The sequence below is a fragment of the Mirounga leonina genome, unplaced genomic scaffold (assembly GCF_011800145.1).
Source record: "Mirounga leonina isolate KUSES-001 unplaced genomic scaffold, KU_Mleo_1.0 Mir_101664, whole genome shotgun sequence".
Taxonomy (NCBI): domain Eukaryota; kingdom Metazoa; phylum Chordata; class Mammalia; order Carnivora; family Phocidae; genus Mirounga; species Mirounga leonina.
Window position 1 is genome coordinate 11,317,077 of NW_023270175.1, and position 70,645 is coordinate 11,387,721.

Sequence of the window (70,645 nt, forward strand, 5' to 3'; positions counted from 1 at the left end):
CAAATGTGCCGTGGCCAAGTGTGGTCCACAGCCAGCCTGTGGCCTGGATGACAGTTTCAAGCCTCTCCTCTGTCCTCAGACCTGCAGTCCTTCCTCTGTTCTCGCAGCTGATGGCCTTGCTTCCTAGTCTGAGAGGCACCGTAAGCCGTCACGGGAGAACTTGCCTAACTCATCCACCACGTCCCAGCCACGGGCACCTGCGCCCACCTCCCCTGCCTTCGTCCCCCTTCCTACAGCTGAAGTGTCCTTGCCCCAGCCAGCCTCTATTTTAACCCGTCACCTATTCGAGAACCTTGCTCTGGCAGTTCCTCGCTTTCTGTCCCCACTTCTCATGGCATCATTCCCATCCACATCTGAATACACAGGGTCACTTCTCCCATCTTAAAAACCTGCCCTTTGCCCCAGCTCCCTTTCCAACTACAGCTCTTTCCCCTCCTCCCTTTACAATAACACCGGGAAAGATTTGTCTATAGCTGCCGTCCCAATCGCTCTCTTCCCATTTTTTTTTTTTTACACAGCCTTAGGCAACCACTAAGATACTTTCTCTCTATGGCTTTGTAGATTCGGGACATTTCATATACATGGAGCCGTACGTTATGTGGCCGTTTGTGTCTGGCTTCTTTCACTTAGCATCATGTTTTCAGGGGGCCTTCACGTTGTAGCATGTTAGTACTTCATTCCTTTTTTACAGCTAAATAATATTCTACCGTATGGACATATTTTGTCTATCAGTCGATGGACACGAGGGTGGCTTCCATTTTTTGGCTATAGTGAATAAAATAACACTGGCATGCAGTTATCTGTTTGAGTACCTGTCTTCAGTGATTGGAGGTATATGCTTAGCGGTGGAATTGTTGGGTCCCATGAAAACTTATCAATTTAATGTTTAACCTTTTGAATAACTCCCAGACTGTTTTTTTTCCCACAGTGGCTGCATCATTTTTACATTCCCTCCAGTAATGTAGGAGAGTTCCGATTTCCCACATCCTTGTGAATGCTTGTTATTTTCCATTAAAAAAAAAAATTGATAGCCATCCTAGTGGGTGCCCATCCTCTCAGGAACCCACTCCAATCCGGTTTTCACCTAGCACTCAAACCGAAACTGTTCTGAAGATCACCAGTGACCTCTCTGTTGCTAAATCCCAAGTTAATTTCTCTGATAGGATCTAATTTGACCCGTCAGCAACATTTGTCTTAGTTGACTTCTCCTTGAAATCAACTTTCTTCACTTGGCTTCCAGGACAGTACACTTGCTTGGTTTACTTCCTCTCTTGCTGACTGCTCCTTCAGAATCTCTTTCTCTGGGGGATGCCTGGGTGGCTCAGGCGGTTGGGCGTCTGCCTTTGGCTCAGGTCACGATCCCGGTGTCCTGGGATCGAGTCCCACATCGGGCTCCCTGCTCAGCAGGGAGCCTGCTTCTCCCTCTCCCTCTGCTTGTGCTCTGTCAAATAAATAAAATCTTAAAAAAAAGGGGGGGGGGGCACCTGGGTGGCTCAGTTGTTAAGCGTCTGCCTTTGGCTCAGGTCACGATCCCAGGGTCTTGGGATCGAGCCCCGCATCGGGCTCCCCGCTCAGCAGAAAGCCTGCTTCTCCCTCTCCTACTCCCCCTGCTTGTGTTCCCTCTCTTGCGTTGTCTCTCTCTGTCAAATAAATAAATAAAATCTTAAAAAAAAAATCTTTCTCTGGTTCTTTATCTTATGTCTAAATGCTTGAGCGCTCCAGACCTCAGCCCCAAATCTCTTCCCTTCAATCTATACTTACTCCCATGATGATCTCCATCTCATGGCTTCACATGTCCACAACTAAGCCCCCGATAACCCCTGCACCACCAAACACACACACACACACACACCATTTTTCTTGCAGTTTTCCCCATCTGAATCCTTTCTCCATCCTTCCGGTTGCTTAAAAAATCTTTGACTCTCTCACCCCCCACATCTGGTCAGTCAGCAAATTCCGTGGGCTCTCCCTACAAAGTATGTTCAGAATGTGATCACTTCTGACTACTTCCACTGCCGCCAGCCGGTCCAGGTGACCATCATTTCTCCACTAGACTACTGCAATAGCTTATCCTCTCTTTGTCCTTCTTTCCCCTGCGTTGGTCTGTTTTCAACACAGCAGCCAGAGGGACCCTTTTATTTTAAAGTATTAAGTCAGATTATATCACACCTCTGCTCAAAATTTTGTGGTGGTTCCTATATCATAGGGAAGAAAAGCCCAAGTCCTAACTCTGACCTATAGGATCTTGCCCCTGTTAGCTCTCTGACTTTACTCCATCCCTTTTGGCTGCCCTCCTCCTTGCTCACTCTACTGCTCACTCTACTCCAGCCGTTATGGCCTCTTTGCCATTCCTGAGCAGACCAGGCACGCTCCAACCCCAGGGCCTTTTCACATACTTTTTCCTTTGGAGGCTTGTACCCCCAGATACCCATGGAGCTAGCTCCCTCATTTCCTTCTCAAGTCTTTACTCCGAAATCACCTTCTCATGTAGGCCTTTCAACCCCCCAACCATGAACATCATATTCCCTTTCCCTCATTTATTATTTCTCTCAAGCACCTGTCACTTTCTTTTTAAGTAATCTCTACACCCAACATGGGGCTCAAACTCACAACCCTGAGATCAATAGTCACATGTTCTGACTGAGCCAGCCAGGCGCCCCGCACCTGTCACTTTCTAACAACGCTTATTTTGCTTGCTTTATTGACTTTCTCCACTTGAACATAAGCTCCATGAAGGCAGGAATTTTGTGTTTTAGTCACTGATATAACTCCAGAGTCTAGAACATAAATGGCCATGGTGTATGCTCAAAAAATAGTGAATGAGTGAATAAATAATGGTAACCTGAACAAGGGCAGTGAAGGGATGGAGAGGAGGGAGAGGAATTGGACAAACGATACAGTGATTGGCTGTAGGGAGTGAGGATGGAGTCAAGTATGACTCTCAATGCTGAGTGGATAGGTGGTTGGCATCCTCGACAGGAGGGGGAGGAACCTGAGTTCAGTTTGGGACCAGAAATACTTGTGGGTCATTTGGGTACAGATGTCTAGCAGGCAGCTGCATCTGAGATTAGGGGGGTGGCAGGGCCAGAGATATGGAAGAGAACCTTAAAGTCTGGAAATATAGATAATCTACCCTATATTACAGTAGTAATGAACAATTACGTATTTACCCATGTCTCCATAGTAGGAGCTTGATAATTACTGATAATTATTTGGTGAATGAATAAATGTGAGTTTTCTAAGGATGGCTAATCCTATGTACGTAGCGGTCAATGTATACTTTCCAAGAACTCACCACATGTGAACCTATCTTTGCTACCTTGCCTTCCTTAATAATGACATAAGTGGTCATAATAGATTTTTGTGGCATAGAATACGGCCCCAGAGATTGTAAAGAAAATTCTGGGCAGGCCCCATAAAAACATAAAACATACACGGAGTTTCTGTATACCGACAAAAGGCTCCCAAACTCTTATTAACCTTTCTCCTATGGAATTAAAGATGGCATCTGTGAATACCCCGGAGAGTCAGATCTTCATTTACTACCCGAGTTCAGTTACTGCCTCAGGACCACCCTCTGTAGGCCTGCTGGGGAAAGGGGGTGCGGTTCCTGTTTTTGAAGGCCTGAGGTTCCTGTTTTTGAAGGCCTGAATGCCCAAAGCCATCTGTTTGTCACTGCCCTGAAGGGACCGAATCCCACTGCCCTCGCCCCTTGAATTTTCCCTGCCTGCTTCCCTTAGTATCACTGCCCACCAGAGCAGCAAGCTCCGCACGGCTCTAAGTATCGTGAGGGTGGGGACCTTGTTCACTCACAGTGTTAGTGCCAGCACATGCGAGATGCTCAGCGAATGTTCCCATACCCCAAGTCTCCGCTGTCTCCATCCTGTCGTTGTTCCCAAACAAACCAAACCTTTGTCTGAAGTAGGCAAAAATGGAATGAATGCTTACTTTTGCGTTGTTTACAGCAGTTGGTTTTCACTAAGACCACGAAAGGATGAGTTAGGAGGAAGGGGAGCCAACTAGGGAGAGCAAGGCGGCCCTGTGGAAAAGGAAGTCAGGATGGATGTTTTAAATTGCTCAGCAGGACGGAGGGCCCTCCTGTAGTCTCACCAGCTGATCTGGTTTCGGGGTTTTCTCCAGCAACACTTGGCAGCTTAGGGGCAGGCCAGGCCATCATAGCCCTCCTCACAATGGTGCACCGTGCTCTGGTTATTTCTAGTTGTTTCTTGCCACCACTGGACCATGGTTTCTCAAAGACAAGGACTTGAGGGGCGCCTGGGTGGCTCAGTTGGTTGGGCGACTGACTGCCTTCGGCTCGGGTCATGGTCCCGGGGTCCTGGGATCAAGCCCCGCATCGGGCTCCCTGCTCAGCCGGAGGCCTGCTTCTTCCTCTCCCACTCTCCCTGCTTGTGTTCCCTCTCATGCTGTCTCTCTCCTCTCTCTCCCTGTCAATTAAATAAATAAAATCTTTAAAAAAAAAAAAAAAGACAAGGACTTGAGTCCTTGACACCCGCCCCCACCCCGGGGCCTGGCACACCATCAGTGATTAGTAAATGTTGGCTAAAATGAACGTAAATGGAAAAAAATGTAAGGGGCGCAGGGAGGTGTGGTTACCGAGTCGGACTGGCAAGGCAAGTAGAACGAATGAGGGAGGTGCCGATGGGAAAACAGCCCAGAGAGGCCTGGCTGTGGGTCCCAGGCTGGGGAGGGAGGCAGGCGGTACCAGCTCAGGGCTGTGGAGCATCGCCTCTCCACTTCTCCGCAGGCCTACTGTCCCCTGTGCTGCCCCGCTTTCACCTGCCTTCCCAGGAGACCTACGCTACTGATGATCACTTCCCCTGGGCCCTTCTCAGAGCTTTCCTTTCGGCTTCCAAGCATGCTTTAGTAGTTCTCCTACTTAAAATAATCCTTCATATCACCACCATTTACCTGTCTTCGTTTTCTCACTGCCAACTTCTCTCTCTGCTGTTTCCATTCTCAACCTCGTCTGGCTTCCATTCCCTATAATTCCATTCCCTGATTTGTAAGTCACTGCAACCCGTGGCCTTTTTTTGAGCATTACACCTGACCTTCCAGCAGCATCCAACCCTAATGGCCACTTCCTTCGCCTTCTTCAGTCTTTTCTCCTGGGTTAGGGAATGTCGGAGTCTTCTGGTTTGCCACCTACTCTCTGGCTCCTCCTTTTCTGTCTTTGTAGATACTTCTCCTCACCTGTAACCTTGGGGTTCTTCAAGGCTGGGCCCTAGGTCTGCTTGTTCTTTCTTCACTCTCTTTTCCTAAGTGACTAAATCTAGACCCATGGCTTCAATGATCACCTAGAACTAGATGAATTCCAAATCTGTATCTCCAGCCCGGATCTCTTCTCTGAGCTCCAAGGCCCATTTATCCAGCTGCCCCATCCGCATTTCCTACCCGCCACTCACCCCTCACCGTAACATGGTTTCTGCCTCAGCAATTCACTACTGACCTCAATGCTGCCAAGCCCGGTGAACACATCTCAGCTTCCCTGACCGCTCCGTGGCACGGACCACTGCCAGCCATTCTCTTTGAAATTTTCCCTTCCTGTATTTTAGTCCTCTCTCCCAGTTGAGAACTATTCTCTTTTAGTCATCTTCAGTCCTCTTTACCTGCCTCTTGGGATACTGGTTTCTAAAAGCTGAGTAAAACTAAAGCAGTGACTTATTAAGTAAAGGCAGACTGACGCCACATTAGGAGAAGCTGTCGGGATGAATATTAAGCAGCAGCTCAAGGATGTTGTCCAAACATTTTGGTTCTTGTGGAACAAGAGTAGTGAACCATGATTTGATCTTCTTGGTGGGCAAAATAAAATAATGCTAGTGAACGCAGAAGTAAGTATCCTTCATCCCCTTTCAAAATACCCAAGGGGTTAATTCAGTATCGAAAGTTTAATGTCTCAAAATGAATAGCTAATTTAGTAAAGTTAATAAATACACTTGGCTTCATACTTGAGTGATGTTGATATTTATTGACATCAATGCAAAACAAGCCAGGACTAAAAGTTGCTATTTGACAGGAACAAATATTAATACGGTTTCCTTCCTGGAGAGGGTATGCACTCAGATCATGAGACCTAAGATTAAAACAAAGACTGGATTGTCAAGAAACAAACAAGGGTTAAATTTTACTTATTAATATAAAAACTGCTAAAGGCAAAAGGAGATGTTTAAAAATACTCTTTATGCTAAGCTCACGTAAGCCAACAAAAAACTAAATCCTAAAATTTTAGGACACAGGATATAGACATGACATGACTATTTAAATTTTTGTACAGACGAAAATTTGTTATATCCTCCACTGTCCTTGTACTACAATTACATGCTTGTTGCATCTACACTACACAAAGTCAACAGTTATCATCAACAATGAATGTAACTAGATCTGAACAAGACTTCACAGTGACTCTGTTCCACTCAAATTAAGAAAATTCAATCCAGGATTTAACAAAACCTTGCTTTTAGAACCAGCTGTCTTTTTTTTTCCCCTCCTCGTGTCATACCTAATTAAGTCCTCACCTGACCTTTCCTGCCTGCAAACTGCAATGCATGTCCTCTCCCTCATCTTTGTCTGACACTTTAAAATTAATTTGTAGGAACTGCATAAAAAATGAAATTGAACTTCCAACCTGAACCTGCGATCAGGTTCCTGCTTTGACGCAAAGAAAAAAAACATACTCCTCTGCAGTGTACCCCACCAGCACAGCGATCCCCTTTCTCTCTCTCTCTACTCCTTTGCCCTGAAGGCACTTCTGGATTGCTTAATACATGCTCTTTGGCTGCCTAGACAGTCAGGACACCTAAGGCCTTTTGGACTTATCACTCCTCTCCTCCTTCTTTTCTATGGCTAATACCACTTTCCTGCTTTTTTTCTATTGCTGAATCTCCAGACTTGGTGCTGTCATCAGGCGGACAGAGTCGATTTCGGCTTCGAGCTCCTGGTTGGTAAAGCTGCATTGCTGGGCGATCCTAAAATAAAATTAAATGTTAATGTTACAACACTGCCACTAAACATTTACAGGGGATCTTCAGAGTCATAAGTTGTGTATTGATATATACCAAAAACAACTCCTACGAGATCAAAAATGTGAGGGCACAGTCCCTGACAGTGCTGATGGTTAATTTGCCTCTTAACTGCCCACTTCCTTTCCCCTATCTCCAAATAAAAGCAACCATTTTGTAAGTATTATTTTCTAAGCCTACGGTACGTTTTCAATAATTTTCTTAACCATTCCAAGATGAACTGAATTAGCTTTTATTTCCTTTACTTCAAAACCTCAGCCATTGCCTCTCTTCCCCATCACTAAATTGACTTTAACATTCACTGCCACATAAGAAAATTTTAGGAGTAAAAGAGTAAATAAAGAGGGGCGCCTGGGTGGCTCAGTCAGTTAAGCGGCTGCCTTCGGCTCAGGTCATGATCCTGGGGTCCTGGGATTGAGCCCCGCGTCCGGCTCCCCGCTCAGCGGAGAGCCTGCTTCTCCCTCTCCCTCTGCCTGCCACTCTGCCTACTTGTGCTCTCTCTCTGTCAAATGAATAAATAAAATCTTAAAAAAAAAAAAAAGTAAATAAAGAATGCAGTCTTAAGTGGCGACCTCCCTGAAATTATGAGCTCAGACCCCATGCAACTTGCCACAAACATGATTATTTCTTAATTCATGTATGGCAACTTAACACCCCAGCCTGAGACTCTCTAGGTGGCATTTTAGATCTCAGATTCCTAAATAAGGTTCAAATTAAAGTCATCACGTACCTCTCAGTTCAAGTAACGTATGTGGTTTATGATAGTATGATCCTGGAAAACTTAGATATATAGGCCCTTTTTAGAATTCAACAAAAAATTACATGAGCCTTCCTTACTCTTTCTCCCTGGTGTATGAAAGTTAGCCTTAAAGCATTATTCTCAACTGAATAATTCCAACAAAATGTTTCACTATTTTTATAAGATAAAATGTTGAAACAGGGAAGATTCCTGCATAGTATTATAGTATTTAAAGAAATGGATGATGGGGCTTCCACTGTGCAAAGATGGGACAATGTAAACCTCAACAAGGACAATAACTGATAATAACAAGTTGGAATACACCAAATATTTCTAAATCCACAAATTATTACAGACAAAACAAAACACTGATTACCTAGAAGTGGCTGGGATACCAACTCATTACTCTGAATGCTGGTACATAAAGGGAAAGGATCAAGTGTTTATCCTGCCTTTCCTATATAAACTGAATTTCAGGCTAAAAATTTTTTATAGTAGATGGATCAGGCTTACAATACCTGAACCTACTGATCAATGGTTTTTTCAACTTTATCACCTTGAGAAATTTTAAATCTATAGAAATGTAAGTTGCAGACATCATGACCCTTCATCCCTAAATATTTCAGCTTGTATATCCGAAAAACAAGGACATCCTGTTCCATAACCACAATACAATTGCTATTGATTGATCAGAACATTACACTAGAAAGACACCCATATGTCCCATGCTTCCTCATATAATGCAACAGGAAGTACACAACACAATCTTTGAAGTATTCTCTTCTTAAGATTTTATTTTTAAGTAATCTCTACACCCAACGTGGGGCTTGAACTCACAACCCTGAGATTAAGAGTCACATGCTCTACTGACTAAGCCAGTCAGGCACCCCTCTATCTATGAAGTATTCTTTTTTTGTTTTTTAAGATTTATTTATTTATTTGAGAGAGAGACAGTGCATGGGGAGGGGCAGAGGGAGAGGGTCAGGGAGAGAAGCAGACTCCACTAAGCGCAGAGCCTGATGTGGGGCCTAAACCCACGACCCTGAGATCATGACCCAAGCTGAAATCAAGAGTCAGACGCTCAACTGACTGAGCCACCCAGGTGCCCCAATCTGTGAAGTATTTTTGCCAGAAATTGAGCCTGAATATATTCAGGCCTGTAGGTGAGGAGCCACCTGTTTTTATGAATAACGTCTGATTAGCCCACAGCCATACTCATTCTTTTACATATTTATGCCTGCTTTCCTACAGAGCTTAGTGGTTCTAATAGAGACCATATGGCCCACAAGGCCTAAAATATTTACTATCTGGCCCTTTACAGAAAAAATCTGACCCCTGCCCTAGGTATAACTACTAGTTTTCAAGGAAACAGAGAAGATAGAGAAACATGTTAAATGGTACCACAGGGATATAATTAGCCCAACCAATTTAGAGCCGATAGCTCCTCAGGACAAACTACAGGTTTCTGTAGCAAATAAATGGCAGGATAACAAAAGGAGGGGGGATTGTTTAGATTAAAAGAGACTTAAGGATACAATACAATTTGTGGACCATGTTTAGAGCCTATAAAGAAGTTATTAGTGAGACAATTGGGAAAAACAACACAGTAGGTAGGACATTAAGGAATTATTATTAGGGTTTTTTGGGGGGGTATGAAAATGCTATTGGGGTTGTATTAAGAAAAAGAATCTGGGGGCACCTGGGTGGCTCAGATGGTTAAGCATCTGCCTTTGGCTCAGGTCATGGTCTCAGGGTCCTGGGATTGAGTCCCACATCAGGGTCCCTGCTCTGCGGGGAGCCTGCTTCTCCCTCTCCATCTGCCTCTCCCCCTGCTTGTGCTCTCTCTCAAATGAATAAATAAAATCTTTTTTTTTTTTTAAAGATTTATTTATTTGAGAGAGAGAGAATGAGAGAGAGCACCAGAGGGAAGAGGGTCAGAAGGAGAAGCAGACCCCCCGCCGAGCAGGGAGCCTGATGTGGGACTCGATCCCAGGACTCCAGGATCATGACCTGAGCCGAAGGCAATCACTTAACCAACTGAGCCACCCAAGCGCCCTCAAATGAATAAATAAAATCTTAAAAAAAAAAAAAAAAAAAAATGTCTCTAATATTGATGTATTTAAAGAAGATGGTATGTCTAGGATTTGCTTAAAAATAATCCAGGGGCACCTGGGTGGCGCAGTCGGTTAAGCATCTGACTCTTGATTTCGGTCCAGGTCCTGATCTACGGGTTGTGAGATCGAGCCCTGCATCAGGCTCTGCACTCAGTGTGGAGTCTACTTGAGATTCTCTCTCCCTCTCCCTTTGCCCCTCCTGCTCGTGCTCACTCTCTCTCTTAAATAAATAAATCTTTAAAAACTCTGTTCTACTTTTGTGTCCGTTTGAAATTTCTACAATGTTAATAAAAGGACCCAACTGAGACTGAAAAAAAGTTGCAGACAGTTCAACTTCCCTTTACAACGTCTGTCATAAACAGTGAGCTAGCCCTTTCCTTTACACTTGCAGGAAAAAAAAAATCCTCATGAAAATAGATATAACGAAAAGCACCACCTTGTTTCTTATGCGATCTCTCTTAACCACTTCCTCTTTCTTTTCAGTTTTTTCTGAGCTGCCTACTGATTCTGTACTTTCAGTCTTCTTTCCTTTATCCCGAACCGCTTCTTTCTCTTTTTTCAATTCTTCTTCCTTTCTTTTAAAAGCCTTCTCCTTCTCGTAGCGCTCCTTCTGCCTGCGGCGCTCCTCTTCCTGCCGCTTCAGCCTCTCCCTCTCCCTTTCCCGCAGGATGCGCTCTTGGTCTCGCTCATAGTCCCGCTCCCGCTCCCTGTAGTCTCTGCCACTCTCCTCTTCAGGCCTGCATGGGAAACAGATCTGAGCTGGCACCCTCAAAGCCCATCTAGTCACACATGCACGAGTGCTCTGATTAGGACTTGGCCACTACAGTGAGGTGGCACTTTTGGAGCCGAGTAAAAAAATACTAGTGTTTCGAAAACCAGTTAAAAAAAAAAAAAAAGTGCACACCAGAAGTCATTCACCCAGATTAAGATGCTAGAATATTTGAAACCTTTCCTCCTCATCCCCCTACCCCTCATAATTCAGGCACAAGTCCAGGACATGGCAGTAAAACTAGCATGTAGAAACATGTTGAAAACAAGTGTACCAAAGAGCCCTGGACTACTGACCTCTTAGGCTTTTCATCTTTAGGTTCGCCATCAGAGCGCTTGGGCAGTGTACAACTCTGCCCACTGGCTCTTTCATCATTCAGATTCTCTTTGTCCAGTTTCTTGGCTTTTTCTCTTTTATCTAATTCTTTTTCATCTCCTTTTTCTGGCTTCTTGAGTAGCTTTAAAGAGAACAAATTTATTATTTTGAAGGGTGGGACATTCTCTTCTGATTCTATAAAGAAAACAATATACTGCTATAGAAGGCCTCTCTGCAGGTACTCTTCAACTTACAGGTGAATGAATAGTGCACAAGAGCAGTGATTGACTAAAAGGATGCTATTAATGTGAAAGTGTTATCCACTCAATGTGGTTTAATCACTTGTGGCAATAGGATCAAGACTCCTTTGGCTTTAGATGGGTCAACCTTTCAGTGAACCAGTGCCCACTTCCAAGTACGCCTTCTGTAGCAAACTAGCTTATCGATACAACTTGATGAGAAAATTGGCCACAAATTTAAAATTCTAGGCAGATTACTGTTGGACCGTTTTCTTGTAGTACTTGGAATGACAAATACCTTTGTCACCAAAAGAGAGATCCATTGCAAGAATAATTTTGCCTTGAGCCTGAGAATAACACACTTATGATGGTACAATGACAGTTTTCATTATTTGATTTAAAAATCCAAATACCTCACAGAACAGTGAAGTTCCATCTCTACTGAGTAGGAACTCTGCTCAATGTCACTATATATATATATACATACATACATATATATGTATATATATACACACACATACATAAATATATATACATATATATATGAAATACATATGTATGACAGAATGGAATTCTAAAATAAACGTGCTTTATAAAGTCCAAATTGCTAACAAAATAGTTTGTCACACCACTGCCACAAACCTCTCTAGAATACCCCCAAGCGTTGGATATTCAGAGAGATTCTTAGGCAAAATAGAAGAATTTCAAGTCTCAGAGTGAAGGCATCATACAAAGTTTCATCTCAGGGTGAAGGCATCACACAAGTCACCAAGCAAAAGGCAAAGCACCACCAGACTTAAGCATGAAGTATTTCAGCACATAGCCACTGCAAATGGCGAGTCCGAACTGGACACTGAGGAGACACCAATGTAAAGTGAGGCAGGTTTCACTGGAAGTGTTCTTATTTTTCTAATGAACATCTTTGTAGAACCCAGGATGTTCATTACTCTATTAAGAACATTAATGAATGTTTCTAGTACGGCCGGCTCTACCTTCTGCCTTGCTGACAGGAATAGCCAGTAAGGTCACTTGTGGCATGGCAGAGAGAGAGATCACTAGAAGAAATTAAGATGGGAACCTCTCCACCCCACTACCAAGCTCCTTATTGCCAATAATGAGCCTGGGAGAGCCTTGGGGGAACAGACCCTGGCCACGTAAAGTGCTTAATTTTGAGGAGGTAAAAGGAGACCCTGCCACCATTTCTGTAAGACTTTTTCTGACCTTCTCTGAAGTACTACATGCTAGTACTTGCCCAGGAGGTTTGTGGGAGCAGAAGCTGCCTAAGCCATGCCCTCAGAAGGGAAGCAGTAAGGCTGGGATTTTTCTACAAGTTTTCCTCTTCCTACCTGCAGTGTGTTAATCAGAATCTGCCACTCACAGATTCCCAGGTAGATGAGAGAAGGTAACGGGGAGAATGGTGTGAGAGGGGAAGCGTGGGATACAGGATATCTATCCCTAATACTCCCACAAGGCAGCCCATTAGGAGAGGCACAGGAAGAGAAAGAGCTATTTAGGCACGGTTATCCTCTAGCTGTATATTGTTGAAGCTTCTGGGTACCCAGCAGAGCATCAGGAAGTCATCTGGGCTTCCTTCTAAAGTAGGAATTTAAAATGGCTCAGATTTTAAGGAGACTCAAGTCAGTCTGAAGGAGTTTTCTACAGGTATCACTACCACCACCACCAAAAGGACTTATTATTAACTAAGACCTGTGTGTGTGACATGATACTAGATGCTCTGTATCATGTACTTGGTCCTTACATTTTTCTGATTCACAGCTTGTAACAGAAACCTGTGTACCTGAAGACAGTGGAAAACAAACAGATGAGGCAACTTCATGTATCAAATATGAAGGAAAAGCTGCATAAAACCCATAATTCATGCCAGCCAGCCCTAAGCCCTTACTTATGAAGAACTGAGAGAATAATAATCCAAACATTGAACATTCTCAATGATAAAAATAACGCAGATATTCACTGAAGAAATATCATGTAAGTTATGTAACCTGTTTAAATTATCTCGAATTTTAAAAAATAATACTATTAGCATTATAGTAAAGATTCCTATTGGTTCCCCCCCCCCCAAAAAGACAACAACAAAACCAAAAAACTATATTTACACCAACACAAGATGCATGCATATTTAAAGAAGTAGATACATGCAATTTTTAGCAACATGCAGCCTATTTAAGGGATTTTCATACCTTAATCTTTGGTTCATCCTTTAATTTGTCCCTTTCTGGAACTCTGTCTATCTTCTTTAGCTTTTCTATATCTTTCCTTTTTCGTTTTTCTTCTTCTTTCCATTTTCTCCTCTCTTCTTCTCTTTGTCTTTTCCTTTCTATTTCTCGCCTCCTTCTTTCTTCTCTTTTTTCTTCTCTCATTCTCTGGAAAGAAACATCAACATAAGCCTTCAAACAAGATAATCATCACCAAAAACTTAATCCCAAAGGTATGGTGGGAACCCACTAAATTGGATCGGCTTTCCTTCCTACTTTCTACAAAAGTGGCATCCTATCTCTTTAACCCCCTCCCCATCCCATTATGAATATGAGAATAAAGACCAGGGCCTGCTAGTATCAGAGTCTCCCACTGTTGCCTTGCTATATTTCCAGAGGCTTTCAGAAAATCAAGGGAGTGTCTCTGGAACAAGCTAAAGACTCTCTGGGTTTGCAGAGTGAATCCTTGGTCCAACAACCAGACTGAAGGAGAGGGCCAGAGAGTAAGGTAAATCTTTAAAGAATAATGGTGGAAAAAGCAGCTATTTCTCCTCTAGGATCCCAATGCTCGTATGTTTAGAGACTATGAACCAATGAAATAAAAGTACTGAGAGAACTATAAAAACAAAAGGTTTACCTGCTTGTTTTTCAGGAAGCTCAAAAGTGGGGTTGTCTTTTTAGCTACATAAATGTAAACAGATTATTAATAATACTTATCAACCCCTAGAAAGGATTCCATTTTCTGACATTCCCTGCCAACCACCCAAGGTGGGAAAAGTATACCCCTTAAAACAGTTCACAAGTACGTTATCAGAAAGAAGTTTCACAATATTCTACTTCAATTCTGAAGGTTTAAAATACTTTTTAAAAAGTGAATTCAAATTAAAACAATTTCTTAAAAGAGTAATTCCCAGTGTTGGTGAGAATTAAGTGCAAAGGACATTCTCTTGTTTTACAGATGGGAATATAAATTTGTTCAACTGGGAAGAAATTGGAGGAAGGAGCTAAAAATATCTAATCTTTCTGACCCTACAATTCCACTTCTGGGAATTTATTCTAAGGAAATCATCAGAGACGGGCTTATACTCTGCATCTATTAATAAAAACCATTTTAGGGGTACCTGGGTGGCTCAGTTGGTTAAGCGTCTGCCTTTGGCTCAGGTCATGATCTCAGGGTCCTCAGATTGGACCCCATGGGCCCCCTGCTCATTGAGGAGTCTGCTTCTCCCTCCCTCCCTCCGCCCCCCCCCGCTCGTGCTCTCTTTTGCACTCTCAAATAAATGAATAAAATATTTAAAAAGTTTTAGAATATGTAATTTTTAATATCCTGAATAATGCTATCTAGTCTTGTAATTAGTTTTTTTTTTTAATGTTTTGGGGTTTTTTTTTTGTTTTTAGAGAGAGTGAGAGTGGGGAGGGGGAGGGGGAGGGGAGAGAATCTTAAGCAGGCTCCATGTTCAGTGTGGAGCCCGGCACAGGGCTTGATCTCATGACCCTGAGGATCATGACCTGAGCCTAAAACAAGAGTCGGGATGCTTAATTGACTGAGCCACCCAGGCACCCCGCCTTATAGTTAGCTTTTTGAAAGCATACTTCCTTTGGATAAATTCCTAGGAGTGGAAATCTTGGGTCAGGGGCTTTGCTTATGTTTAGAGCTGATAGAGGAGTGACCATTTATTACTAGAAGAGTGACAATTTACTACTAGAACATCCAAACTAGACTTTCTCAAGAAGTTTTCAATTTTGCAGTAACTAATTGCACCTTTTGATATTTTCAAATTTTTTTCAGGAATGTGAGCTGCTTGTTACTAGAAAATACCAGTTGATCTTCAAAGGCTTACCAACATCTAAAGGTCCCATGAGTCTTTAGACTTTTTCTACTTATATTTATGTGGCATTAAAACAGGTCACAGAGAATTTTTCCCATCTTATCAATGCATTTACATAAGCCTGTGAGGGCGGTACTATATGCATTTTACAGCAAAAGAAACAGAGTCTCAGAGAAGTAAATGCCTTCCCCATGGTCACACAGCTAGCAAGTGCCAGAAGTGGGAGTCAGACAAGTCTTCTGAGGAAAAAGCCATTGTCCTTAATTCCTGTTGCCCACTTACCTATTAATTCTCTATTTTTCGCTTCTATTTCCTCTAGCAGTGTCTCTGGAGTAGATGTCATTTTCTCATTATCTGCAGCATAACTTTCCAAAAATTTTCTATATTCTGGATCTAAATCATTGTTTAAGTAAACAGAAAATATAGACTTTAAAAAAACTTTCTACATCATGGAAGATTAAAAATAAACCTAAACACACCCACTAGACTATTTAGGGCTTTATCAGTCCCTTACTCTCAGAACTCCTATTCCCTATACGCACTAAGGGAGTCTGGTATAACACGGACTCAGGGATAATCAGACACCACAGGAATGTTTAGTAGTTTGCCTTAAAAGTCACTACTCTAACTAACCCAAAGTCACACTTATGTGAGAACTGAAAGTTATAGTTATGGGACCTTCACAGTATTATAGATAGCATGTAAGCAATTCCTGTATGGATATACCTCACTTTAAGTAAACCCAACGTCTGAAAATCAGGAGTTCCAGAAAGATAAACTGAGGTCCTAGATGTTGCACTGGAGCTTATGGTAATTCCTGGAGTTGTTTTTTAGATGCATCTGACATCAGAAAGGGTAACACATCTGAGTCATTCCATTGCTTGTACTTGTGGAGTTTCTACGCACTGTGGAGCATGTCACTGATCTAGTCTCCCAGATCTGAATTTTGATATAATCAGTAAGTACCTGTGTGGTGAATCTTTTCCATGTTTTCTTTACAAAATACCCACTATAATAAATAATGGAAATCAAACTAGATGATTCCAAAATGTCAACCAGATATAAAATATTAGGTAAGTCTTATCCAACATAACATTACAGAGCTCAAAATCTGGATCCAGTTTACCCTACATGGCAATTAGTCTAGTTTTTCAGTTCCTCTATTCCAGTTCAATGTAATTACTATGTGTGCAGTTAGCCGCATATTCAAAGCCTAAAAAAAAAAATAGGCCACTTCAGCTACTTTATATTGTTACTTGAGTTACTTGAGTACAGAAATTTTTCCATCCCATCTCTCAATGATAAACCTCCCCTCTTCATAAAAATGTAAACTAAAAAAATCATCATAAAATAGTATGAGACCTTAAGGAGTTGTGGTACTACTTTGATACATCTCATTTTTCCCCACTGTCTTCTAATCAACAAACCAAAGGTAATTTACTGCTCAACAGTCAACAATACATTGCTTGATGCTGGAGGAATGAAATGGCAGTAGCCAGAAGAGTGGGAATTCTACAGGAAACCCACTTCCATTCTAACAATTAAACAAAGCTTTCATCAGTGAATTACATCTCTCGTGAACCTTATTCTGTATGTTTTCCTATTAGAAGACTGGAATCCAATTAAATCCCACAAAGATAATATTTTTTAAAAACCCATGGCAATAGCATTACATAACTAGAGCTATACTGTACCATCATCGATAGTCCCAACTTTGGTATCTCTTTTCTTAGTCTTCTTTTTTGCAGCTTTTTGAAAAGGTGCAAATTCTACTATAGCAGGATATTCCTGACCTGTTTAGAAAAAATACCACACTTGCTATAACATAAAAAAGTCAAAAAGTGGATACTAGAGTCAACCCACCACTCTCTAGCCCTCCTTTGATGGGAGTCATGTGAACAGGGCCTCAATGGGCATAAATCACATGGGCACAAATCACATGGGCACAACTAAAATCAATGTGTTACCAAAGGAGCCCCAAATTCACATAATGAAAAGATATGGCAGGGAAGTAAAATATTCATTTAAATTCAACTTGAGTGTGATATTTTGATTTGTGGGGGAAAAAAACCTACAAATCCATTTTCATTTAAAAAATACATCATAAATCTCTAGACTAGGCAAATCTATAGAAATACAAAGAAGATCAGTGATTGCCTAGAGCTGGGGCACAGTTGGGGGAGAGTGGGGAATGACAGCTAATGAATATGGGGTTTCTTTGGAGTGCTAAATGTATTCTAAAATTAGATTGTGGTGATAGCTGCACAACTCTATGAATATACTAAAAACCACTTTAAAAGGGTGAATTCTATGGCATGTGAATTATATCTCAATAAAGCTGTTTTTACACCAGGAGACACCAAAAGCACAGGCAGTAAAAGTGAAAAATAGATAAACTGAACTACATCAAAATTAAGAACTTCTGTGCATCTAAGGACAAAACTTGAGTAAAAAGGCAACCTACAGAATGGAAGAAAATATTTGCAAATCATTTATCTGATTAAGGATCAATATACAGAATATATAAAGAACTCCTACAACTCAGTAACAAAAAAACCCAATTAAAAAATGTTCAAAGGACTTGAATAGACATTTCTACAAAGATGATATACAAATGGCCAACACGCATATGAAAAGATTAAAATATTACCTCACTAATCATTAGGGAAATGCAAATCAAAACCACAATGAGGTATCACCTCACACCCATTAGAATGGTAGCTATTAAAGGAAAAAAAACAGAGAATAACAAGTGTTGGCAAGGACATGGAGAAATCAGAACCCTTGTGCATTACTGGTAGGAATGTAAAATGGTGCAGCTGCTTGGAAAACAATATGGTGGTTCCTCAAGAAATTAAAAATAGAATTACCATATGACCCAGCAATTCCATCTTTGGGTATATATTCAAAAGAAGTGAAAGCAGAGACTTGAAGAACAGATATTTGTACACCCACATTCATAGGAGCATTATTTACAATAGCCAAAAGGTGGAAGCAATTCAGATGTCCCTCAACAGATAAATGGATAAACAAAATGTAGTGTGTGTATATACATACAATGGAGTATTACTCTGGCTTAAAAAGGAATTTCTGACACACCTACAACATGGATCAACCTTGAGGACATTATGCTAAATAAATAAGCCAATCTCAGAAAGTCAAATACATATGAGGTACCTAGAATGGTCAACTTTATACAGAATGATGGTTCATAGAGACAGAATGGTAGTTGCCAGGGGCTGGGTGGAGGGAGAAATGGGGATATGGGGATTTACTGGGTAAATTTAATTTAATGGGTAGAGAGTTTCAGTCTTGCAAGATAAACAAGTTCTAGAGATTGGTTGCACAACAGTGTGAATGTACTCAACACTACTGAACTATACACTTAAAATGGTTAAGATGGTAAATTTTATTTATGTGTATTTTACCACATTTAAAAATGTAAACAGAAAAAAGGAATCAGGTAATAATATATGCAATAACACAGATGAATCTTGAAAACATGCTAAGTAAAAGCATATTATATGACTCGTCCAGAAGAGGGAGAAGGGGAGATGATTGCTAACGGTTATAGGATTCTTTTTGGAATAATGAAAACATTCTGGAATCACATAGTGGTGATGGTTGTACAACTTTGTGAATATACTAAAATCCACTGAATTTTATGGTATGTGAGTTATATCTCAATACAAAAAACCAAGTGACTGCTGGAAAAAGAAAATACACCAGATCCCTGCTATAGAATAATGTCATAAAGGGTATAAAATACTATCATTGGCATGTAGACGTAAGCCAGAATAGAATAAGCAGAAATGACCAGAAGGCATCGCAAAGCGGTCAGGGAGGAAACATGATTTTGGAAATCCTAGTGAATACAGAATCAGATTAACTTATTAACTGATCTATTTGAGAAGGAATAGATAAACCAGACTGAAGCAGAAGGAACTGTGGAAGAGAGGCTGAAAAAAACAAAAACAAAAAACCAGAAGTGAGGCGAGGCTCTGAAGGACTCTGACTACCAGGCTAAGGAATTTGGACTTTTTCCCCCTGCCACTGCTATCTTAAATCACTATTTTCAAAAACATTAATTTCATGGCAATATGCGAGTTATACAAAAATGAAAAAAGAAAAGGAAAATTCTGTAAATTTAGAGACAATGGTTGTCTAAGCATTAGGAGGGAAGGACACAGTGTGAAAGTATAAATAGATGAGCGAGATATTTAAAAACAATAAATTGACAAGATTCATCACGTGTTTAAATATAAGGGATAAGAAAGATCAGAAAACGTTAAAACACAACTCAGATTTCCAGGAACACATTGCTATCTACTGGAATAAAGTTGGAGTGGAGAAGTAACTGCTTTTGGTGGGGGGAGGGGGGCGGAGACTAATAAAAGCTGGTCAAACCCGGTGGCAATTCTTCAACTTTTACTGGCATATTCCCTGACAAAGATTTCATTTTTACCAAATTTGAAGTAATACTGAGAAACAGCCCAACAAAAAGACACGTCATTTACCTATGATCACAAAGCCAAAAGAAAAGTGGTAAATGGCAGCTTGGACATTCTCTGGCTAAATGTTGCAAGGGGCAGATAATAAATAAAAAGAGAGTTAATGCTGAAGTTTTTCTTCTCTATAGACTCCTGGATACAAAATGGGAGATCATCAAGTTCGATGTTTTAAGTACAAATACAAATTAGAAAGCTGAACAGTATTCCAACTGGGAATTACCGGCTTAAAGGATTTACATTAAAATAAATAAATCAATGTTGGTCCTTGAAGCAAGATGACAAGTAAATATTTAAAATGTGTCATACATGTTCAAAGAGTCATTTATCAGTATTACTGCTACAACTAGTAAATAGTCAAAACAACAGATCATCTAATCCAGGGCAAAAAAATTTGCCACAGGAAGAGAAAACAGTGGCAATTTCATTCAGCTGATCAAACTACAGAAGTAACAGGTTAATAAAAATACCCAAGGGCTGTGAAAAGTCACACATCTGTTTATAAGACTACAGTAAGCTCAGCAAATGTGTAAAACTCTTTATCACCCAGAATTTTAGAAAAGCTACGAAGGCATTGAGAAAACACTGTGATACACACATTGTCTTAAACATACAAATGACAAAGAAACTCCCCTTCAGTTATAAGGACTCACCTTTATTGTCAAGGAATACATAACCATCAAAGCGATCCCTGAACAAAATAATGTCCTCTTGGTTTTTAAAGTTGATGTATGCTCTGGCATACATATGAGGATACAGACTGCAGAGAGGAAAGCAATTATGTAAATGTGCTTGCAGGTGTCTGGCTGAATTACAAGTATGCATATATTAAAGAGACAGGTTCAAAAATCAAATGGAAAACAGTAGGATAAAAAGAATGGAAGAAAATTTTTCATTTACCCCCGCCCTCTTTTATTTATTCATTTTACCTAGTATCATTAGAAAAAAACTCAAAATAATCATGCTCCGGCATAGGCTGAAGATGTTCCTGAAGCTGCTCCTTGGTCAAAGTGGGAGGTAATCTCCGAATTACCACCTTAAGAAATGAATAAGGAAAATAAAATTAGAACAAATCAATTTTCTGTCATACCGGAAAGAATCACTGTCTCTGAAAATAGATGGTGTTTAAAAGATGAGCTCACTTATATAAACCCAGGAGAATATTATTCTAATGCTCAGAATTAGTCAAACGAAATAATTTTTTTAATAAACTCTTAGAAATGAGAACTGCATGGAGCAAGGAAAATCTTAGGTTCTGTTAAACGGAAGCCCCGCAGTTCACTTGGTTTTCGCATCATTTTCTAGTACCCATTTTTCAATAGATATATTAGCAAGAAATTAGTAGGCTAACGCTGGTCTTTCTAGGTGCCACGAACATTTGACTTATTATCGCCCTACCACATACGACACATCCTAACACAAAATCCTCATTCAGCGTGAAGAATTCAAAACTCCACGGAATACTAAAAGTTCCCTCGTTGCTCCCCAAATAGGATGAAACTGACCCGGCCCCCCGACCATTAATCCCCCCACTCTCGCTCAACTCGCCTCCATTAATACTCTTTATCAGAAACTACTCCCACCCCTGCTGGCCCCTTCACTATTTAGTAATTCCCCCCAATTAACCTTTTAATTCCTCATTCTCTTTACTATCGCTCCCCCTCCCACTATCATCTCTCAGCTCTGACCTAAACCTTCTCGTCTGGGAATCCCCTCCTTTTCCCTCACTCGCACCCCGGGGCTTGGCCGAAAGGGGCTCTCCCCACCCCCCCCATCTCGGACGAATGGACGAAGAGAAGGTGACGCGATTTTCACTCAGGTGAAGAAACAGAAGCGCAGACTGGGAGAGGAAGAGGGCAGCCCCATTCCCAACCATCCTCGCGGGTGGCGGACCCGTCCCGCCCTCTCCCGGGCCAACAGCCGGCCAGGCACCTTGCTCAGCGCCTCTTTCTTCTCCTTATTTCGATCCTGCTTATCTTCCCCTTTGGTGCTGTCCCCCGAAGCCCCACCGCCGCTGCCTGTGGCCCCCGGGGGAGTCAACAGGGTTACTCGCTTCTCTTTAGGCCTATGCTCCTTCTCCTCCTTCATGGCCACCGCTTCGCTCCTCACAGCGGCTGCCGGGCCTAAACGCCGCTACGCCGGGCACCTACGACGCCCGGCCCACTCCCGTCGAGCTCCGCCCCCAACAAACGCCCCTAGTGATAAGCCAGGCCCCACGTTCCATTGGGCCCCTCCAGGATCTCGCGAGACTTCAGGGCGCCAGGCTTCCTTTGATGGAAAGGTTTTAGCACCTGGTCTTAACTTCCCGCCTATCGAATCCCCGCACCGCCCAATCCCCTCGCGGCCCATACTCCCTCGGGGCCGCTCTTCTCGCGTCATTAACAACTCCGCCATCTTGGCTAGAACGACTCTTTCGCGGACTACAAATCCCGGCATACAAAGTAGTTAGCCGCTTTTGGCCGGGCTTTTTGGAGCCTTAGCTCAGTGTCTCTATTTGTAAGTAAATGGAATCTTTACCATTGGAAGTTTAGTGTTGGGGACGCTTGGGTGGCTCAGTTAAGCGTCTGCCTTCAGCTCTGGTCATGATCCTAGTCCCCCATCGGGCTCCTTGCTCGACGGGAAGCCTGCTGCTCCCCCTGCTTGTGCTCACTTGCTTTCTCTCTCTCTGAAAAATAAATAAGTAAAATGATAAATAAAATAAAATAAAGTTTGGTGATTTTCAGATCAAAAGATAGGTTTTGCAAAAAAAAAAAAAAGAAAGCTAGGTTCTGCAGGCTTCGTTTTCCTCAGGTAACCCGATGTTATCCAAAGTTTACCTCGCTGGAGGAAAGACCTGTGGTTTTTTTTTTCATTCTTTTTAGATTTGTATTTTCTATTATCGACTCTAAATGTACTTTCAGAAAATTTGGAATTTCTTTTCCTTCCATTGATTAGGATTCACAGATACTTAATTAACACTCACCATTCACTGATATTTAAAGGAGTAATATGACCAAAATATATGAGATTTGTTTTCCTTATCCTTTTTTAAGTAAAAGGATTCTATCATGGTACTCACGCCTCACGGGGAGGAGAAAATAAAATATAACCCAACTTGCTTTAGATGGGTTTACCCTTTCTCCCGCTTTGAAAAAGGCTAATCATTCTTTTTTTTTTTTTAAAGGTTTTATTTATTTGAGAGAGAGAATGAGATAGAGAGATAACATGAGAAGGGGGAGGGTCAGAGGGAGAAGCAGACTCCACGCCGAGCAGGGAGCCCAATGCGGGGCTCCATCCCGGGACTCCAGGATCATGACCTGAGCCGAAGGCAGTCGCTTAACCAGCTGAGCCACCCAGGGGCCCCTGATTATTCATTTTTTAGAATAGCCCCAAACTGGAAACAATTCAAATGTCTCAGCTGGTGAATGGATAAACAAAATGTGATACATCCATAGAATGAAATAATACTCAGCAATAAAAATGAACTGATACATCTATCAACATGAATGAATTTCAGAATGATTATGCTGAGTGAAAAAATCCAGACACAGAGAGTACATGCTGTACAATCTCATTTATATGAAATTCTAGAAAAGGTAAAACTAGTGATAGAAGGCAGATCAATGATTGCCAGGGTACAGGGGTAGGGAGAAGGGATTGACTGCAGAGAGATTCCAGGAAACATTTTGGAATGATGAAAATGCTCTTTATCATGGTTGTGGTGGTGGTTGCACGACAGCACACATTTGTGTAAACTCGTTGAATTGTACACTTAAAGTGGGTGACTTATTTTAAGTAAATTAAAGCTTCAAGTTCACCCCTCAAGTTTAAAAAAATGCAAAATTTGAAAAGTGTTTCCCTCAGTGATAGAGCATTTGTATTTCATGGAGTCAAAGGTACCATTTGAATCTAAGACTACCAGGGACTCCTCAGTCAGTTAAACATCTGCCTTCAGCTCAGGTCATGATCCCAGGGTCCTGGGATCGAGTCCCTCATCAGGCTCCCTGCTCAGCGGGGAGCCTGCTTCTCCCTCTGCCTGCCACTCCCCCTGCTTGTGTGTGCTCTCTCTCTCCCTCTCCCTGACAAGTAAATAAAACCTTAAAAAAAATCTTAAAAAAAAATACCACCATTATTTTACATACCAAGAAAGAAAAGAATGCTGCCCATTGAACTATGACACACCATCAATTTTAAGATTCATCCTGATTTCAGAGGTGTTAAAATGTGGGGGGCAAAGGTCAGAATCAATTGAATATATTATTTCTGTATTATGTGCAGTTAAGGAAAAAGGAAGAGAAATGGGAAAGAAGGGCAAATGGTAAGTTGGAAAGATACACAGACACCACAAGGGGCAGGAATCAAGTTAAGGATGCAATAGAAGCCCAAGGCAGAAAGCTGGCTCAGAGCCAAGGTCCCATCTTTGCTGACATCTAGAATATATTACCCAGACTCTATCCTTAAATTTTTCTCAACCTCTATTGCCAAGCATATGCCTGATTCCTCTTGCCAAAACTGTTTTTTGTATTTGAGATCTGTTACTCACTCCTGTCTCCAGTACCTGGCTGTTCTTACAAGCCTAGCTTAAGTATCTGCCTCTGCATTTACATCTTGGTGTCTGCCTCTGTTTTGGAGTGCTCACTAGCTTTTTTTTTTTTAAGATTTATTTATATATTTGAGGGGGGAGAGGGGCAGAGAGCGAGGGAGAGAGAGTCTTAAGCAGACTCTGCCCTGAGCAAGGAGCTTGACGCAGGGCTCCATCTCACAACCCCGAGATCACGACCTGAGCCGAAACCAAGAGTCGGATGCCTAACTAGCTGAGCCCCCAGGTGCCCCAGAGTGCTTGCTAGCTTTAAGCCACCAGCTATATGTCAGCTGTCCGAGTGGGGTGTTCCAGGGCTCAGTCCTTAGACCTCTTTTCTTTTTTTTTTTTTTTTTTAAAGATTTTATTTATTTATTTGAGAGAGAGAGAATGAGAGACAGAGAGCATGAGAGGGAGGAAGGTCAGAGGGAGAAGCAGACTCCCCACTGAGCAGGGAGCCCGATGCGGGACTCAATCCTGGGACTCCAGGATCATGACCTGAGCCGAAGGTAGTCGCTTAACCAACTGAGCCACCCAGGCGCCCATTAGACCTCTTTTCTATCTACACTCACTCCTTTGTTAATCTCATACTTTTCTCTCTTCACTGACAACTCCAAGATTTGTACCGCCAGCCCATACCTCTCCCCTAAATTCCAGACTCTGAAGCAGCTGCCTATTTGATAGCTCCGCATAGATGTGTAACACGTTCAGATTCTCTGAACACATCCGAAACTGAACACTTGATCTTTCTCCACACCATCTATAATAGTTTCCTCTTGCTGCTGTAATAAATTACCACAAATTTAGTGGGTTAAAATAACACACCTTTATTATCTTACAGTTGTGTAGGTTAAAAGTCCAACACGGATCTCACCGGACTAAAACTGAGGTGCAGGCAGGTGCACCTGCAGACTGAGTTCCTTGCTGGAGGCTCCAGGAGAGAATGTAGTTTTTTGTCCTTTTCAGAGTTTTGAGGCTACTCATATTCCTCCACTCATGGCCCCTTCCTCCATCTTCAAAGCCAGCAACATAGCATCTCTCTCTGACCCTGCTTCATCTACCTCTTTTTCACTCTCTCTTCTACCTCCTCCTTCCACTTTTTTTTAGAGAGGGAGCAGGGAAGGACAGAGGGAGAGAAAAAATCTTAAGCAGGATCCATGCCCAGTGCAGAGTCCCAGACGCAGGGCTTGATCTCACGACCCTGAGATCATGACCTGAGCAGAAACCAAGAGTCAAGAATCAGAGGCTTAACTGACTGAGCCACCCAGGTGCCTCTCCCCTTCCACTTTTAAGACCCCTGTGACTATATTGTTCTGGATAATACAAAATACCCTTCCTATGTTAATGTCAGGTGATTAGCCACCTTAATTCCCTTTGCCATATAATTTATGTTAAACAACAAAATTCAGCCGAATAAATTTGAAGATCTAATTGGCTTTATTAAGGGATTCTTGAATTGGGCAGTATCCCTTCTAGCAAATAGAGAAATGCTCAGAAGAGCTGTACAAAATGGAAGGTTTTTATAGATAGGAGGGTGGGGCAAGGAAGTTATTAGCAAAAGGAAAGAAATGATCGTTTGAGGCCAGGACATCTTTCTGAGAGGAAAAGAAAGGTAGGGTGTTTATCATGCAGATTACCTCACTAGTGCTGATCAGGAAATTTCACCTTGACTGTTAAAAGGTCACATTCCTGGGATATGTTGAAACTGGAATTAAATCTTGGTTTGCTCTTGTTGGGGAGGGGGGCAAGTGACTCCATATCAGGGTTTTTTTTTTTAAACACTTAACATAGTCATATCTTCTAGGGATTAGGGTGTAGACAACTTTGGGGGGGGCATTATATTGTCTACCACACACTGTAAAGTTTATTTTTTTTTAAAAAAGATTTTATTTATTTATTTGACAGAGAGAGCACAAGCAAGGGGAGTGGCAGGCAGAGGGAGAGGGAGAAGCAGGCTCCCCACTGAGCAAGGAGCCTGATGCGGGGCTCAATCCCAGGGCCCCGGGATCATGACCTGAGCCGAAGGCAGACGCTTAACCAACTGAGCCACCCAGGCGCCCCATGTAAAGTTTCTTTTTAATTAAACTTTTGATTAAGGTATAATACATGTACAGACAAGTGTACAAATAATAAATGTACAACTTGATAAATTTTCACAGAGTGAACACACTCATGTAACTAGCACTGAGAGCAAGAAATAGTATTGCCAGCCATCTAGATGCCCCCTTTGTTTCCCTTCCAGGTCACTTCCTCTGCCAAGAATACCACCATCCTGACTTCTAACACCATTGGTTAATTTTCCCTGCTTAAAAGTTTATGTAAACCGAACTATATGCTGTATATTCTTTATGTCTGGCTTCTTTCTCTTAATATTTATGACTAAGGGATTCGTTTATATTCTCATGTGTAGCTTTGAATTGTTCATTTTCGTTGCTGTATAATATTCAATTGCACGAATCTACCACAGTGTATCCATTTCACTATTTGGGGTGCTGCTCTGAATATTCCAGTACATATCATCTGGTGATCATATGTATGCATTTATATCGGATACATACCTAACATTGGAATTGCTGGATCATAGAGTAAGCATATGTTCCATTTTAATAGAGGAAAAATTTTACTTGACCTGTTAAGATTCTTCTAGCTGGCCTAAGAATTAAAGTGACATAAGACAGAGTAATAGGAGAAAAAAGGCAGAGTTTTTTACATGTGCACAGAGGCCTAATAATAAAATTGAGACCCAAAGAAATGACCAAGACAGACAGTTTTTTTACTTTTTTGGCAAACAAATCTGTGAGGAATTGACAGGACAGCGAAAACTTATGTTTGGGGTGCCTGGGTGGCTCAATCAGTTAAGCAGCCTTTGGCTCAGGTCATGATCCCAGAGTCCTGGGACTGAGCCCCACATCGGCTCCCTGCTCAGCAGGGAGTCTGCTTCTCCCTCTCCCTCCTCGCCCCTGCTCATTCTCTCTGTGTCTCTCTCTCTGTGTGTCTCTCTCAAATGAATAAATAAAATCTTAAAAAAAAAAAAAACAACTTATGTTTGGGAGCTTCAATTAGTTCTAAACAGAGTTTGGGTTGAGGCAGTAAACTTGTAAAAGTAACAAGACTTGTTTATACAACCTTCTTGTCTATGAAGTCTCTATTTCTGATGATAAGGATGTCTCTTTGCCTCCTGGTACAGGGAATACCTTTCACATAGGAGATTTATTCCCTGCTTTCTGGAGAGAAAGGGAAGTCAGAATGTTTCTTGCACTGACTCTTTCTTAAGTAATTTTAATTCTAAATAGTCACTATGTCAAAGTGATACATCTGATTCAGCCTGCCCTTGGCTTGCACGCTGCCAAATAGCCTTCCAATGTGTTTGTACCATTTTACATTCTTAATAGCCGTGTGTCAGTCCCAGTTGCTTCATACCCTTGCCAAAACTGGATAAGTATATAGTGGTAGCCCATTGTTGTTGTTGTTGTTGTTGTTAAGATTTTATTTATTTATTTGCCAGAGAGAGAGCAAGTTCACAAGCAGGGGGAACAACAGGCAGAGAGAGAAGCAGAGTCCCTGCTAAACAAGGAACCTTTTAATTTTAAAAATTAAAGGAAAAGATGTTTATGTTATGTTACAAAAACATGAAGAGATTTCACGTCAAATATTAAACAAGTACTGTAACACATTCTATAGGTATAGAAGTAAAGGAAGACAATTAGATAAATAACGGAATGTAGAGAAATTCAGGTTGGGAGGATTTGGAGCTATAAAAAAAACCCAAAGTAAAAAGAAAAATCAAAGAATATACAAAAAAACCCAAAAATATTAAGATCAGAAATGTTTCTAATTTATTTATGGTAAACAACTACTAAGCAGTCACAACTAAGCCTAAGGGGGAAAATGGTTCAAAATTAATACTCTCCTAATTTCTAGTAGGGCAGTGTCCCAAAGGGGGGGGGGGGAAGAGCTTCCAATGTTAAAAGGTCTCATAGTTCACATTTTGTCTTTTTTTAAAGATTTATTTATTTATTTATTTGAGAGAGAGAGAGCATGTGCGTGAGCGGTGGGGAGGGGGGGATTCCAAACAGACTCCCTGCTGAACGAGGACGTGGATGCAGGGCTCAATCTCACCACCCTGAGATCATGACCTGAGCCCCAAAATCAAGAGTCAGATTCTTAAACAACTGAGCCACCCAGGTGCCCCCACATTTAGTCTTTATGGACATTCGGGATTTTTTGCCTTTGGGTTGCTTCAAATACTTTAAACTTTGGTTGTTCAGATAATCATATGAGTATGTAATGAATAATGGTGAGTTTAAAAGCGAAATCATTTAGGGGCGCCTGGGTGGCTCCGATGGTTAAGCGCCTGCCTTCAGCTCAGGTCATGATCCCAGGGTCCTGGGATCGAGCCCCGCATCGGGCTCCCTGCTCAGTGGGAAGCCTGCTTCTCCCTCTCCCACTCCCCCTGCTTGTGTTCCCTCTCTCGCTGTGTCTCTCTCTGTCAAATAAATAAATAAAATCTTTAAAAAAAAAAAGTAAAATTATTTAGAGGCATCAGCAAAGAACAGAGTATTCAAAATAGAAAAGCTTTATCTTGATGATGTTAAGATGAATACTTTATTTTTTTAGAGGAGGAGAAAGAGGAGGGTCAGAGGGAGAGAGAGAGAAGCTGAAGCAGGCTCTATGCCCAGTGCAGAGCCCAACACAGGGCTTGATCTCGTAACCCTGTGATTGTGACCTGAGCTGAAATCAAGAGTCGGATGCTTAACTGACTGAGCCACCCAGGCACCCCCTAGATGAATACTTTAAAATTAGTTTTGGGGCGCCTGGGTGGGTCAGTCGTTAAGTGTCTGCCTTCGGCTTAGGTCATGATCCCAGGGTCCTGGGATCGAGCCCCGCATCGGGCTCCCTGCTCGGCAGGAAGACTGCTTCTCCCTCTCTCACTGCCCCCTGCTTGTGTTCCCTCTCTCGTTGTGTCTCTGTCAAATAAATAAAATAAAATCTTTAGAAATAAATAAATTAATTAATTAAATAAAATTAGTTTTTCTGGGGTGCCTGGCTAGCTCAAGAACATGTGGCTCTTGATCTTAGGATTGTGAGTTCAAGCCCCTCATTGGGTGCAGAGATTACTTAAAAAAAATTAAACAGAAAAAATAAAGTAAGTCTTTCTGGGGCGCCTGGGTGGCTCAGTCTGCCGGAGTCCAGCTCCAGCCGGGGTGGGTCTCTCGTAGGAAAGGACGGTGTCGGCGAATGAGGAGACACAGACACAGGATCAGGTTGCAAGCATCTCCTCCTGACAGCCTCGGAGGAACTTTATTTATATGTTAGGATATTTTTGTTTTTCCAAATCTGAGATCACTTTCTGGATTACAGCCATAGCCTTCCTTCATTTTTCCTTTGTAATGATTAACATGACCTTTATTGATTTCCGCTTATTGGCTTTCGCTAAAACTAAAAAACAGTACGCAAAGAGAAAGGTGCTAGACAGAGCGTGACCGTCTTGTTATTTTGTTCTATAGAAACTAATTCTTCGTGGAATTAGTTTCATTATGATTGCTTAGATAGGTGTAACTAAGATGAGTAGTCACTTTATCATGAAACCCCAGAAATATTCCCACAATTATAAAGATTGCCATAAACAAAATGAAAGAGAATAGCAGGAGCCAGCTGTGGAGTCTCCTGTTTTCAGGATCGTCCCCCATACTTGGACTTTGTCAAACAGCATGAGGAGCTTGGCTTGCGCCATCAGTCAGTTAAGCATCTGCATTCAGCTCAGGTCATGATCTCAGGGTCTTGGAATGGAGCCCCACATTGGGCTCCCTGCGCAGCGGGGAGTCTGCTTCTCCCTCTCCCTCTATGTCTGTCCCCACTAGTGCTGTGTCTCTCAAATAAATAAATAAAATCTTTTTTAAAAAGTTAGTCTTTCTGCTGCTGTTGGAGAGGAAAATTTTTCCCCTATCCTCAAGACTCTCTAGCTGGTCTAAGAATTAAATTGCCATGAGGAAGATTAACAGGAGGAAAAAAAAACAAAGTTTAATTACGTATGCACAGAGGCCCAATAATGAAATTGAGACCTAAAGAAATGACCAGGGCAGGCAGTTTTATACTTTTTAGACAAAGAGATAATACATCTGTGAGGAATTGACAGGCCAAAGAAAGCTTATGTTTAGGAGCTTCAATCAGTAAGGAATTCCAAACAGAATTTGGGCTGGGGTAGTAGATTAGTAAAAGTATAAGGTTTGTTTATACAGCCTTCTTGGCTCTGAATTCTCTCTCTGGTGATAAGGATGTCTGTTTACCTCCTGGTACAGGGAGGGTGTATCTTTCACATGGAAGATTTATTTCCTGCTTTCTGGAGACAAAGTTGGTGGGGAGTGTCAGAGTATTCTTGCACTGGCTATTTCTTAAGTAACTTTTTTTTTTTAAGATGTTATTTATTTATTTGAGAGAGAGCGCGTGAGAGAGAGCTCGAGCAGGGGGAGGGACAGAGGGAGAGGGAGAAGCAGGTTCCCCGCTGAGCAGGGAGCTGATATGGGACTCAATCCCAGGACCCCGGGATCATGACCAGAGCCAAAGGCAGACGCTTAACTGACTGAGCCACCCAGGCGCCCCTTAAGTAACTTTTAATTAAAATAATCAGTATGCCAGATGGCACACTTTGAGATGGCTTGCCCTTGGCCCCTACCCTACAATTTAAAAAAGTTATTTGGGGGGGCGCCTGGGTGGCTCAGATGGTTGGGCATCCCACTCTTGATTTCTGCTCAGGTCATGATCTCAGGGTTATGAGATCAAGCCCCACGTTGAGCTCTGTGCTCAGCCAGGAGTCGGCTTGAGATCCCCTCCCTCGCCTTCTGCCCCTCCCCTGCTTGTGCTCTCACTCTCTCTCAAATAAAATCTTTTTTTAAAAAGTTATTTGTTTTTTTCCTAAATTTGAAACTCAAACCAAAGGATTATTTGCCTAATTCTCCAAATCCTTCTCCTTTTCTATTCAGCTTTACACAGAAGCAAAAGAGAGATTATCTATTGAATTTTATTGAAGGTGAGCATTGAGTTCATACTGTCCACTCCCAATTAAAAGGGAAAAGTGGGCAAGGCATATTGAACACACAGAAAACCCTTTTTTCGACCTAAAATTTCTGTTAATTTATGTGCTTTGCTATAGATTGCTTTTCTAATTTTACTAATAAAAAAAAGCTGGAGAATACTTAAGACCCTAGGAGCTAAATAAAACTTATTACCTGACTGATCATCTCGAAGGCAAGTTTCTAAGTAAGAGTAAATTTGACTATGTTTTGTTCTTTATCATTAGCTCCAGGGGACCTCTTTTTATACCTCCCTGACATTCAGTATAAGGAGATAAGGGTTCTTATAATCTTTTACTAAAGAATCTGCCTTTACCCATCCTGTGTTAAGGCATGTATTAGCTCCAATTGCTTGTAAAATATGTTTTGGAGAATTTCCTGATGTCACAAACACATCTATTGTAGAAAATAGTTCCAGCTCACAAACTGTATCTGTTACTAATTACTCAAGTCATGGCAGACTGGCAAACCACAAGTAAAAGATAGTAGTATTTCTTTTTTTTTTCTTTTTTTTTTTTTAAAGATTTTTATTTATTTATTTGACAGAGAGAGACAGCGAGAGAGGGAACACAAGCAGGCGGAGTGGGAGAGGGAGAAGCAGGCTCCCCGCTAAGCAGAGAGCCCGATGCAGGGCTCGATCCCAGGACCCTGGAATCATGAGCTGAGCCGAAGGCAGACGCTTAACGACTGGGCCACCCAGGCGCCCCGATAGTAATATTTCTAATGGGACTTACTCACAGTGCAAAGTCTTGCATATACTTCCCCTTAGCCCATTTAATTACAGTTTTTGGTAAATCATAATTCAGTGTTAACATTATTATGATTATTTAAAGTTGTTCGTAGCTGAGACATATAATACAGTTGACCCTCGAACAACATGGGTTTGAACTGCACAGGTCCACTCTTGCATGGATTGTTTTCGATAAATATACATATAGTACTGTAATTGTATTTTCCTTATGATTTTCTTAGTAACATTTCTTTTCTCCAGCTTACTTTACTCTAAGAATACAGTATGTAATACATACACAAAATATGTGTTAATCAAACTGTTTCTATTATCAGTAAGGCTTCCAATCAACAGGAGACTGTTAGTAGTTAAGTCTTGGGGGGTCAAAAGTTCTACTTGGACTGTTGACTGTGTGGGGGATTTGGTGCCCTTAACCCCTGCATTGTTCAAGGGTCAACTGTATACTCTTATTATACTTCTTTTCAAATATGACATTTTGTTTTATCTAGAGTTAATAATTACTCTGGTTATTTTGTTTGATTGGTTTTCTTGTACCTATTAGTAATTATTCATCAGACCCCTCCAGAGATATAAAACCCTACTCCACAAGGTCAAAGGAATCAGGTAATCTTTTAGTTTTAGTTTTTATTTTGTTTTTTATTTGGAGACATATTTCTTCTTGCCATCTACCCTTCTACTCCTGTAAGGATTGATTGATCTTTAGGCTTGCTACATAGATGTTATCCTGGAAATTCACTTTGTCTTTCTTAGATTCCCATTTACTGGATGTCATTCTACTGTTTTTGACCATTGGGTTGTTTCCAATTTCTGGCTATTAAGTAATGTTATGTACATTCTTATATATGTGTCTTTATGCAAGTATTTCTGTTGGGTATATATTTAAGAGTGGACTTGCTGGGTCACAGGTATGTTGAACTTGTGAACTTGGATAGAAAAAAATTACATCTTTATTTTCACTAACCATTATGTGAAATTTAGCATTTCCTTCAATTATGAATGTAGGCAACAAAGCATGGCAGTATCAGCCCTACTTGTACGTTTGACTGACAGAAATCATAGATCTTTTCCCAGCATATTACACTTGTTGCGCATAATGTGAGATACTATTTATGCTGATGCCTTTAGTTCCTGAACTTGGATGGGTTTCTGCAGCACAAATTGGATTATATGTTGTTGGCTTCGCCCACACATGTACTTAGTTTCATAATTCCTCCATTCAGCTAAGCAAGTTTTTTTTTTTTAAAGATTATTTATTTATTTATTTGACAGAGAGAGACATAGCAAGAGCAGGAACACAAGCAGGGGGAGAGGGAGAAGCAGGCTTCCTGCTGAGCAGGGAGCCCGATGTGGGACTCGATCCCAGGACCCTGGGATCATGACCTGAGCCGAAGGCAGACGTTTAACGACTGAGCCACCCAGGCGCCCCAGCTAAGCAAGTTTTAATGACCTTGTGTGTCCATGTCTTTTATAATTATCTATTATCATTTTTATTATTTTATTTATTTTTTTTAAAAGATTTTATTTATTTATTTGACAGAGAGAGAGCGAGAGCAGGAACACAAGCAGGGGGAGTGGGAGAGGGAGAAGCAGGCTTCCCGCTGAGCAGGGAGCCCGATGTGGGACTCGATCCCAGGACCCTGGGATCATGACCTGAGCCGAAGGCAGACGCTCAACGACTGAGCCACCCAGGCGCCCTCTATTATCATTTTTAATTAATTAATTAATTTTTATTTTTAAAGTAATCTCCATGCCCAGTGTGGGGCTCAAACTCATGACCCTGAGATCAAGAGTTGCATGCTCCACCAACTGAGCCAGCCGGGCACCCCATATAATTATTATCTTTTTGGTGGGATTTCAGGATGTTGTGGAAATGAAAACATTTTCATTCTGTCATGTTTCCAAAGTGTTCTATATGGCTTTAAATTTTAATTGAATCTTGTAGTTATGTTTTTTTTCAGTATTATTTATGTATACCTTTCATCATTTAAAATAGGTCAGTCTTCATAGAGGTATATCATATTAGTCTTCCCAAAGAACCAGCTTTTGATTTTATTGATCATTTCCATTTTTTGTGTGTGTGTTTATTAATTTTTACTCTTCCTTGTATTATTTTTTTCCTCTGTCCTCTTAGGTTTGTTCTGCTCTTTCTCTAGCTTCAAAAATAGAACTCTTGGGGCACCTGGGTGGCTCAGTCAGTTAAGCGTCTGCCTTCATTCGGCTCAGATCATGATCTCAGGGTCCTGGGATCAAGCCCCACGTTGGGCTCCCTGCTCATTGGAGAGTCTGCTTCTCCCTTTTTCTCTCCCTCTGCCTCTCCCCCTGCTCATACCCTCTCTCTCTCTCTCTCTCTCTCAAATAAATAAATAAATAAATAAATAAATAAATAATCTTTTTTAAAAAATGGAACTTGGGGCGCCTGGGTGGTTCAGATGGTTAAGCGTGTGCCTTCGGCTCAGGTCATGATCTCCAGGTCCTGGGATCGAGCCCCACATCGGGCTCCCTGCTCAGCAGGGAGTCTGCTTCTCCCTCTTCCTCTGCCTCTCTCCACTGCTCCTGCTCTCTCTCTCGCTCTGTATCTCTCTGTCTCAAATGAATAAATAAAAAAAATTCTTAAAAAAAATTTTAAAAAATGGAACTCTTGGGGCACCTAGCTGGCTCAGTTGGTAGAGCATATGACTCTTGTTCTCAGGGTTGTGAGTTCAAGCCCCACATTGGTCAGGGAGCCTACTTTAAAAAAATAATAAAAATAAAGATAAAAATAAATTTTAAAAATAGAATTCCTTATGCATTGATTTGACATAATTTTCTTTAGATTTCATTTATTTGACAGAGATTGAGAGAGAGAGAACAAGGAAGGGGAGTAGCAGGCAGAAGGAGAGGGAGAAGCAGACTCCCCGCTGAGCAGGGATCCTGACGCTGGACTTGATCCCAGGAACCCTGGGATCATGACCTGAGCCGAAGACAGACACTTAACCGACTGAGCCACCCAGGCACCCCGATTTGGCATATTTTTAAAAAATGTGTTTAACACTATAAATTTTCTTCATTATACCATTTTAGATGCGTGTCACATGTTTTTATATTTTATTGTAATTCAGTTTTAACTTTTTCATGATTTCCATTAAGATTTTCTTATGAGCTCATTGGCTATTTAGGGTTGTATTTTTAGTTTTTTAAATGTATGTTTTTGCTTGTTTTTACTATCTCATTTTTTCTTTTTTAAAAGATTTTATTTATTTATTTGACAGAGAGAGAATGAGAGACAGAGAGCACGAGAGGGAGGAGGGTCAGAGGGAGCAGCAGACCCCCAGCTGAGCAGGGAGCCCGATGTGGGACTCGATCCCGGGACTCCAGGATCATGACCTGAGCCGAAGGCAGTGGCTTAACCAACTGAGCCACCCAGGCGCCCTTTACTATCTCTTTTAATATTGATTTAAAATGTCAACGTGCATGTTTAATTTTTAAGTTTAGAGTTAATAAGTAACTACATCATTCTTGCAAACAATACATGGAGTTTTCAGGGCTTTAACTCCAATTCTTCCCATCATGCCATCTACTTTCCTGTGTTATGGTTGTGAGGTGTTTGAGTTTCATTTTTTTAACCCTCCCTTTATATGTGAACAGTTAGTATACATTTAGATTTTGCAAAGTTGGGACACCTGGGTGACTCAGCTGATTAGTTAAGTATCTGACTCTTGGTTTTGGCTCAGGTCATGATCTCAGGGTCGTGAGATTGAGCCCCATATCAGGCTCCATGCTCAGCAGGGAGTCTGCTTCTTTCCCTCTCCCTCTGCCCCTCCCCCCCTTCACGTGCACACACTCTCTCTCTCAAAAAAGTAAATAAATCTGAAAAAAAAAAAAGATTTTGTAAGGCCTTTGCTCACCATTTCTTTTTTCTTTTTTCTTTTTGTGTTCGGTTTCCTTCTTGCAAAAATCTTCATTTTAATAGTTATGTCAGTAAGTGTGTGAATAGTAAACACCCACAATCTTTATATGTCTAAAAATGCTCTTATTTCTCTCTCATGCCTAAATAAAAATTTATCTGGATACATTTCCACCAAGTACCTCACCTCCTTCAAATCTTCGCTCTAATGAGATGACCCTGACAACCCTTTAATAACTTTCAGCCCATTTCCCACCCCAGACCATTTCAATTCCCTTACCTGTTTGGGTTATTTTTTTTTTTTTTTTTGAGAGGGAGAGAGCACGTGCCCACAAGAGCGCATGCACATGTGTGCACGTGCCGGGGGCGGGGCAGGGGGGAGGAGGCAGAAGGAGAGGGAGAGAAAGCCTAGCGTGAAGCCTATCTCAACCCTGAGATCAATGACCTGAGCCAAAACCAAGAGTCAGAGGCTTAACTGACTGAGCCACCTAGGCGACCCGAGGGCATGCATTTCTGTCTGTTTCATTTGTTATGTATCCCAATCATTTAGAAAACTGCCAGGCACAGAGAAGGTGTTGAGTTTTTTAAAAAAATGAATTCATTGGCCTTGCTGAGTCTGTTGAACGGATGTAGAATTCTTGATTGATTTTTTTCTTCAGCACTTGGAAGATATTATTCTATCATTTTATTATCCTATTATCTCTGGTATCTTTTTTTTTTCTTGAGAAATCTGTAGTTATTTTTCTATTGTTACTTAGTTGGTAATCTCTCTCCTTTTTTTTTAAAGATTTTATTTGTTTTTTTGTCAGGGAGAGAGAGCACGAGCACAAACAGGGGGAGCGGCAGGCAGAGGGAGAAGCAGGCTCCCCGCTGAGCAGGGAGCCCAATGTAGGGCTCGATTCCAGGACCCTGGGATTATGACCTGAGCCAAAGGCAGATGCTTAACCAACTGAGCCACCCAAGTGTCCTGGTAATCTCTCTCTCTTATCTTTTAAGATTTTCTCTTTGTTTTTTATGTTCTTCAGTTTTACTACTTTTTTTTTTTTTTAAAGATTTTATTTATTTATTCATGAGAGACAGAGAGAGAGAGGCGCAGAGGGAGAAGCAGGCTCCCAAGGAGCAGGGAGCCCAATGCAGGACTTGATCCCAAGACCCTGGGATCATGACCTGAGCCGAAGGCAGATGCTTAACCATCTGAGCCACCCAGGCGCCCCAGTTTTACTACTTTTTTTTTAAAGATTTTATTTATTTATTTGAGAGAGAAAGTGAGAGAGCATGAGAGGGGAGAGGGTCAGAGGGAGAAGCAGACTCCCCACTGAGCGGGGAGCCTGATGTGGGACTCGATCCTGGGACTCTGGGATCATGACCTGAGCTGAAGGCAGTCGCTTAACCAACTGAGCCACCCAGGTGCCCCAAGTTTTACTACAACTTGTCTAGGTGTGGATTTATTTTTATTTATCTTGCTAAGTATTTGAGGTTGCTCCTCTGGCTTGAAGACTTATTTCTCAAAAATCTCTTAGTCATGGGGCACCGTATCTTTTCAGGTTTTAGGAATTTGAACCTTACTCCCAAACACCTCTAGGCATGAGGTATCCTTGGTATTTCATCCACCTTTTGCATTATTTTACTCTTATATGAATTACCTCATCCATCCTAGGATTCTGTTTTGCTCTTCAATCCAATCTCTTCTGCTTTTGGTCTTCCCAACTTAATTATTTGAGATTAAGTTTAACTGTATTCTAGACAAGATAAAAGTTTATTTCTTTATGCTATAAAGTCAGAAGACATGAAGTCCAAGTTGAGTTGGGTGGTTTTGTACTCATCAGGGACACACGCTTGTTCTTTATTGTTGCTCTGATATCCTTAGCCTGAGGCTTCTGCCTCATAGTCCAAAATAGCTGTTGAGCTCCAGCCACTTGATCTGCATTCCAGCCAAAAGGAAGAAAGCAAAATGAACTTGTCCCTTCTTTTAAGGGACACATACCACGTCCACTTACATCACTTGTCAAGGACTTACTCTGTAAGGGAGGTTAGGAAATGTTTTTACTAGGCAGCTATCAGTACTGCTTTTACTCAAGAGAAAAGGAGAGAAAGGACAATGGGGGATAATTAATAGTTTCTATCACACCCATTAAATTGTTCACAACCTTAGAGTGAGGATCCTGTTTTGTACCTTTTCTAAAAATCAGTGCTCACAAGGAGCTCAATAAAAATCTCTTAATAATGATGATTAATCCTTTCAGCAAACATTTATTTAGTACCTATTTTATGCCAGGGACTGTGTTAGGCACTGGAGCTACAAAAATGAACACAGGAAACAAAGAAGTTGTTGCTTTACGCAGTTATTTGAACCATTAACAAAAGTTGTCAGGCAGAGGAGAGGGAAGACATTCCAGGCAAAGGGAATAGTTTATGCAAATTATCAAAGGTATGAAACAGCATGTCATGTTAGGAACTGCAAGTTGTCTGGTCTACCTAGACCAGTGGTCTTGATCATGGGCTGTTTGCCTTTTAGGGAACATTTAGCAAAGCCTGGCGAAGAATATTTTTGGTTGTCAGAACCAAGGGAGTGCTACTGGCACCTGGTGGATAGAAGACAGAGATGCTGCTAAAAATTTTACAATATGCAGGTTGTGAGCCTTAAAAGTAACACAGCCAGTTATTGTACCAGCAAATGGGTTGATTCAGGAATAGCAGAGTAATTGCAATTGGAACAAGCAAGCGATAGGAAAAGCCACGGGCAAGTTTAGAGAACAAAGGAGAGGACCGCTCTTTTATGGAGGAAAGAGGAGAATTGGGAGGGGCTGTTATAGACAAAAAGTCCATTGGAGTGAACTGTGAGTTCAAAGTGTAGTGTAGATTTCTTTTAAAGATTTATTTATTTATTAGAGAGTGAGCACGAGCAGGAGGGGCAGAGGGAGAGGGAGAGAGAATCTCAAGCAGAACCCTAAGACAGAGCCTGACTCAGGGCTCCATCTTACGACACTGAGATCAGGACCTGTGCAGAAACCAAGAGTCCATTGCTTAACTGACTGCACCACCCAGGCGCTCCTGATGCTCAAATATAGAATCTTCCTTCCTTGTGCTGGAGTAGTGAAATAATGTGACTAGCAAGGTGTATCTCTTCCTGTTGAGGTCCATAACTGATGTGGAGTGGTAGTGCATGAGGCTTCCCCTTCTGGCTTCCTGACTCTATTTTATTTATTTATTTAAAAGATTTTATTTATTCATTAGAGAGAGCATGAGCAGGGGGAGAGGGAGAAGCAGGCTCCCCACTGAGCAGGGAGCCCAATGTGGGGCTCAGTCCCAGGACCCTGGTATCATGACCTGAGCCAAAAGCAGACGCTTAACTGACTGAGCCACCCAGGAGACCCTCTATTTTATTTTTTAAAGTTTTATTTATTTAAGTAAATAAAACAGCTGTGGGGCCCTGATATCAAACCTGACTCCATTTTATTTATTTTATTGTATTATTATTTTTCTAAAGATTTTATTTATTCATTTGAGAGAGAGAGACAGAACACAAGCAAGGGGAGAGGCAGAGGGAGAGGGAGAAGCAGGCTCCCTGCTGAGCTGGGAGCCCAACGTGGGGCTCGATCCCAGGACCTAGAGATTATGACCCGAACTGAAGGCAGATGCTTAACCATCTGAGCCACCCAGGCACCCCTTTATTTTATTTTCTTAAGATTTTATTTATTGGGGTGCCTGGGTGGCTCAGTTGGTTAAGCGACTGCCTTCGGCTCAGGTCATGTTCCTGGAGTCCCAGGATCGAGTCCCACATCGGGCTCCCAGCTCGGCAGGAAGCCTGCTTCTCCCTCTCCCACTCCCCCTGCTTGTGTTCCCTCTCTCGCTGTCTCTCTCTCTGTCAAATAAATAAATAAAATCTTAAAAAAAAAAAAGATTTTATTTATTTATTAGAGAGAGAGAGAAGCAGACTCCCCACTGAGCAGGGAGCCAGACGCAGAATTCGATCCCAGGACCCCAGGATCCTGAGCTGAGCTGAAGGCAGATGCTTAACTGACTGAGCCACCCAGGCGCCCCAAGTCTGACTCCATTTTAAATGAGATTTCCCTTTATTAATTTTCACAGGGTAAGCCCCCCACAAGGAATTATTGGGACCAAAATCACAATAGTGCTGAAGCTGAGAAATCCTAACGTAGAGTATAGAATGTAAGAGGGGTGGGCATGGGAGGGCATAAGATACGAAGCCAGAGAGGTAGGCCTGATTCTAAAGAATCTTGTTTTCCTGCTAAAAGAAAAACTTGTACTTTATCCTGGAGACTGGGATCAGAAAATAATTAAAGGAATTTTTAAAAACTTTTATTATGGAAGTGTTCAAGTGTGCCTAACAGTGGGAAGAATGGTATAATGAACCCCCGTTGAGCAGTCACTCAGTTTCAGCAATTTTCAATTATCAATATTTTTTCTAATCTTGAAAAATGTATTTATTTAAAACAGGAAAAAGAAAAAGAAAAAAAAAAGAAAAAGAAAAAAAATTAAAACAGGAAAACTGAGGGCGCCTGGGTGGCTCAGTTGATTAAGCGACTGCCTTCGGCTCAGGTCATGATCCTGGAGTCCTGGGATCGAGTCCCACATTGGGCTCCCTGCTCAGCAGGGAGTCTGCTTCTCCCTCTGACCCTCCTCCCTCTCATGCTCTCTGTCTCTCATTCTCTCTTGCAAATAAATAAAATCTTAAAAAAAACAAAAAACAAACAGGAAAACTGGGCGCCTAGGTGGCTCAGTCGGTTAAGCATCTGCCTTCGGCTCAGGTCATGATCCCAGGGTTCTGGGATCGAGTCCCGCATGGGGCTCCTTGCTCAGTGGGGTGTCTGCTTCTCCCTCTATCCCTACCCCCTGCCCGTGATCTCTCTCTCTCTCTGCCTCTCTCTCTCACACACTCTTTCTCTCTCAAGTGAATAAATAAAATCTTTAAAATAAATAAATAGGGCGCCTGGGTGGCTCAGTTGGTTAAGCGACTGCCTTCGGCTCAGGTCATGATCCCGGGGTCCTGGGATCGAGTCCCGCGTCAGGCTCCCCACTCTGCAGGGAGCCTGCTTCTCCCTCTCCCACTCCCCCTGCTTGTGTTCCCTCTCTCGCTGTGTCTCTCTGTCAAATAAATAATAAAAATAAAATCTTTAAAAAAAATAAAAATAAAAATAAAATAAAATAAATAAATAAATAGGAAAACTTTTGGGGCATTTGACTGGCTCAGTTGGAGGAGTATGCGACTCTTGATTTTGGGGTCATGAGGTCAAGCCCCATGTTGGGTGTAGAGATTAAATAAATAAATAAATAAAACAGCGAAACTTTTGATATTGGAGTTTGATGATAAGGTAGGTTATTAGATCAAAACATTTCATTTTGAGAAAACTAGTGCACTTGCATGATTGTTAGCTACTTTATTCGCTGGCAGAAGAAATGATATGTTATCTAGCAGTTTCATTCTGTCATTGGCACTTACATTAAAAAATTAAAATTTAAAAAATTTTATCATGGAAGGAAAGAACACTTAACATGAGATCTGTCCTCTTAACAGATTTTTAAGTGTAAAATACAGTATTCACTATAGGCACAGTGTTGTACAGCATATTTCTAGAACTTATTCATCTTGCTTAACTGAAACTTTATACCCACTGATTAACAACTCCCCACATCCCCCTACCACCAGCCTCTGTTACCCACTATTCTATCCTCTGTGCCTATGTATTTGACTATTCTAGATACCTCATCTAAGTGTAATCATGCAATATTTGTCCTTCTGTGACTGGCTTATTTCACTTATCATAATGTCCTGATTTCCTTCTTTTTTTTAAGATTGTATTTATTTATTTATTTATTTGAGAGAGAGAGAGAGCACACTCAAGCAGGGAAAGGGGCAGAGGGAGAGGGAGTGAGAGAATCTCAAGCAGACGCCATGCTGAGCGCGGACACGGGGCTCGATCTCACAACCCTGAGATCATGACCTGAGCCAAAATCAAGAGTTAGACACTCAACCAACTGAGCCACCAGGTGCCCCAGATTTCCTTTTTTTTTTTTTTAAGGCTGAATAATATTCTATAGTATGTATATACATTTTCTTTATCCATTCATCTGTTGATGGACATTTAAGTGGTCTCCACATATTGGCTGTTATGAATAGTGCTGAACATAGGAGTGCTAATCTCTTTGAGATCTTGATTTTAGTTTTCATGGATAAATATCCAGAAGTGGGATTTCTGGATCATATGGCAGTTCTATTTTAATTTAATTTAAAAAAATTTTTTTAAAGATTTTATTTATTTATTTGACAGAGAGAGATAGCAATAGCAGGAACACAAGCAGGGGGAGTGGGAGAGGGAGAAGCAGGCTTCCCGCTGAGCAGGGAGCCCGATGTGGGGCTCGATCCCAGGACCCTGAGATCATGACCTGAGCCGAAGGCAGACGCATAACAACTGAGCCACCCAGGCGCCCCTAATTTTAATTTTTTTTAAAAAATTTTATTTATTGGGCGCCTGGGTGGCTCAGTTGGTTAAGCGACTGCCTTTAGCTCAGGTCATGATCCCAGGGTCCTGGGATCGAGTCCCGCATTGGGCTTCCTGCTCAGCAGGGAGTCTGCTTCTCCCTCTCCCACTCCCCCTGCTTGTGTTCCCTCTCTCGCTGTCTCTCTCTCTGTCAAATAAATAAATAAATAAAATCTTTAAAAAAAAAAAAGAAAAAAAGAAAAAACAAAGTTGAAAGCATCACACTTCCTCATTTCAAAATATATTATAAAGCTATAATAATTAAAACAGTATGGTACTGGGGTGCCTGGCTGCCTCAGTTAGTGGAACATGTGATGCTTGATCTTAGGATTGTGGGTTGGAGACCACATTGGGTGTAGAGAGTACTTAAAAATAAAATCTTTTTTTAAAAAGTAAAACCTGTAGAAAAAACCAGTATGGTACTGGCAGACAGACATTAAGACTGATGGAACAGAATAAAGAGCCCAGAAATAAAAAACAATGATAAATATTTTGTCAATCTTATTTCAACTATCACTGAAGGATTTTATTTTTTATTTTTTTTAAGATTTTATTTATTTATTTGAGAGAGAGAATGAAAGAGAGCACGTGAGAGGGGGAAGGGTCAGAGGGAGAAGCAGACTCCCTGCTGAGCAGGGAGCCCGATGCGGGACTCGATCCTGGGACTCCGGGATCATGACCTGAGCCGAAGGCAGTCGCTTAACCAACTGAGCCGCCCAGGCGCCCTATTTTATTTTTTTTTAAAGATTTTATTTATTTATTTGACAGAGAGAGACAGCGAGAGAGGGAACACAAGCAGTGGGAGTGGGAGAGGGCCGAGCATGGAGCCCGATGCGGGGCTCAATCCCAGGATCCTGGGATCATGACCTGAGCTGAAGGCAGACGCTCAACCGACTGAGCCACCCAGGCGCCCCTGAAGGATTTTAAACAGAAGAGTTGCATGATGAGATTTCCATTTTAGAGAGATCTCTGATGGTAGGTTCCAGGATGAATTGAAGGGAGTGAGACAGAGAGGAGAGAGCCAAATGAGGACAGTGCCAAATTCCTTACTTCCTGCTGTCTTTTGAACTTGCTTCAGTAAAGTTCACCTTGCTTCCAAGCCTCAGGATCCATACTTGCCAGGGCCATCCATGGCTTCCCTTGATTGAACTCCATGAACTCCCTGGTGAGTTCTTATCTTCCTGGACCTCCCAGTGGCATCTGACATAGTCAATCACTCTGTCTTCCTTACCACCCTTGCTTCCCTTGGCTTCTGGGACACCAAGCTCTCCTGATTTATCTCTGTTCTTACTAGTCAGTCAGTCCTCTGTGCCTTCTGTGGTCTCCTCCTCCCTCCATCCTCTAGAGTCTGGGGGTTGGAGAGCCCTAGGGCTAGGGCCTCCAACTGCCTCTCTGTGCATTCACCTCCTCAAGGATTTCATTCAGTCTCAGGTTTTTAAACATTCTATCTGCAAGGACACCTGCTGCCCAGAACTTTCCTCTGGGCTCCAGACAGATCCAGCTGCCTCCTGGACAGCTCCCTTTGGAGGTCTAATAGGCCTGTCAAACTTAGCACGTCCAAACTGAAGTCCTCCTGAGCCTCTCTGCCAATATCCCCCACATCCCTTAATGGCATCTCCATCCTTCCAGTTGCTTGGGTGAAAACCTTCATATCATCCTAACACCTCTCACATGCAGACCGCTCTGAGCCAGCAAGACCACGCCCATGATTGACTCCATCATAATGATCGATTTGACCTTCACTGCCTACCTGCAAGTGCCCACCCACCTTTGCCCCACATTTTCCTAACAAACCTGGAAGTATTTTCGGCACTTTGGAGACAGTCTTTGAGATGCTAGCTTGCTGTCTTCATGGTTTTGGCCTCACTGAAATAAATTCCTTTCTTTTTTCACTACCACTCATTTCTCTGCCTTTGGATTTTATCAGTGGTGAGTGGCCGAGCCTGGTCTGTTTGGGGCCTCTGGAGGGAGATGCTCTTGCAGCCCTGCACACCAGCAACAAGCATTGTGGGGCTGAAAATACTGGAACCCTGATCACCCTGTCCTGGCTGGTAAGGTGGTTCCACACTGGCAGAGGCAAGCTAAGAAGACCTGAGGCTACTGCCCCTTTCCCACCTAGCACTCAGGTCCTAAAGGGGGGATTTCACTCAGAAGCAAGTCATTCATCTTACCCCCAACTCCATTGTCTTGGCTTGGAGATTTTTCTTTGGGGGAGAAGTAGTCACAAACAGACGGCTCCTAATCTCTTCCCAAAAGAACTGACTTCAATGGCAACATAGGATGAGGAAGTTCAGGCTTAAGGATATTCTCTGTAACACCTTATTATTATTATTATTTTTTTTGAGTAAACTCTACCCCCAACTTGGGGCTCAAACTCACGACCCTGAGACCAAGAGTTGTTTGCTCTACCAACTAAGCCAGACAGGTGCCCTCAAGCTGAAGGATATTCTCAAAAACAGTGGTGCTTGTGGTAAAAGGCCATTGGGAGATAGATTTGGTGGAGAGAGAAACTAAACTGTAAGCCAATTAATTTGCAAGAGAAATGGGTAAGGAGACAGCTGGGAGGAGCCCCCCTGGGATCAGAACAAATCTAACACTGACATCAGGAACTGTTCCTTCTAAGGAACTCTAGTGTGATTGAGTTATTCTATCCAGCAATTTATGTCCCAGGGTATTGTTGGAAACAATAGAGCAATCATCCTGCAGTTAGTGAAGTTTAACATTTGGGCATAGTCAGGAAAAGAGGCAAAGAGAAACCTGTCAAAACCACTGTCATCTCAGGGTAACTGTGGGTATGCCCAAGACCACACCCCTTGAGGACCAACATAATAGGCTTAACACGTGTGTGTTTTGGGGGGGGGAGGTGGTGGTGGTAGCAAGAATAGACTTAAATGAAATAATCCAGCTAGTTACTACAAATAATAATAAACCCGAAAGAGAGGGTGGGGAACCTTTACCTAGAGTCAGTACATTACCTAAATCATCCAGTTCCAACAAAAAAATTTTTGATATGCAAAGGAACAGGAAGTATAACCCATACAGTGGGGCGGGGTTGGGGGGCTATGGTAAAGGAGATAACAAAGACTACCCGTGAGAATAACCAGATGTCATATTTCTTTTTCTTTTTTTTTTTTTTAAAGATTTTATTTATTTGTTTGAGAGAGAGAGAGAGAGAGCAAGCACAAGCTGGGGGGAAGGGCAGAGGGAGAAGCAGACTCCTTGCTGAGCACAGAGCCTGATGTAGGGCTCCATCCCAGGCCTCTGAGATCATGACTTGAGCCAAAGGCAGCCGCTTAACCAGCTGAGCCACCCAGATGCCCCTACAGGATGTCATATTTAACAAAGACTTCAAAGTAGCCATTTTAGGGGCACCTGGCTGGCTCAGTCGAAAGAGCATGTGACTCTTGATCTCAGGGTCATGAGTTCAAGCCCCATGTCGGATGTAATGATTACTTAAATAAATAAAACTTAAAAACAAAGTAGCCATTTTAAATAGGTTCAAGAAAATAAAGGAAACCATGGTTAAAGAAAGGTACGATGACAATGTCATTCAAGAGAATGCAATAGATAGAAATTATAAAATGAGAACCAAATGGAAATTCTAGAGTTGGAAAGTACAGTAACTGAAATGAAAAATTCACTAGAGGGGCTTTTATTAGTTTGCTGGGGCTGCCATAACAAAATGCCACAGACTGGGTGGTTTGAGCAACAGATATTTATTTTTTCACAGTTCTGGAGGCTAGAAATCCAAGATCAGGGCATCTGCAAGCTTGGTTACTTCTTTTTTTTAAGATTTTATTTATTTATTTGACAGAGACAGTGAGAGAGGGAACACAAGCAGGGGGAGTGGAAGAGGGAGAAGCAGGCTTCCCGCTGAGCAGGGAGCCCGATGCAGGGCTCGATCCCAGGACGCTGAGATCATGACCTGAGCCGAAGGCAGACGCTTAACCGACTGAGCCGCCCAGGCGTCCCAGTAGGAGCCATTTCAAGGACACAGTCTTGAGAGAGCAATATGTTATTGAGACCATCTGGACTGGATATGTGACTGATCCCTGTTAAGGCCTCTGTATAAACTTTGAATATTCTGGTGGGCAGATGTGGAGATTTACTCATCTTGCAGGCACCCAAGACAAGTTTTGTAGGTAAGTTCCCTTGCTTATTAAACCCACCACCAAACAATTTGGAGTGGTCTGCCTCTTTCTTGGGTCTCTCCTTGCCCTCTGTGTATGGGGGCCGATTTCAGATTTCATCCAGGGAACTCCCGAGGTTATGAACCAACAGTAGTTATGTAATTATTAAAGACAATATAAATGCATATTTCTTCCCTTTTCTTACCTTAACTGATTTAAATAGTAACTGTATAAAATAATATGTATATAATGGATTGTTGGGCCTATAACATATAGAAATCCAATACATTTGCCAATTACAGCACAAAGGAGGTAGGTGGAGCAAAGACGTATTGTGCTAACTGACTTCGGATGATAAATGTACTAGAATAAAGAGAATCAGAAATGATAAATAAGAAGGTTAATATAACAAAGTATAAATACATATATACTTTCTCTCCTTTCTTCCCTTATTTCCTTTAAAAGTCATAAAATTATATATAACAATGTATTGTTAAGTTTGCAACATTTATAGATGTAATATTTTTAACAATATCACAAGGGGGCAAAAGAGGGGCACCTGGGTGGCTCAGTCAGTCAAGCGTCTGCCTTTGGCTCGGGTCATGATCCCAGAGTCCTGGGATTGAGCCCCACGTCAGGCTCCCTACTCAGTGGGGAGCCTGCTTCTCCCTCTGCCTCTGCTGTTCCCCCCGCTTGTGCTCTCTCCAAATTATTTGAGAGAGAAAGAGCATGTGTGTGGAGTGCGGGGGAGGAGCAGAGAAAGGGACAAGCAGACTCAGGCTGAGTGCGGAGTCTGACACAGGGCCCAACGTCGGGCCCAATCCCATGACCCCGAGATCATGACCTGAGCTGAAACCAAGAGTCAGACGCTTAACTGACTGAGCCACCCAGGCGCCCCCTCCAATTACTTTTTCTTACCTCGTCTTAGAGTTCTTTCCTTTTCCTTGAGTCCGCTCCAGGTATATTTCTTCCTCCCTGTTCCTAGGACATGTCAGGCACTTTCCTGCCTCAGGGCCTTTGTGTTCTGTCTGGAACCAGATACCTGCTTCATTTAGGTCTCTGCTCAAATGTTACTTTATCAGAAGAGGCCCTCCTTGACCATCCTATGAAAAATAGCATTCCCCCACACCACTGCACTCTTACTCCCTTACCTTGCTCTGTTGTTCTTCATAGTACTTACCTCAATCTGATATTATATATATGTATGTGTAAATCTATTACTGTCTCTCATGTAAGTTCTGTGGAAGCACGGACTTGTGCACTGTTATGGCTGTATTACCAGTGCTTAAATCAATTCCTGGCATATAGTGGGTGCTCAGAAACTATTAAATGCATGTCCACCGCCTCCAATCTAGTCCGGTCTACTATAATATCAACTGAACTAGTGCTCCAGCCTCCTAAGTGATCTCCGCGTCTCATGTCTGATTCCTTCAGTCCGATCTCCACACTGCAGAATTCTCTTTTTAAAATTCAAATCGGATCATCTCACTTTCTTTCTTAAAACCCTTTGATGGCGTCCCTTTGCCCTTCGGATAAAACCCAAAGTCCTTAACATGACTTGCAAGGTGCCTGCTCTTTGGCCCCTGATTACCTGGCCACCTTGTTTGTTTCCTGCAGCCATGCTGTACTGCTTTGAATTCTTAGCTGAAGCCAGGCACTCGCTTCAGGTCCTTAGTATGTATGTACTTATACCTCTGCCTGGGATACTCTTTGTCCTGCTCCCCTTGTAGGTCTCAGTTTGAGGGTCATTTCTAGGGGAGCCTTCACTGACCTCTCAGACGAGGTTGGCTTCTTCAGAGTCTGCTGCAATCTTATCGGGGCTGGCATGCTTGCTTTTTTCCCCACATACTTAAAAAAAAAATTAAGAACAAAAGTTTAGTTTCCATCTATGAAACGAAATTGCACCATTTAATTAAAAGTGAGAAAAAATAGTTGACTTTGGGGTGCCTGGGTGTCTCAGATGGTTAAGCATCTGCCTTCTGCTCAGGTCATGCTCCCAGGATCTTGGGATCGAGTCCCACATCAGGTTTCCTGCTCAGTTGGAAGTCTGCTTCTCCCTCTCCCTCTGCACTTCCCCCTGCTTGTGCAATCTCTCTCTCTCTCTCTCAAATAAACAAAATCTTAAAAAAAGTAGTTGACTTTAAAAAATGTAATCATAAACTTGTAAATAGGAAAAATATTTTGAGTACACTATCGATATGTGTGCTTTTGTGATTATGGTCCCTTTTTTATTTTTATATTTTTTAAAGATTTTATTTATTTGTCAGAGAGAGAGAGAGCACGCGTGGAAGGCAGAGGGAGAAGCAGACTCCCTGCTGAGCAAGGAGTCCGATGTGGGACTCAGTCCCAGGACCCCGAGATCATGACCTGAGCTGAAGGCAGACACTTAACCAACTGAGCCACCCAGGTGTCCCAGTCCCTTTAAAAAAAAAAAAAGATTTTTTACTTTTGGGGGGCAGAGGGAGAGTGTGGGGGGAGGGGCAGAGGGAGAGGGAGAGAGAGAATCCAAGCAGACTGCCCGATGAGCACAGAGCCTGACACAGGGCTGGATGGATCCCAGGACCCCAAGATCATGACCTGAGCCAAAATCAAGAGATGCCCAACTGACTGCCTTTGGCTCAGGTCATGATCCCAGAGTCCCAGAATCAAGTCCCGCATCGGGCTCCCCACTCAGCAGGGAGTCTGCTTCTCCCTCTGACCCTTCCCCCTCTCGTGCTCTCTCTCTCTCTCAAATAAATAAATAAAATCTTGGGCGCCTGGGTGGCTCAGTTGGTTGAGCGACTGCCTTCGGCTCAGGTCATGATCCTGGAGTCCCTGGATCGAGTCCCGCATCGGGCTCCCTGCTCGGCGAGGAGCCTGCTTCTCCCTCTAACCCTCCCCCCTCTCATGTACTCTCTCTCTCTCTCATTCTCACTCTCTCAAATAAATAAATAAATCTTTAAAAAAATAAATAAGTAAATAAATAAATAAAATCTTAAAAAAAAAAGAATCGGTCGCCTGGGTGGCTCAGTCGTTAAGCGTCTGCCTTCGGCTCAGGTCATGATCCCAGGGTCCTGGGATCGAGCCCCACATCAGGCTCCCTGCTCAGCGGGAGGCCTGCTTCTCCCTCTCCCACTCCCCCTGCTGTGTTCCCTCTCTCGCTGTGTCTCTCTCTGTCAAATAAATAAAATCTTAAAAAAAAAAAAAAGAATCTGTTAAATGTTGTGGATCCTAAGAATAATGCTCATTTGCATATATCTTGTATACTTTTTTTAAAAAAATCCTGTATACTCTTAAGATTCAGAGGCAGGTATTAAAACACGTGGAGCTGGGGCACCTGGGTGGCTCAGTTGTTAGGCGTCTGCCTTCGGCTCAGGTCATGATCCCAGGGTCCTGGGATTGAGCCCCGCATCGGGCTCCCTGCTCGGCGGGAAGCCTGCTTTTCCCTCTCCCTCTGCTGCTCCCCTGCTTATGCTCTTTGTCAAATAAATAAAATCTTTAAAAAAAAAATTTTTTTTAAAGATTTTATTTATTTATTTGACAGAGAGACACAGCGAGAGAGGGAACACAAGCAGGGGGAGTGGGAGAGGGAGAAGCAGGCTTCCCGCAGAGCAGGGAGCCAGACGTGGGGCTCGATCCCAGGACCCTGGGATCATGACCTGAGCCGAAGGCAGACGCTTCACGACTGAGCCACCCAGGCGCCCCAAAATCTTTAAAAAAATTTTAAAAACATGTGGAGGAGTAGACAAATGTCAGCTTTCTCCTGTTCTTTCTCTCAGCTCTTGACAGCTAACTTCTTGATCTGTGCCTTTAATCCCATCCCTTGTCAGTTCTGGAGCTTAGTCGCCAGCAGCATTCTTTCCCTTTCATCTTTTTCTCCTGGACCCTTTCCATCAGCTTAACTTTCTGAATATAAATTCTTAGGAACAGCAAAAAAATAAAATAAAATAATAATAATAAATAAATAAATATATATGATTCTTTTTCACCTCGTAGCTGTACTTCTTTTGTGACAATTTTCAGAACACTTCCTTCCTTTGCCTTCCACGGCAATGTACGCTCCTGTTTCTCTCTGTGTCCCCACGGTGTCCTGTTCCCCATTTGGCTGTTGCTTTGTCCCATCCCGTAAGTGCTGTTTCCCAGGTGATGCTTTCTTTAAGCCCTTTCCCAGTAGGCTTCTCATGTATCCCCATGTACTTTATACATTCTCTTATAAAATGTATCACTTTGTATCAAATAAATTGATGATTCTGAATTCCTCCAAGGCTGGGATTGGGTTAACCCTGAGAGATCAACAACCCAGTGCACTTTTTCCTTTGTTTCCCTTGTACTCATCACATCTGTCACCCCCCCTTTTTTTTAAAAGATTATTTATTTATTTTAGAGACAGGGGGAGGGGCAGAGGGGGCCCCTCCACGCTGAGCGTGGAGCCTGACATGGGGCTCCATCTCACGACCCTGAGATCATGACCTGGGCCAAAATCAAGAGTCCGACACTTAACCAACTGAGCCCCCCAGGCACCCCACATCTGTCACTGTTTGATGTCTAGCTCCATCAAGACAGGGGCTGGGTCTTTCTTGTTTGCTAATATCCCCTAAGCCAAGCACAGTGCCTGACACAGAGTAGGTGCTCAAAGAATATATTTGAATGGATTAATGAGTGTGAATTAAAAAACTCTAACCCATAACTTACTATTGCATCTGTTTTCTGGGATCGGCACAAATACTAAGTAGATCAGTGAAAATTTATTCATCATTTGGTCTAACTGGCCTCTCTGCCTCTCGTCTTCCATCTTCCTGTAATCTATCCAATAGCCTGCAACCACAGTAACATTAAAAAAAAAGGAGAGAAAGTCTGATTGTGTTCCCCTCCCCATACCTGTTATCTCATTACCTACAGAATATAGTCAAAGCTCCTCAGCCTGGATTCAAGGCTTTGACCCCAATATCCCTTTCCAAACATCTCTGGGTTTATTTATTGTTTATTATATGCCAAGCACTGGGTTAGTCACTGAGGACTTTCCAAACTAGTTGGGAAGACAGGTACATAGATTAACATGATCAGCTCTTTTACAGTCTGTGAGAACACAGTTTCAGACAGCGGATTATAAAATGTTAGGTTTTCGTCCTCTGAACTCGGCTTACAAGTTCAGTCTAGAACTGCATTGTCCAATATAGTGGCTACCAGCCGTATTTCGGGTACTCAACTGCCACATGAAGCTGGTGGCTGTCATGCTGGACAGCACAGCACAAGCCATTTCAATCATTCGTGGAAAGGGGGTTACCTATGGTGCTTTATTTTTTTTAAAGATTTATTTGAGAGCGAGCAAGATTGAGAGAATGAGTGGGGGGAGGGGCAGAGGGAGAAGCAGACTCCCTGAGGAGCAGGGAGCCAACCCTAAGACTGGATCCCAGGACCCTGAGATCATGACCTGAGCCAAAGGCAGACGCTTAACGGACTGAGCCACCCAGGCGCCCCCCTATGGTGCTTTAAAGAGAGCAAGGACCATTTCCCATACATGCACTCTGGGGCTAGCTACCAGCTCCCCCACCCAATTCTCCCACTCACACCCCACCCCCCAAACACACAGCTTGGCTGGGGCAGATTTTGAAGTAGTACACAGGCTTCCAATAGAGCTCATGCATGGAGGTAACTTTGTAAACTATTGATACAGAAACGTGATATAATAGGTTCAGTTCTTGCTTTCATTACAGCTTTACTTCAAGCAAATTCTAGCTCTTTTCTCAAACTTCTCCCATCCTCGGAATTTATGCCAAGGGGTTCTGAAAAGTTACGTTACACCCAGGCAGCATATATAACAGGTAAAAATCCAGACTGTACCTACCTCGAGGCTTTTACAAGCCATCCATCCAGGACCCTATTTCACCACCCGCCTTTTCCTTTCACTTTCCCTAGAAAGGAAGGACACGACGAATTAAGATTTCCAAACAACAAAAGGATTTATTTTGAAGTGTGAGAATAATAGGAAAACTAAGTGATGGGGATTGGACCCTCATCGGGGTCTTCTGGGAAATCGGAAGCACCACCCTCTTCTGCAGCTCGATGCTTCTCCAATTTAGCAATCAATTCTTTCGCTGGATTGAAGACGCCATTGGTCTGCTGGTCGCAGACATAGCAGCGAGGGGTGGTGCGGAAATGCTGCAGTGCACAGCTCTCGCAGAAATAATGCCTGCACTTGGTGACAACTGGATTCTGGAAGGTCTGGCGACAGATGAAACACTTGAATGGTATTTCCTCATCATCGCTTCCCACTTCATAGTTTTCGTCCTCATAGACACCATAGCGACCCTCATCAAGCTCACGTTCGATCTGCCACCCATGCTTGTAATCTGAACGGTCATGGAGGAACTTGCAGCTGTCTCCGAAGCCGCAAAAGCCAGTCTCCTTGTAGTCCTTACAAATGTCGGGCTGGTAATCCCAGCGCACGGTGGCACGTAGATGCTCGGGAGCTCGGATGGGGCCCTTCCTCACCATCCCGGAGGAAGCATTGCCCATAGACGTATCCTTGGGCTTCATGTATTTCTGATAATTATTGATTCCCCGGTAGATCTTGTCATCTTCCTTGCCCCGCAGCTCCTCCTGGATCTTCTGGCTGCGCTCAAAGATGGCTTGTGCGTCACGCTCCTTCTCTGTGTCTAGCTCGTAGACGGCAGTCGCCCCCATATCCTCTGGTCCCACGGGTTTTGCGGAGCGGGTGGACTTGTACACCACGCCAAGACTCTCGGGCTCGTTCTCCTCCTCCTCCTCGCTGCTCAGGTCGCCGTAAGCCGCCTTCTGTTTACCACTGCCACGAGTCTTCTGTATCATCGGATTGTGGATGGCCCGCTTCTTCTCCCGCCGAACCACAGTGCTGCCTTCGTCGCTGCTGCTGTTGCTGTCTCCGGGCTCCTGGTCGCAGACCGGGCGCTTTCTGCGGCCTGCAGCCCCTTTCCGCCCCGCGGGCTTCTTGAAGAGGAAGGTGCACACCTGCTCTGCCGCCTTGCCCGGAGACAGTTGCTCTGCCATTTTGGAGTCCCGAGCTCCGGAAGGCTGCGGCGCGCTCGGCCGCGCGGGGCCTCTTACGTCACCGCACGTCGCGCGCGCGCTCGCCGGTCGCGGCGAAATGGGCTGCCCGAAGCGGCCGGCGGGAGCGCGAGCGTGCGAGGGTGCGAGCGCGCGCCGCTCCTGAGCCCCGCCGGCCCCCGTCGCTTCCTCCCGAGGCGTGCGGGGCCCCGCCCCGCGGGCAGGCTGCCGCGGAGCCTACTGGGAAGGGGGCCGAGGCCGGGTCACCTTTACCGGGCCGGGCTGGCAGGGGTTTGGCTCCGGCAACGGCGCTGCGATGTGGTTCGAGATCCTGCCCGGGATCGGCGTCATGGCCGTGTGCTTGGTCATCCCCGGCATAGCGACGGCGCACATCCACAGGTTCAGTAACGGCGGCAAGGTGAGGCGGCCTCTCCGGCGCGACGGCTGACCCGGCGGGCTGGCGTTACAGAGCGGGCGGTGGGAGGCCGCTGGGGTCCGGAGCCGCTCTCCCACCCGGGGGACACCGGCGTCGCCCCCCTCCTTTCTTCGTGTTGCCTAAAAGCAGAGGCTTGCGGAACGAAACCCGACGGAAACCACATTCTGCTCTAGCAAGAAGCGGCTAGTTGGTGGGTGAAGAGTGGGCAGGAGGGCGGAGTAGGTTCGGGGGCTGACAAGGTAGATCAGAAGGTGGGCCCAAACTCCTGGGCGTCGCTTTGGTCTCGCCTCCACTCCCTCGGATCGCTGAGCTTTTGATTGTAATTTCTCGCGTCCGCATCTTGGTACCTTCTCGGTTTTTCACCTCCTTACCTTTAACTAGGTTTTTACTTTGACATTTTTTTTTTTAGATTTTTTCTTTTAAGATTTTATTTATTTGAGAGAGAGAATGAGAGACAGAGAGCACGAGAGGGAAGAGGGTCAGAGGGAGAAGCAGACCCCCCGCTGAGCAGGGAGCCCGATGTGGGATTCGATCCCGGGACTCCAGGATCATGACCTGAGCCGAAGGCAGTCGCTTAACCAACTGAGCCACCCAGGCGCCCTACTTTGACATTTTTTATCCCCCACTTTTCCCCCCAAGCCTTTAGGAATTTACCGCAAGATCCTGCTTTTCACATCAGGATTGTAATTTTCCTCTTCTCCTAGCCCTTCACGTTGTCTCTAGGGTACAGGGTATAATGTATTTGCCTTCTGGTTTTGATTGTTCTTCACGTGTGATCTACTGCTATTGTTTCTTCTCTTGAAGACCCCAAAAGGAAACAAGTAGTCCTGTCTTTAAGGGGGGCGTGGGGGAGGTGGGAGGGAAGGAGGAAAGAAAAAAAAAACAAAAACAAAACATGCTGGTTAAAATAGAAAGTGTAAGAACTCTTGGTGACCATCTTAATTTTGAAGTTTAATGGTCCGATTTTATTTAGGATCTGGTCTTAATTTGGTTTTTGTTTCGGCGATGATTCCATTTTTCTAGAATGTCACTTATGAGTTCTGGTAGCCCTCTATTGGGTCACTCATTTTCTTAAACATTGTGCAATAATGATTTTTTTTAATTGTAGGAAAAAAGGGTTGCCTATTATCCGTATCAGTGGAGTCTGATGCAAAGAGATAGGCGGGTCTCTGGAGTTAATCGTTACTATGTGTCCAAGGTAAGATGGCTTTGCTGCTAGACATCTGTCAGGGTTGAGATGGGTTCTGGTAATGTTTTGTCAGATGTCTTAACAGTGCTAATTAATTTGCATTGTCTTGTCTACTGGTGAGGTTGAGTAGCCTTTCAGAAATTTAATGATCGTTTGTATTTTTTATTCTGTGGATTGTCTGCCTATGTGCTTTGCTTGTTCTGTTTTTGTTTTTTTTTTTAATGGGGGCTCTTTATATATTATGGTTATTAATCATTTGTCTGTTTTATATGTGGCAGATCTTTTTCACCAGTCTGTCTTCTTCACTTTATGATGTCTTTCATCGATAGTTTTCACTTTTGGTGTTTAGTTTATCATATTTTGTCAGTCAGGATTTGGGGTTTTATGTCTTGCTTACAAATAACTTTCCTACCCAAGATTATAAATATATTTTTAAAATTTCTCCAAATATAGTTTCTTTTCTTTTCTTTTCTTTTTTTTTTTTACATTTAGTGCTTTGACACATCTCCAGGTCATTTGGGGGTATAATGTGAAATCACAGGATTTAATTTCACTTTTTTCCAAGAGATAGCAGCCAGTTGTCACAATTATCCATTTATAGAACAGTCCATTTTTTATTTGAAATACCATTCTAGTAAACTAAATTTCTGTATACACGTGGTCCTGTTTCACGAATACACTCTTTTATACTCCATGAGTTTGCCAGTTCCTGCACCCAATACCGTATGTAAAGAATTACTATAATTTTACATATTTGATTGAATCCTGTGGAATTGCTGTCTTTGTAGGTCGGATATAGCCAAGCAGTAGCATTTTCATATGATTAAACCTGTTAGGATGTTTTTAGATCTTGTAGGAGTTCATCTCCATTATTCTTCTAAAAAAATGTAGTTACTTTTTAACATTTTCTCCTTGCTCGTTTATTCTTCACAGTGAACCTAGGTTAATATTAATTTCATTTTATAGATGAGAAAACAGGGTCAGAGTGGTTAAATAACACTGTAAGGACTCAACCTAGGTGATCTGCCTGTCAGTATAGTGCTTTTTGAGGATCTAATGAACATGATGATGAAATCAACTCAACTGAAGCAGTATTTCTCAAAGTGTGGTCCAAGAATAACCATCAGAGTCAGCTGGCATATGAAATAAAATGAAGATTCCTAATTAGAATTTCTACAGGGTGGCTCCTAGGACTAAGCAATTTTCATTTTTTCTCAAGGTGGTTCTGCCCGCAAAAGTAAACAAAATACCTGGACTATGTTATTTTAACACGTGGAAGAAATGTCATCACTGATTAATCTTTTACTCCCTAGTTTCTGAAGTCTTTGGTCATGAACTAAGTAAGAAAGAGTGGGTCTTCTGAATAAACAGTGTCAGGCTTACAGGGCAAGAGTTCTGGAGTTGGGGGTCCCTGACCTTGAATTCTGGCTCTGCACTTCCTTACTGACTTAAGCAAGAGACTTTTAAGCTGAGTCTCCATTTGTTCATCTGTAAAAAAAAGTAGAATGAGGTTAAGAGTATCTTCCTCATGTTGGCTGTTTTTTTTTTAACGGTTTTACTTTACTGTCCTTACTCTCTGAAGGATCCACATGGTAACTGGTTTTCGTTCTGATGGGGGGGGCACTTTTCATATAAAGTGATGTTTGCTTCTGTCAGAAAATGAAAACTAGAAATCGTTATAGGTTATTCTTCGTACATTAGTGGTTATAAAATTCAGTTCAATTTATTGGTGCAGTGAGAGAAAGGTGGGATGTGCAGGTACTTTCTTGAGTGACAGAGCATGCCACTGACGCCGGAATTAGGAGTACCGACATTCCTCATGGCGTGTACAGGTAGTGGGTTTTCTGCACATGGAAGCTCTGGGGCAGCCCTGCAGGGAGCAAGTCTGTGGGCGCCATTTTCCCCCCGGCATTTGCTCACTTTGTGTCTGTGTCACGTTTTGGGAATTCTCAAGCTATTTCAAGCTGCTGCTTGCTATTTGTTCCGGCGATCTGCGATCAGTGCTTACGACTCACGGAGAGCTCAGATGATGGTTTGCATTTTTTAGCACTAAGGCATTTTGAAATTCAGGTGTGCAGGTGGTTCTGTAGACGTTCGCGGTCGCGCACTTAACAGACGGCAGTAGGGCGCGAGCACAACCTCTCTGTGCGCCATTCCGTCAGCTCCCGTCGCCGCGGTGCTCTGCCCCTCGCCGCACGGTACCCCCGAAGTTCGCCGCATTTGTACGTTTGTGGCCGTAACGGAATTCTCACACTTGCCTTTCTGTTCTGTTTTTCAGGGTTTGGAGAATATCGATTAAGGAAGCATTTTCCTGATTGATGAAAAATAACTCTGTCATACTCATCTACCCCTTCTAGAAGGTTATGCAATGTATTAATGTGCATAATAAAAACAACAAAAAAGTAAAATCAAGGGCTTTCTTTGCCTTTTTTTTTTAACAGTACTACACAAGGGCGCCTGGGTGGCTCAGTCGGTGAAGCATCTGCCTTCGGCTCAGGTCATGGTCCCAGGGTCCTGGGATCGAGCCCCGCATCGGGCTCCCGGCTCAGCAGGGGAGCCTGCTTCTCCCTCTGACCCTCTCCCCTCTCATGCTGTTTCTCTCTCTCTCTCTCAAATAAATAAATAAATAAATTCTTAAAAAAACAAAACAAAACAGTACTACACAAACTCAAGCAATCTACCCAATGTAGCTTTATCACCTTTAAAAAAAAACTAGGAGGCAACTGAGGCTTAAAATTATAGATAGAATGTACAGCAAGCACGTGCCCTTGTGCCCACTGCCCGACGTGTCACCCATGGTAGTTGTTACTATTGGAATAGATAGGAATATATTTAAAAAGACATCATTCCGGGGCGCCTGGGGGGCTCAGTCGGTGAAGCATCTGCCTCTGGCTCAGGTCATGATCCCAGGGTCCTGGGATCGAGTCCCACATCGGGCTCCCAGCTCAGCGGGAAGCCTGCTTCTCCCTCTCCCTCTGCTGTTCCCCCTGGTTGTGCTCTCGATCTGTCTGACAAATAAATAATAAAAATAATTTTAAAAGAATTCCAGGTAGAATGCTTTTATTTTTTTAAGTTTTTATTCCTTTTAGTAATCCCTACACCCAACGTGGGGCTCGAACCCACGACCCTGAGGTGAAGAGTCCCATGCTCCTCCGACTGAGGCAGCCAGGCGCCCCCAGGTGGAATGCTTTTATGCACCTTCAACTTGAGTGCGTACTGCATCTAACACCTAGGATGCCCTGAAGTGTTGATTTTTGTTCGTGGAGAGCAGGCCCAGCCATCATTATTTTACTCAAATGAGTATACTGACTGCTTGAAATAAAGAGTTGCGTGTTCACGCCTAAAGGTGGCCCAACAGTACAAAGATCTGAAAAGGTGTGACCTTGAGAGATGGTAATCCCCGGTGTGTGTAGACCAACCCCCCAGGTGACCACAGGCCGTGTGGGTGAGAAAACTAAATTGTTTTTCATCTCCCATCTTTGACCCTCTTAACCTTTGATGTGCTGATGACCTTAATCACCGGCGCTGGGTGCTTTCCATTGAACTCAGGCCGCAGGGCAGGGCCTACAAGAGGAGGGAGGCGGCGGTCACACTTGGAGCATTACCCTCTGCCGTGCCATGCTGTGATGAAAGTGCTGAAGGAGAGCCATGGTCATACGATGACAAACTTCACACAACTCAGGTCTGCACTTGGCTGTGCACAGGCCTCACTTGGTTGACGGTCACGAGAACTAGCTCGGGGAAGGGAGAGGACAGGCGTACAGACAGGGCTGTGGATGACTGGTCTACCGCCGAGTCTGTGGAGTCTTAGGTCTGTCACTTGTCTACTGTGCCTCTAGGCAGGGGTCATCCGCTAAGCGTATCTCCTTAGACGGATTCAGGCCTGTCTAGTGAAGGGCCACAACGTGACAGGTAGTGATCAGTTGTCAGGCTCAGAATTGGGGTCTGAACCCTTCACCTCCCTTTCCTGTGGCACCTGTTATAAAATTTAGCAGCCTTATTATACTCCGCTGCAGCGAGTGAACCAGATGAAAACACCAGTTAGAAGATTATAGTGGTGGTTTGTAGCCTGCATTTCTCTGGATTTTTTGCAAGTGCGATCAGCCAGAAGCATTTTCTTACAGCAGCTCTGACAGAGGTGGTCTGGCCACGGACCCCCCCTCCCCCCCACCCCTGATCCATAGGTCGCTTGCTCTTAAGATTGAAATGATGTGGGGCGCCTGGGTGGCCCAGTCGGCTGAGCCTCCAACTCTTGATTGCGGCTCAGGTCCTGATCTCAGGGACTTGGGAATGAGCCCCGCATCGGGCTCCGAGCTCAGTGGGGAGTCTGCTGGAGATTCTCTCTCCCTCTCTCACTGCCCCCCACCTCCAATAAATATATCTTTGGGGAAACAAAGATTGAAGTGATGCTTGGGGAACAATGCCATTCACTTGGTTTTATTCACTACCTTTAATTTTTTATTTTTTTAAAAGATTTTATTTATTTATTTGACAGAGAGAGACAGTGAAGAGAGGAAACACAAGCAGGGGGAGTGGGAGAGGGAGAAGCAGGCTTCCCGCCGAGCAGGGAGCCCCATGCGGCACTACCTTTAATTTTTTATTTTTATTTTATTTTTTTTAAGATTTTATTTATTTATTTGACAGAACAAGCAGGTGGAGGGGCAGAGGGAGAGCGAGAAGCAGACTCCCCGCGGAGCAGGGAGCCCGATGCGGGGCTCGATCCCAGAACCCTGGGATCATGACCTGAGCCGAAGGCAGACGCTTAACGACTGAGCCACCCAGGCGCCCCTACCTTTAATTTTTTAAATACTGTGTTCACATAGCTCAAACATCTAACAATATAAGGTATTGAGTGAAAAGACTTGCTCTAATCCCCTGCCCGGCACCTCCCCATTGTCACACCACCCGAAGGGGCTCTTTGTGTTTGTCTGAACACAAACACATGTTCTGTCTTCCCTAAAGGTAACATGTGATACAGTTCATGTCACTTGTTTGCAAGAATGGTTCTCGTTTGGAATGACATCTACCAGGCTGCTGTCGTTATTTCTAGGGTCCAGTGAAATAGTCAATAGGAAGAGACTTTGAAAAAGGTTAGAGGGGGGCGCCTGGGTGGCTCCGTTGGTTAAGCGTCCGCCTTCAGCTCAGGTCATGATCCCGGGGTCCTGAGGCCGGCTTCTCCCTCTCCCTCTCCCGCTGCTTGTGCTCTCTCTCTCTCTCTCTCAAACAAACAAACAAATAAATCTAAAAAAAAAAAAAAAAAAAGCTACACGCCAGGCACTGTGCCTCAGATTTGAGTAAGACCCAGCCTTGCCCTTCTGGAGCTCGCAGTAGGGGTGAAACAGTTAAGGACGGCTTGGGGTGAGGACTGCTAGGAACAGAAGTTTGCGGAAGGTGCGGGGAGCAAGAGGGCGGGGCTTGACTCAGTCTTCAGTCCGGGCGGAGGGGGGGGGGCGGAAGGGGTGGAGCGGGAAGGGAAAAGGCTTAGGGTAAGCTCCCAGGTGATGCCCACACCAAGCCGAGTCGCGAAGGTTGGGTAGGGTTTAGGAGCTCAACCCCCGAGGGGGGACCCCGCACGCAGAGAAAACGGCCCGGCTGGGGCCACAGCCTAGCAGGGCTGTGCAGGAGAGCCCTACGAGCAGGGGTGCAGAACTAGAGCAAGGGGGGAGGCGGGAAGGAGCGGGGAAGCGTGACTGGAGAGGCCGGCGGGGCCCAGAACCCGAAGGGCCTGGTCCATCTCCGTCGGGGCGCTGGACTCCCTCCTGGGGCCGCTGCGAGCCTCCGCAGGGCAGGAAGCGGGAGTTCGACGGCGACAGGCATACCCCTGCCCGGCGGCTCTGCGGAGGACCGACCCAAGCGGGGTCTCCCAGCCAGGGCGAAGCTCGCAAAGTTTAGCAGGGTTTCATGCGGTGCTACTGCCACCTAGTGGGTAGAGGCCCGCAATGCTTCTCAACGTCCTCTGATGCCCAGGACCGTTTGTTTCGGGAAGAGCTGATGTGTGGTGCGGAGACTCAAGAGTGCCGGGAGGACCAGCGCCCCAGGCGGCCCCGCCACCTGTCGGCGGTGCGACCTTAGGCAAGTCGCTGCACTGCTCTGAGCCCCAGGTCCCCCGTCTCTCCAGTGAGGCTAGTGTGCGCCCTGCACGCGGCCCTGGGTAGCGGAGGAAGCCATGTGCGGGAGTCGGCTTGTAACTACAGCCCTGTGCATGTGGGAGGGATCGTTGCTGGCACCGTAAGCACCCCATGAGTAGCCGTCCAGTCCGCTCCTCGGGCCCCAAAGGGCACTTGGCCAAGTGCGATGTCGGGGGACCGTCAGGCCCAGCGCCTGACCGAGTGCAGCGGCCCGGGGTTCCCTCTTAGAATGAATGGTCACAACGGAGGTATTCCCAGAGCACAGCCCTCCAAGACGACAGAAAAGACGCAGCTCAGTGGTGGCTCTGAAGGCATTTTCCGAGAGCGGAGAGCAGAATTCGGCTTAATGCCACTGTGAGCGCCTGGGCCCGCCCTGCCCGGCCAGGCAGCTTCAGCTCGCTCCCCTCTACGGCACTGAAGCCGGCCGTCCTCAACAGGAAGCTTCTGGATGAGGGCAGGGGTGCGGCCTGAGAGCTGGGCATCACTTGCTTTGCTTTGCTTTTTTTAAGATTTTTTTATTTATTTGACAGAGAGAGAGAGAGCACAAGCAGGGGGAGCGGGAGAGGGAGAAGCAGGCTCCTGGCTGAGCAGGGAGCCCGATGCGGGGCTCGATCCCAGGACCCCGGGACCACGACCTGAGCCGAAGGCAGACGCTTAACGACTGAGCCACCCAGGCGCCCCATTGGAACACATTTTGTGTCCTCTGTTGTCTTGTTTCTTGGCAGATGTTCCTCAGTTCCAGAAACCGTGAAGAAACCAATTATTACCTGTGGGCCAGAGAGTGGTCAGGTAATAAAGTTTACAAACAAATATGCAATTTCAATGAAGACCCCAAAGAACTGTAATTCCAAAGACAGGAGAAAAAGGGGAAGACAGTGGAAACACTGAGCATTAGGGCCCCAAGAAAACAAAAATCTCTCCCGTGTATCTTAGAGTTTCTTTGGTACACTTTGCCCGCCCCCTGCCTGTGTACCACCTCCGCGTGGCTCCGGAATGTCTCTTTCACTGCACAGAGATTTGTCCTTCTGGGCCTAACACCCTTGGTTTCTGGAGACCAGAAAACAAGGTAGCCCCCAGAAGCCCCCTCTCCTCTCTTCCCTGTAAGAGACCCGACTTGGGGGTGGGGTGGCTCAGGTCTCCCGAGCAACCCTGGCGTTTGGGCCCGGGGCCTGGAAGAGCGGCCCACCCTGCTTATGCCTGGGGCCCAGAAGCAGGGCCGCCCTGGCAGAAGTGCGGCTTCCCGGGAGCAGCTCCGCCCCAGCGCTTTGGTTCCGAGCGAGGCACTGTTCGACCAGGCACTCGCGCCGGACCTGGGCGCTCCGGGACGGCTGGAACGTTCTCAGAGGTCTTCGGGACCGCACGACTCTCGGGGACCCGCCCACCTGGGGTGGACCAGCAGAGCGCTCGGGGTCCCTGGCCTTTAGTGCTGGAGGCTGGGCCGCAGCCTGGGAAAGGCCCGGGCTCCCACCGCCTCGTGCCCCTTCCTGGGACAGTCTGGCGGCCTCGTAGACCTGGAGCGCGGGCCTACGGCCCTCCTGGCTTAGATGCCGCCCAGCCCCAGCACGCCTTGCTGGTTCTCTTTCCATGTGGGCGTGCCCTAGCTTGCCAGCTAGACTCAGCGCACCGAGCGAGGCTGGGGCCGGGTCCTGCCTCCACCCTCATCGCCCACAGTGCCCGCCACCCGTGCCTGTCGCGGGGCCGTAAAAGCCCCGTGCCGGCGGCCTGGTTCACCTGGCCGGACGCTGTCGGCCCGTGGCCAGGGCTCCGTGGCGGAGTGCCGACCGCCTTGCCAGGCACGGGTAGGGAGGAGGGCGGGGTAAGAAGAGAAACCAGGTGGGCAGGAGCGCGGGAGGGCGCAGAGGCTGGGAGGCAGTGAAAATGCCTGTCCCGCCCGCCCTGCGCGCCGGTCTCGGTGGCAGTGGACGCAAAGCACGTTGCGGGCGGCGAAGGCCCCTCGGCATGGTCTGGAAGGGCCGGGGCCCGCTGTGGGCGCACGTCTTTGCGCCCGGGCTCCGCGTGCTCTCAGGTGAATAGAGGCGCATCACTGGACCACAGGCCGGTGTCCGAGCCGGGACCGCGGGCCCGGGGGGCTCCGAGGAGGCCGGACGCCCTGTGTGAGGAGAGGCTCATGGGGGGGGGGCAGCAAGGTGGGGACTTGAGCTTGGGGCTTCCTGGCCTGCTGCATCTACTTCTTCCTGGGGAACGAGGGGCTGCGCTGGGCTCCTCCTCCACCCTCCCACCTGCGCCTCTCTTCTCCCCTCCGCCCCCGGGCCGCACTCCCCTGCTTCGGGGAGAGCAAAAGCATCCGAGTAGGGCGCAGTTTGGAAGAACCCGTCCTCAGCACTGCCTGTGTTCAAAGGGCGCTCAATCGGGAGAGCCCAGGGCCAGAATCTGTGGCTTGGGGAAGAGGCTTGGCTGGGGGCTGGGGGCTGGGGGCTGGGGGCTGGGAGGTAGGGATGGGAGGGGGTCAAGTTCTGGCCGCGGAGTTTAAGCTCCTGATTCAAAGAGGCGCCTTCTCGCCTGGCTTCCCCCATGAACGCATCTTGCCTACAAGGAGTTTCTTGTCCCTTGCCTGCACGTCCTTCTCCTCTGGGCCATTAAGAATCCCAGTGCTCGCCTGTGAAACCCTTTGTCTGGGGTCCGAGGCTGAGTAAGCCACACTACTCCCGTCCAGCCCCAGCCCCAGCCCCCACGTCGCGGCGCCAGCAGGCTCGGTGCGCAGGCCGTGGGTGGCGCCTTCCCAGCAGCGAGCTCCGCATTTCGTCCTGGATCAGGAGGACGCTTAGCAAATCACTCTCCTTTCTTCACTGGGATCGGGACTGATTGTCGTAGGATGAGAAGCCAAGCACTTTGTACACAAAGCACGGTGGTCAAAAGCAGGGGTTGTGAGACGGAGGGATTTCACAGATTAATCAAATTAATAAAATACAACTGGGTCTTAACACAGGGCCAACAACTTTTTAGAAAAGATTTTATTTACTTATTTGACAGAGAAAGAGAGAGCACAAGCTGGGGGAGAGCTGCAGAGGCAGAGGGAGAGCAGGGAGCCTGACAGCGACCACGCAGGGCTCGATCCCAGGGCCCCAGGATTATACCCTGAGCCCGAGGCAGACGCTTAACCGACTGAACCACCCAGGCGCCCCAGGGCCCACAACTTTTGATTTCACCATTTAGAAGAACACTTTATACTACTACTACTACTACTAGAAAAACGATCTGACCATTGTACAGACAGCTGTGATGCTGTTCTCAGTCTTCACACGAATCGTCTGATCCGATCCTCCTACGAACCCCTCCCTATTCCACAGGCACTGTGATCCCCACTGTGTAGACAAGGAAACTAAGAAATGTGAAGTACGCTGTTCCTGGGCCTAGGCTGATAACCATTACGTTGGAAGCTCATCCCTGATTCACAAAAGACAGCTCTGAAAACAGTCAAGCCACAAGGGAGGTCCGAACCTCACAATGTGGGCCTGGAGAAGTAAGAAGTTCCATCGTGAGGCCAGTGGCCTTGGGTTTAACACCCTTGGTGCCTCAGTGGGTTCCCCTGTACAGCAAGTACTGCCGGCCTCCAGGCTGCCGGGAGGAGGGGGGCTCACACACGCAGCCCTGCACACGGCCGGCTGCCGGGAGGAGGGGGGCTCACGCGCGCGCGGCCCCGCACACGGCCGGCTGCCGGGAGGAGGGGGGCTCACACGCGCAGCCCTGCACACGGTGGCCAGCACAGAGAAGGGATTCCTGTGGCCTGCCATGCGTGCTCCTCCTGGCACAGCCCTGCGGCGCCCCCCTTCCCCCCCGCCCCCCGGCTGGGAAGAAGCCACCAACACCACAGGGTGGAGGTCACACCGTGGCTGGAACTGACTGACAGAAGCCGGCGGACACGCAGGGCTTTGCTTCCCATTGGTGGGAATGGGTGTTGCCCTGGAAGCACGTGTAAACATTCTGTCTGGCGGCGTGGGGCGGGGCGGCCGCGAGTCTGAGGCCCATACTGTTCCAAACAAGGATCCGCTCACTCAGGTGCCCGGGGTGGGGGTGCGGGTGGGGGTGGGGGGGTGTTTGGGAAGGGGGGGCGCCGCAAAGAGGCCTCGCGCAGTCGTCACCCCCCCCCCCGCTTGACCACACCCCCGCCCTTCCCACCCGCGCCGCGCATCTGGCCTCTCTAGGAAGGGGAGCCAAAGCACTAGGACAGGCCAGTCGGAGGGACGCTTACGAAGGATTTGTGCCCTTGGACGAGCGAGGGCGCAATGGGAGCTGCTTGCCGAGCCCCGCTCCCCTTTCCTTCTCCTGCCGGAATACAGGGCTCCCAGGGAAGGTCTTAAGGAGGTCCTTCCACGGATGAGACCCCTGCCTCTTCTGCCTGGTTTTTTGTTTTGTTTTTATTTATTTATTCATTTGAGACACAGATACAGAGAGAGAGAAAGCATGGGGGGGGGGGGGAGACAGAGGGAGAGGGAGAAGCAGGTTCCCCGCCGAGCCAGGAGCCCGAGGTGGGGCTCGATCCCAGGACCCTGGAATCATGACCTGAGCTGAAGACAGACGCTTAAAGGCTGAGCCACCCAGGTGCCCCTCTTTCTTTTTTCTTTTTTTTTTTTTTTTAAGATTCTATTTATTTGACAGAGAGAGACACAGTGAGAGAGGGAACACAAGCAGGGGGAGCGGGAGAGGGAGAAGCAGGCTTCCCACCGAGCAGGGAGCCCGATGTGGGACTCGATCCCAGGACCCTGGGATCATGACCTGAGCGGAAGGCAGACGCTTAACGACTGAGCCACCCAGGCGCCCAGGGTGACTCTTCTTGAAGGAGGCTCACAGAAAGCAAGTGAGCACATTCTGGACTTCAGATGGGAATGTGAGAACAGGGCCCCACAACTCTTTGTGAGTCCTGGAGGGAGGAGAGTGCGGTAGTTGAGTGCACCCGCTGTGGAGCCAGTCTGGCCATGAACTTGGCTTCCTCCTTTCACATGGTAACAAGAGTCTCTCTGAGGGGCGCCTGGGTGGCTCAGTCATTGAGTGTCTGCCTTCCGCTCGGGTCGTGATCCCAGGGTCCTGGGATGGAGCCCCGCATCGGGCTCCCTGCTGGGCAGGAAGCCTGCTTCTCCCTCTCCCACTCCCCCTGCTTGGGTTCCTTCTCTCGCTGTGTCTCTCTCTGTCAAATAAATAAATAAATAAAATCTTTAAAAAAAACAAAAACAAGAGTCTCTCTGTGACCCAGGGTCTCAGCAGGAAACCTGGCATACTAAGAGCAGGGTAGGTAGAGAAGGGTTAAGCAAAGGGAGTGTTTACGGAGGTGTGGGCAGACAGGAGGGCAACAAGGGCAAGTGCGGCTCCCCCGGGGCTAGAACAGTGGGGCCACAGGGCTAAGGGGAGAGCATAACTGCCGTTAAGGGGCTGAGAAGTGAGACCCTTGCCCTGGGACAAGCGGGGCCGCTCCAGCCACAGGGGACCCTGCAGGGGGACCACTCCCCAGGGAACATATCACTTGCCCTCATTCTCCTTCCTCAGCCTTGTCTCCGCATTGTGTGGAACCTCCTGGAAGCCAGAGGGCATGGGAGAGCCCACTGATGCAGTCCAGTCAGGTCAGCCTTCCAAGGGAGAGAGCAGGGGAGATGGGGAGGAGTGGATCTGAAAGGGCAAACGGAAGGTGTCTGGTGCACGATCTCATGGGGCAGGGGTGAGTTAAAGGAAACAAGGCACATTAAACACCCCAAAATTGGGAGTTGCTATTTATAGAAAAACAACGAGCTCCCTTTGGAGAGAGATACCCACTTTGATACAGCACCCCCCACGTAAGGATTGCCCGCAGGGATGCGTAACTGTGCCAGAAGTAAGTGATTTCTCATTAGTGAAGAGACTTAAGTAGTAGCCGGGAAAGACAGAGAATCCAAGACTCAAGAGGAAAAGACAGAAAATGTGCAGAGTCCTAGCGCTGGGATGAATCCCGTTCACAGCCTGAATAACTATTAAGTTTCACAGTCTCAATAGATGTTAAAAACATTTGGAAAATTTCAGCGATCATTTATGATAAACCTCTTACTAAAACAGGAGCAAACAGTTTCCTGATGTGATAAATCTCTCACCATAAACCAGCATCACACTTTACGATGGAACAGCAGAAAGCACACCCACTGAAGTCAGACACAAAAGGATGCACATTATCTTCACTTTCACTGAACATTTCTCCAGAAGTGTTAACCAAAGCAAATACTATGGAACTATATATTTTAGGAAAAAAGATGGTAAGAAAATGATAGTTTCTGGCAGATGATATAATTTGTACACCTGGAGAATCCAAGAGAAAAACTGAAAATCCACCCCCTTCTATGCTGTATTGCCTCTGATGATTTTTAATTCACTTTATCTTTTTTTAAGATTTATTTATTTATTTTAGAGAGAGCACGAGCAGGGGGAGGGACAGAGGAAGAAGGAGAGAATCTCAAGCAGACTCCCCACTGAGCACAGAGCTCAACACAGGGCTTGATCCCACAACCCTGAGATCACGACCTGAGCCAAAATCAAGAGTTGGATGTTTAACTGACTGAGCTACAGGTGCCCCAGGGCACATAGTTCTTTAAAGTGAATTAAAATTGGGGTGCCTGGGTGGCTCAGTCAGTTAAGCATCCGACTCTTGCTTTTGGCTCAGATTGTGATCTCAGGGTCGTGGGATCGAGCCCTGCGTCGGGCTCCATGCTCAGTGGGGAGTCTGCTCTTTCTCTCTTCCTCTGCCACTCCCCCTGCTCGTGCGTGTGTTCTCTCTTTGTCTCTCAAATAAAATAAATAAAATCTTTAAAAAAAAAAAAGAGAGCCATGTGCCTTCAGTTGCCTAAGCAGGGATTGAGGTCCTATTCAAGACTCAACTAGAAATCAATATTGTTAGAACTCCAAAGAAGTTAGGACTCATTCTACTACATCTTGATTAAACTGTTCATGGTTATAAGAATCTGAAAATCCTTGGTTTTCAGGAAAAATAGATCTCTGAAGCTAGGCACAATGGATAAAGCGTAAGGCCTCAGTCCTATCCCCACCCTTAAGCCCCTGTTGCCCCCTGGAGGCAACAACCATTTCCTTTGTCTTGTTATCCTTCAAGCGGTGGTCTGAACTTAGATGAGTGTGTAGCCACATGCGCAAGAGATAACTTCTTGAGTTTCTTTTTCCAGGCAAAAGAAAATGGATGGGACCGAAGATTTCAAAATCCAGAAGATGGATGTGGATCCAAGTCCTACAAGCCAGGAGACAGACACAGAAGAAGACAATGGCAATCTGAATGAACTAGCATTAGCGGTAGTGAAGAGTGCCGTCAGTGCTGCGGTTAAGACTGTGGCAGGTAGGGTGCCTGGGTGGCTCAGTTGGTTGAGCGACTGCCTTCGGCTCAGGTCACGATCCTGGAGTCCCGGGATCGAGTCCCGCATCGGGCTCCCTGCTCTGCGGGAAGCCTGCTTCTCCCTCTGACCCTCCTCCCTCTCATGCTCTCTCTCATTCTCTCTCTCTCAAATAAATAAATAAATCTTTAAAAAAAAAAGAAAACTATATTCTAAAAAAAAAGACTGTGGCAGGTAGTAATCCTGCTTGCAGGTGTGAAGGACTAGCCCATTAAACAATGCCACACTACCAGGCAACTAACAAATTCTCACCTTTTTTTTTTTGCAGAAGAAGAAAAGCCCATCAAAAATATCAAATGGGTCACACACGGTGAATTCACAGCAGAAAGGGGCCGTAAGCAAATTGAGGAGTTCATTCTGGTAAGTTAGTTGACCACTCCAGATTGGTGTACAAGGGCGAGGAACAATGAAAAGTTTAAAACCCGGAAACCCTAGGTGATTTCAAAGGTGACTAAGTAAACATTGTCCCCATCTGGGTTCCACATTCACCATGGTATGGTTCGACGGTGAAAGGCACAATCGTATTTCCTGGTTTGTATCATCCTAACCTTACATCTCCCTCGGAAAATCTGATACTCCCAGTTAAGCCATTTTCCCATGCTGGTGCTCTAAGTGGGGGCCTAGTGGCCAAAGGAGGGAGCTACTGTTCCAAAACGGGAATTCTCCATCACCAACTTTAGAAATCTCATATGAACAGAGGGGATGCCGATGGATCTTTCTGATTTGGTTTTGGAACATAATGTCCACACATTATGATGTGCAGGCCTGTGAATTCCTCTCCCTTTTCTGCCTGTGCCTGGCTCTGACCCATTTGTGTGGCTTATCCTGGCAGCTTTGGAGAGAAGGCCCTGGGTTGCTTTGCATAACTGGCGGGGTGGATTAAGAAATGGCCTGAAATCCCCACTCACTGTATTTCCTCAGAAGAGAGATGAGTTGAAAAAAGAGGGGGGGGGGGCCCTGGGTGGCTCAGTCGGTTGAGCGTCTGCCTTCGGCTCAGGTCATGATCCTGGGGTCCTGGGATTGAGCCCCGTGTCAGGCTCCCTGCTCAGCGGGGAGCCTGCTTCTCCCTCTCCCTCTGCTGCTCGCCCTGCTTGTACTCTCTCTCTCTTTCTCAAATAAAGAAAATCTTTAAAAAAAAAAAAAAAAAAAGAAGAGAGATGAGTTGAAACAGGTGGAGGCAAACTCCCCACCCCTCGGAGAAGCTTCCTGCTGTCTCTGTTTCTCTGGCCAGCCCATCACAGTCTACAGCCCCAAGGGCAGTTTCCTAGGCCCTAGGAAGGCCCCATCGGGTGGCAGTGAGGTGGCTCCACACCCTCTCATACCCCAGCAGGCACATTTCAATGACAAGGGGTCTCTAGAGCACAATGATGATGAATGGCTCAAAGTACTACTTACTCTTGGACCTTCTTGCTCTGGAGAACGTCTCCCTTTGGAGTTGGGCAAAAGCCTCTGCCTACTGCACCCAGGGTCTGTGAATCAGACTGGAATGGGACACAGAACAAGCAGAAAAATTTCCCCCAACAATGCCACCAGTTATTCTGAATAAAAGGCAAAAGTCAGTCCTGACAAGGGGCTGCAGAGCTTGAAGTGATCTGAGTCCCCTCCTCCCTCCCAACTTATCGCTCAGGGTCATCACCTTCTACCTTCTCCCCTTTCACCGTCCTTGCCGCAGCCACACCTGTCTCCTTCCCGTTCAACTGCCAGGCATGCTCCTGCCTCAGGGCCTTGGCACATGCAGGGCTGTCTGCCTGGAACCCTCTCCCCTGCAATCTGTTCCGATCTGTTCTCATGGGTCGGGCCTTACCTCTCTTGAGTTCTTTGTTAACATGCCGCCTGTTCACTCACTCTGAGGATGACCT

At 44.8% G+C, this 70,645-nt stretch overlaps 3 protein-coding genes across 5 annotated transcripts; 1 reads left to right on the forward strand and 2 right to left on the reverse strand.

Moving 5' to 3' along the window:
- Nucleotides 1-5,959: 5,959 nt before the first annotated feature.
- Nucleotides 5,960-21,939, reverse strand: UPF3B (UPF3B regulator of nonsense mediated mRNA decay). 3 transcript variants are annotated; one of them, XM_035007919.1, is made up of 11 exons: nt 21,699-21,939; nt 20,696-20,802; nt 20,420-20,526; nt 16,953-17,051; nt 15,541-15,651; nt 14,067-14,110; nt 13,415-13,597; nt 12,973-13,011; nt 10,956-11,116; nt 10,327-10,627; nt 5,960-6,983 (listed from the first exon to the last, which is right to left on the reverse strand). In XM_035007919.1, exons 1-11 carry the CDS (start codon nt 21,852-21,854, stop codon nt 6,834-6,836), a joined length of 1,458 nt encoding a protein of 485 aa, XP_034863810.1. In that variant the 5' UTR covers nt 21,855-21,939; the 3' UTR covers nt 5,960-6,833. The 3 variants fall into 3 exon arrangements, with proteins under 3 accessions (XP_034863810.1, XP_034863820.1, XP_034863830.1); XM_035007929.1 differs by lacking the exon at nt 12,973-13,011; XM_035007939.1 differs by lacking the exons at nt 12,973-13,011; nt 16,953-17,051.
- Nucleotides 21,940-52,578: 30,639 nt separating this feature from the next.
- On the reverse strand, nt 52,579-53,742 carry RNF113A (ring finger protein 113A). Its single transcript, XM_035007967.1, has one exon. The coding sequence runs from the start codon at nt 53,661-53,663 to the stop codon at nt 52,629-52,631; it is 1,035 nt and encodes a 344-aa protein (XP_034863858.1). The 5' UTR covers nt 53,664-53,742; the 3' UTR covers nt 52,579-52,628.
- Nucleotides 53,743-53,892: 150 nt separating this feature from the next.
- NDUFA1 (NADH:ubiquinone oxidoreductase subunit A1) lies at nt 53,893-57,693 on the forward strand. The gene is made up of 3 exons (XM_035007982.1): nt 53,893-54,078; nt 55,205-55,294; nt 57,564-57,693. The coding sequence occupies exons 1-3, from the start codon at nt 53,977-53,979 to the stop codon at nt 57,582-57,584; spliced, it is 213 nt and encodes a 70-aa protein (XP_034863873.1). The 5' UTR covers nt 53,893-53,976; the 3' UTR covers nt 57,585-57,693.
- The last annotated feature ends 12,952 nt before the right edge of the window (nt 57,694-70,645 follow it).

Bases quoted from the DNA above. Each gene is read 5' to 3' on its own strand.
- UPF3B (XM_035007919.1), bottom strand. From the start codon at position 21,854: ATGAAGGAGGAGAAGGAGCATAGGCCTAAAGAGAAGCGAGTAACCCTG. The intron at 13,598-14,066 runs GTAAACCTTTTG...GTTTCTTTCCAG, and splicing joins GCTTCCTGAAAAACAAGCAG to AGAATGAGAGAAGAAAAAAG. The intron at 6,984-10,326 runs GTGGTGCTTTTC...ATTTTATTTTAG, and splicing joins GAGATCGCATAAGAAACAAG to GATCGCCCAGCAATGCAGCT.
- RNF113A (XM_035007967.1), bottom strand. From the start codon at position 53,663: ATGGCAGAGCAACTGTCTCCGGGCAAGGCGGCAGAGCAGGTGTGCACC.
- NDUFA1 (XM_035007982.1), top strand. From the start codon at position 53,977: ATGTGGTTCGAGATCCTGCCCGGGATCGGCGTCATGGCCGTGTGCTTG. The intron at 54,079-55,204 runs GTGAGGCGGCCT...TTTTAATTGTAG, and splicing joins GGTTCAGTAACGGCGGCAAG to GAAAAAAGGGTTGCCTATTA. The intron at 55,295-57,563 runs GTAAGATGGCTT...TCTGTTTTTCAG, and splicing joins ATCGTTACTATGTGTCCAAG to GGTTTGGAGAATATCGATTA.